Source organism: Panthera uncia (assembly GCF_023721935.1).
Source record: "Panthera uncia isolate 11264 chromosome C1 unlocalized genomic scaffold, Puncia_PCG_1.0 HiC_scaffold_4, whole genome shotgun sequence".
In the NCBI taxonomy this organism is placed as follows: Eukaryota; Metazoa; Chordata; class Mammalia; order Carnivora; family Felidae; genus Panthera; species Panthera uncia.
In genome coordinates this window covers 68071500-68143588 of record NW_026057585.1, presented here as the reverse complement: position 1 = coordinate 68143588, position 72089 = coordinate 68071500, and the positions used below count along the sequence as shown (strand labels likewise).

At 40.1% G+C, this 72089-nt stretch overlaps 1 protein-coding gene across 1 annotated transcript; it reads left to right on the top strand.

Moving 5' to 3' along the window:
* The first annotated feature begins 18312 nt into the window (after positions 1-18312).
* LOC125912636 (cytochrome P450 4X1) lies at positions 18313-49916 on the top strand. Its single transcript, XM_049617227.1, has 12 exons — positions 18313-18614; positions 26614-26755; positions 28208-28252; positions 29638-29765; positions 31645-31772; positions 31856-32010; positions 39653-39759; positions 40341-40531; positions 43763-43896; positions 45198-45262; positions 47533-47615; positions 48456-49916. Exons 1-12 carry the CDS (start codon positions 18438-18440, stop codon positions 48622-48624), a joined length of 1524 nt encoding a protein of 507 aa, XP_049473184.1. The 5' UTR covers positions 18313-18437; the 3' UTR covers positions 48625-49916.
* The last annotated feature ends 22173 nt before the right edge of the window (positions 49917-72089 follow it).

The following is a 72089-nucleotide window of genomic DNA, read 5'->3' as shown; positions in this document are numbered from 1 at the left end:
TTTTGCATCCATATTCATCAGGGATATTGGCCTGTAGTTCTCTTTTTTTACTGGGTCTCTGTCTGGTTTAGGAATCAAAGTAATACTGGCTTCATAGAATGAGTCTGGAAGTTTTCCTTCCCTTTCTATTTCTTGGAATAGCTTGAGAAGGATAGGTATTATCTCTGCTTTAAACGTCTGGCAGAACTCCTCTGGGAAGCCATCTGGTCCTGGACTCTTATTTGTTGGGAGATTTTTGATAACCGATTCACTTTCTTCACTGGTTATGGGTCTGTTCAAACTTTCTATTTCCTCCTGATTGAGTTTTGGAAGAGTGTGGGTGTTTAAGAATTTGTCCATTTCTTCCAGGTTGTCCAATTTGTTGGCATATAATTTTTCATAGTATTCCCTGATAATTGTTTGTATCTCTGAGGGATTGGTTGTAATAATTCCATTTTCATTCATGATTTTATCTATTTGGGTCATCTCCCTTTTCTTTTTGAGAAGCCTGGCTAGAGGTTTGTCGATTTTGTTTATTTTTTAAAAAAAACCAACTCGTGGTTTCGTTGATCTGCTCTACAGTTTTTTTTAGATTCTATATTATTTCTGCTCTGATCTTTATTATTTCTCTTCTTCTGCTGGGTTTAGGCTGCCTTTGCTGTTCTGCTTCTATTTCCTTTAGGTGTGCTGTTAGATTTTTTATTTGGGATTTTTCTTGTTTCTTGAGATAGGCCTGGATTGCAATGTATTTTCCTCTCAGGACTGCCTTTGCTGCGTCCCAAAGCGTTTGGATTGTTGTATTTTCATTTTCGTTTGTTTCCATATATTTTTTAATTTCTTCTCTAATTGCCTCGTTGACCCACTCATTCGTTAGTAGGGTGTTCTTTAACCTCCATGCTTTTGGAGGTTTTCCAGACTTTTTCCTGTGGTTGATTTCAAGCTTCATAGCATTGTGGTCTGAAAGTATGCATGGTATAATTTCAATTCTTGTAAACTTATGAAGGGCTGTTTTGTGACCCAGTATATGATCTATCTTGGAGAATGTTCCATGTGCACTCGAGAAGAAAGTATATTCTGTTGCTTTGGGATGCAGAGTTCTAAATATATCTGTCAAGTCCATCTGATCCAATGTATCATTCAGGGCCCTTGTTTCTTTATTGACTGTGTGTCTAGATGATCTATCCATTTCTGTAAGTGGGGTGTTAGAGTCCCCTGCAATGACCACATTCTTATCAATAAGGTTGCTTATGTTTATGAGTAATTGTTTTATATATCTGGGGGCTCCGGTATTCGGCGCATAGACATTTATAATAGTTAGCTCTTCCTGATGGATAGACCCTGTAATTATTATATAATGCCCTTCTTCATCTCTTGTTACAGCCTTTAATTTAAAGTCTAGTTTGTCTGATATAAGTATGGCTACTCCAGCTTTCTTTTGGCTTCCAGTAGCATGATAAATAGTTCTCCATCCCCTCACTCTCAATTTAAAGGTGTCCTCAGATCTAAAATGAGTCTCTTGTAGACAGCAAATAGATGGGTCTTGTTTTTTTATCCATTCTGATACCCTATGTCTTTTGGTTGGCGCATTTAATCCATTTACATTCAGTGTTATTATAGAAAGATACGGGTTTAGAGTCATTGTGATGTCTGTATGTTTTATGCTTGTAGTGATGTCTCTGGTACTTTGTCTCACAGGATCCCCCTTAGGATCTCTTGTAGGGCTGGTTTAGTGGTGACAAATTCCTTCAGTTTTTGTTTGTTTGGGAAGACCTTTATCTCTCCTTCTATTCTAAATGACAGACTTGCTGGATAAAGGATTCTCGGCTGCATATTTTTTCTGTTTAGCACACTGAAGATAGCGTGCCAATCTTTCTGGCCTGCCAAGTTTCAAAAGAGAGATCAGTCACGAGTCTTATAGGTCTCCCTTTATATGTGAGGGCACGTTTATCCCTTGCTGCTTTCAGAATTTTCTCTTTATCCTTGTATTTTGCCAGTTTCACTATGATATGTCGTGCAGAAGATCGATTCAAGTTACGTCTGAAGGGAGTTCTCTGTGCCTCTTGGATTTCAATGCCTTTTTCCTTCCCCAGTTCAGGGAAGTTCTCAGCTATAATTTCTTCAAGTACCCCTTCAGCACCTTTCCCTCTCTCTTCCTCCTCTGGGATACCAATTATGCGTATATTATTTCTTTTTAGTGTATCACTTAGTTCTCTAATTTTCCCCTCGTACTCCTGGATTTTTTTATCTCTCTTTCTCTCAGCTTCCTCTTTTTCCATAACTTTATCTTCTAGTCCACCTATTCTCTCCTCTGCCTCTTCAATCCAAGCTGTCGTCGTTTCCATTTTGTTTTGCATTTCGTTTAAAGAGCTTTTCAGCTCCTCGTGACTGTTCCTTAGTCCCTTGATCTCTGTAGCAAGAGATTCTCTGCTGTCCTCTATACTGTTTTCAAGCCCAGCGATTAATTTTATGACTGTTATTCTAAATTCACTTTCTGTTATATTATTTAAATCCTTTTTGATCAGTTCATTAGCTGTTGTTATTTCCTGGAGATTCTTCTGAGGGGAATTCTTCCGTTTGGTCATTTTGGATAGTCCCTGGAGTGGTGAGGACCTGCAGGGCACTTCCCCTGTGCTGTGGTGTATAACTGGAGTTGGTGGGCGGGGCCGCAGTCCGACCTGATGTCTGCCCCCAGCCCACCGCTGGGGCCACAGTCAGACTGGTGTGTGCCTTCTCTTCCCCTCTCCTAGGGACGGGATTCACTGTGGGGTGGCGTGGCCCATCTTGGCTACTTGCACACTGCCAGGCTTGTGGTGCTGGGGATCTGGCGTGTTAGCTGGGGTGGGTAGGCAAGGTGCACGGGGGCAGGAGGGGCAGGCTTAGCTGGCTTCTCCTTAGGTGATCCACTTCAGGAGGGGCCCCTCTTCCGTGGGCCTCTCATCTGTGCTTGGCTCTGGAGACTCCGTTCTGCTAATCCTCTGGCGGTTTTCTGGGTTATTTAGGCAGGTGTAGGTGGAATCTGAGTGATCAGCAGGACGTGCGGTGAGCCCAGCGTCCTCCTACGTCGCCATCTTCCCTCTCTCCCCTAAATGATCTTATCGTATCACATCTTCTTTATCCATTCATCCATCGATGGACATGATGGACATTTGGCTCTTTCCATACTTTGGCTATTGTTGATAGTACAACATCTTTTCTTGGTAAAAACAATAAAGTAGGACTAAAGGAACATACCTCAACATCATAAAAGCCATATATGAAAGACCCACAGCTAATATCATCCTCAATGGGCAAAATTGAGAGCTTTCCCCATAAGGTCAGGAACATGACAGGGATGTCCACTTTCACCACTGTTGTTCAACATAGTGCTGGAGATCCTAGCCTCAGCAATCAGACAACAAAAAGAAATAAAAAGCATACAAAGCATCAAAGATGAAGTCAAACTTTCTTCTCAGATGACATGATACTCTACATGAAAACCTGAAAGACTCCACCTAAAAACTGCTAGAACTGATACGTGAATTCAGCAAAGTCACAGGATAAAAAAATCAACGTACAGAAATCAGTTGCATTTCTACACACAGATAAGGAAGCAGCAGCAGGAGAAATCAAGGAATCTATCCCATTTGCAATTGCACCCAAACCCATAAAATACCTAGGAATAAACCTAACCAAAGAGGTAAAAGATTTGTACACTGAAAACTATAGAAAGCTTATGTAAGAAATGGAAGAAGACACAAAGAAGTGGAAAAACATTCCATGCTCATGGATTGAAAGAACAAATATTGTTAAAATGTTGATACTACCCAAAGCAACCTACACATTCAATGCAATCCCTATCAAAATAACACCAGCATTCTTCACAGAGCTAGAACAAACAATCCTAAAATGTGTATGAAAACAGAAAAAATCCTGAATAGCCAAAGTAATGTTGAAAAAGAAAACCAAAGCTGGAGGCATCATAATTCCAGACTTCAAGATGTATTACAAAGCTGTAATCATCAAGACTATGGTACTGGCACAAAAACAGACATTCAGACCAATGGAACAGAATAGAGAACCCAGAAATGGATCCACAAACATATGGCCAACTAATCTTTGACAAAGCAGGAAAGAACATCCAATGGAAAAAATACAGTCTCTTCAGCAAGTGGTGCTGGGAAAATTGGACAGCAACATGCATAAGAATGAATCTGGACCACTTTCTTACACCATACACAAAAATAAACTCAAAACGGATGAAAGACCTAAATGTAAGACAGGAAGCCGTCAAAATCCTAGAGGAGAAAACAGACAACAACGTCTTTGACCTCAGCTGTAGCAACTTCTTGCTTGACATGTCTCCAGAGGCAAGGGAAACAAAAACAAAAAGGAACTATTGGGACCTCATCAAGATAAAAAGCTTCTGCACAGCAAAGGAAACACTCAGCAAAACTAAAAAGCAACCAACAGAATGGGAGAAGTTATGTGCAAATGGCATATCAAATAAAGGGTTAGTATCCAAAATCTATAAAGAACTTATCCAACTTAACACTGAAAAAAACTAACAATCCAGTGAAGAAATGGGAAAAAAAACATGAACGTACACTTATCCAAAGAAGTCATCCACAAAACATGAAACTTTACATCTACCCCCAACCTTTCCTTATTTCTTCTAGGTCAAGGTCAGCGACTTCTCTGCAGATCCCAACTTCTCCCTCTTCTAGGAACCGGGTGAAGGGAGGCAGGGAGCATCAGAGAGTCCTCCCCATCCCTATGCTCTTGAATTCCTGTCCCTTTATTGGGGGTAGCGTCCTAATTCTCTGCTTTTTCATAGCCAAGCTTTTTAGAGTTGATAATATTTTCTCCACAGTACTAATTGAATTACTGTCGTATTCCTTTTCCAACCCATTTTATTTTGGTTTCTATATCCGTCATTTCAACAACTCCTCCTATGGTTACAACTGACTTCTACATCACTAATTCCAAGAAACACATTTTAAACTTGATCTTTGCTGTCTCAGGAGCACTGAACATCCATCTTTTACTTGAAGTGTTTCAACGTTGTCTCCTTGTATCTCATAACACCTCGTGTTCCCCATGCCCCTCAGGTCTCTCTGCTTGCTCCTTTTCCTCCTCTGGAAGCTCACACTTCTCCACCCAGTTTCTAAGATATTGGGATTGCTCAAGGTAACAGACCAACACTGCTAGACACATTCGATGGTTTCCCTGTATCAATGCGGAGATCGGAACAACTGGCATGGCACACAGGCATTAAGGACGAAAGGAGAGAAAACTTTGGAATTCTCAGTATGGAGAGAAGGGGCTCAGGGCAAGCTACTTTTCTGTTTGGGATTTCATTTCTTGATTCATAAGACTGGATGAGGTCTAGATAAGCCATAGAGTTCTTTCTAATCATAGCAAGTATCCATTGTTCTGTATCTGTCTTCCACCAGACTGTGAGTTGTCCCAGGGAGAGGACTACCCTGGACCCATCTTTGTATGCTGGCATTTCCCAGGACTGATCGGTGCACAAGAGGCAGCAGTAAGGGAGGAGACTGGTTTTATGCCTCCTTTCTGAACATTTCCATTCTCCTACTCCTGGAGTCATGTGGGAGAAAATACAAAATGGAACCAAGTGGCCTGGGCCCTCTGCATGGAACCTGTTATGTAAATTCCACTGGTTCCTCTGTCTTTTAACAACTGCTTGCCAATGCCCTCAGCATCACTGTAGCTGCCCCAGATCCCCGCCCTGCTCATTCAATCCTCTCTGTCCTTGCCAGGACAGAAGATGCCTCAGAATCCTCTGAGAAAATTGAGGTTACCTGGCATGAGAGATGTAATATGTCCACTCCCTCCCTCTATCCTTCCTCCTATGTCTCTATGTTTGTCTTCCCAGGTGGACCCCTTCAAAACCACAACTACTATGTTGTCAGTTAAGAGCAGACCAAAGTGATGAGGGCCCAGCCTGAATACTTTCATAAAACTATTTGGGACTGGACATCAATGAAGTTTCTGTGTCCCATCCCATCCAGCTCATTCCTTCTATTCAACACCCCACTCAACCCCTGGCCCTATTTTTTCTCTAATAGCCCATCTCTCAGCACCTTCCATTCTTCCTTTCTATCAGCACCGTCTCCCTTCAGAACAAGCACCAAGTTCCCCTTTGTGAAAACAGCTGTCACTCTATTCTTTCTCTCCTCACCTCCCTTCCCACCCCTTACCTTAAGTTTATTCTCTTAGTAGACAAGCCCATTGACCTGGGATGCCTCCATTCCTTTGTTATTCTCTTGCTTTCTAGATCGTACATCTACATCTTATATTCCTCATCCTGCTCTTTCCTAAAAGCCCCCAGTATGTTTCCCTAGTTCAAGTGAATTAAATAAATATTTTTTGAGAGAGAGAGAGAGAGAGAGAGAGAGAGCAAGAGCAGTGCACATGAGCGGGGAAGGGGCAGAGGGAGAGGGAGAGAGAGAATCCCATGCAGGGTCCGCATTGTCAGTGCAGAGCCTGAGGGCTCAAACTCAGGAACAGTGAGATCATGACATGAGTTGAAATCAAGAGTCAGACACTTAACTGACTGAGCCACCCAGGTGCCCCAGGAGAGAGACAATATTAAGCAGGCTCCACACCCAGCACAGAGCCAGAGACGGGGCTTGATCTCATGACCATGAGATTATGACCTGAGCTGAAGTCAAGAGTCAGAGACTTAACTAACTGAGCCACCCAGGCGCCCCTAAACAACTATTTCTAAAGCAACTGATATGCACCCAGCCTGGCTGGGCTCCAAGAAAATCCAAGATTAAAAAAAATAAATCCTTCACCACCATGGAGTTTCCAGACCTAATGAGGAAGATAAGTTGAACATAAAAAGAGATACATAATGAGGCTGCATAGGACTGCTGACTATGGAATGAGTCATAAATGAAAACATAAACAAATGAAGTATCAAATGAGAGGTATGAAAATGCGTACTTTAATTGTTCACAGGCTGGGTGGTTAGAGAAGCATTCATAGGGGAGGTAATTCTTGATGGTGGGCTTAAGAAGAACAGAAGACACTTGGGATGGGGCATGTTGGGGACAAGGGGGAAATGTGATTCTTCTTGCTCTGTTTTTCTCAATGAAGAGAAACATAGGGATCATCCTATATGTCTTCCTTACTGCGTTCACAGCCAGTCAGTTATCAACTCCATCAAAAACACTCTACAGGGCACAACACCTGAGTGGCTTTGCAGGGTAAGCATCCAACTCTTGATTTTGGCTCAGGTCATGATCTTACAGTTCGTGAGTTCAAACCCCATGTGGGGCTTCCCACTGACAGTACAGAGCCTGCTTGGGATTCTCTCTTTCTCTCTCTGCCCTTCTCTGCATGCATAAATGCACTCTCTCTCTCTCTCTTTCTTTAAAAAAAAAATAAAATTAAAAAAAACATTCTCCAATATTTCTCTCACTCATTCTGCCTCTGTGTACCATGGCACTCCCCCTTGCCAAGCCACCATCACATCTTATCTGAATATTGCAATGGCAAGAGAAATGGTCTTCTAGAGCCAGTCTTTCAACCACCCCCGCCCCCCATACACACACATATACATCATCTAAGAATCTAAGACCTGGATTCTTGAGGCGGACTGGATTCAAATCCCGATCCCCATTCTCACCCTTTGATGTCCTGGGAAAACTGCCTTAGTTCCTCTATATATACCATGGGGATAATGGTAATGTCTACCTCAAATTTTTATTATGAAGATTAAAGGCGTTACTATATGTAAATCACTTTAATATAGTACTTGACACTTAGTAAGCACACAACAAACATTTACCTATTATTATCTCCCAAATAGCTGTCAGACTAATCTACTATCTAACCATGTCACTTTCCATTTTAAATCCTTTGGGTGGGGGAGGAGCCAAGATGGCAGAACAGCATGGAAATTTTTTGTGTGTTTCGTTTCCATGAAATACAGCCAGATCAACACTAAACCATCCTGCACACCTAGAAAACTGATTGGAGGATTAACACAACAATCTGCACAACCTGAACCATAGAATTCAGCAGGTACGCAGCACAGAGAGGTGAACTTGGGGAGGAAGAAGCCATGGGAAGGGAGGTGCTTTCACGTGCAGAGAGAGAATGGAGATGGGGGGGAGAATATGGGAAAAGCACCCCTCCCCAAAAGTAGCTGGAGAGAAAGTGGAAAATTTGGAAACAGCCACAGGGACTAAAAAGGGAGAAAGGGGAAAGGAGAGGGTTTAAATTCCATTAAGACTGTAAACAAGGAGAGCACAAAGTCTGCACCTCTGCACCTCGATACCTGGCAGTGCTCTGGTGGGAAGGGCAAATCCCCAGGAACAGAATGGGGTCCAGGCGGTTCTTGGGCCACACGGGGAAAAGCAGTTCCACTGCTGGAAGGACATTTGGTACAGATTGTTGAGGCCACCTGGTCCCAGCAGACCCCAGAAAATGGCCACATTCGCTGGTGCTGGAACAAGGTCATTAAGGGTGAAGCCTGGTGCCAGTTGTGTGTTGTGATTTTCCATAATCCCTGAAAAGCTGCAGCTACACTATCTCTCGAACTTTTTCTGGGGCGGGCTGGCACCTGGCCTCAGTCTCAGGGCACCAGCAGCAGCAGGGTCTCATGAACGTTCCTAGGTGTGGCCAGCACCTGGCCATTGCTCAGTGAGACCCTCCACAGAGGGGCAGAATGGGTCAAAACTGCAGTCCTTCAGAAGTAAGGGGCTGGGGAAAACAGCCACATCTAAGATGAAACTCGGGAGAGAGGTACCGCCTGGGGCCTGGTCATGGGCAGTGAAAAAGTGGGGAGTGGATGAAAGCTGAAGACAGAGGATGGATGCACGATTGCTGTTCCAGGAGAACAGAGTTCCAATACTGGAGATTGGGTAGCTGGGTGATGCCATTTTCACCACTCCTGCGCATGTGCATATGCACCTAGGAGCGCTGTAACAATCCACCCCAGTGGGGCTAGCAGTGCCATCTAGTGGAGAATGGAGCCATTACACTGAGCCCCACCCAACTGGGCCAACCTCGCTCTTCAAGAACACAAGTCTCACTGCCTACCTAGTTTATGGACTATAAAGCACTACATAGTCTGACTTCTAGGGGAAAACAGAGTAATTTCAGTCCTATTTCAATCTGTTAGCAGGTCCATCTATTCAATTTTCTTTCTTTCTTTCTTTTTTTTACACTTATTTTCTTTTTCTTGAATACAGAAAGAGAAAAAATTCATTTTTATTTTCAATTTTTATTAAAAATATTTTTCTTCAATTTTTTTACTATATTTTTTACTTTTGTGTAAATTTTTAAAATTCAATTTTACTTCCATCATTTTATTTTAGTCTACTTCAGTGGATTAACTTTTTGAAATTTTCAAACAATTTCCTTTTCTTTTTCTTTTTCTTTTTTCTTTGTTGTTTCTTTTTTTTTCTTGAATGCAAAAAAAGAAAAACTTCATTTTTACTTGCAATTTTTATTAAAAATATTTTTCTTTAATTTTTTTACTATACATTTTTTTGCTTTTATGTAATTTTTTTCAAATTCTATTTTACTTCCATCACTTTATTTTAGTCTACTACAGTGTATTCACTTTTTCAAATTTTCAAATCATTTCCTTCTTTTTTCCCCTCTGTTTTCTCTTTTTGTTTTTCTTTTTCTTGAATACAGAGAGAGAAAAAAATCCATTTTTATTTTTAATTTTTATTGAAAATATTTTTCTTTAATTTTTTTCTACTATATTCTTCACTTCTGTGTAATTGTTTTCAAATTCTATTTTACTCCCATCATCTCATTTTAATCTACTTCAGTGTATTCATTTTTTCAAGTTCTCAAAAGATTTCCTCCCCCCCCCCTTTTTTCTTTAATCTGTCAAACCACTTTCAACACCCAGATCAAAACACACTTAGGATCGGGGCGCCTGGGTGGCGCAGTCGGTTAAGCGTCCGACTTCAGCCAGGTCACGATCTCACGGTCCGTGAGTTTGAGCCCCGCGTCAGGCTCTGGGCTGATGGCTCGGAGCCTGGAGCCTGTTTCCGATTCTGTGTCTCCCTCTCTCTCTGCCCCTCCCCCGTTCATGCTCTGTCTCTCTCTGTCTCAAAAATAAATAAAAAACGTTGAAAAAAAAACACACTTAGGATCTAGCATCATTTATTCGATTATTTTGTGTGTGTATTTTTAATTTTGAATATTTTCTTAATTTTCATTTTTTTAATTTTAATTTTTCTACTTCATTAATTCCTTTTCTCCCTTCAAAATGACAAAATGAAGGAATTCACCTCAAAAGAAAGAGCATGAAAAAACGACAGCCAGGGATTTAACCAACACAGATACAAGCAAGATGTCTGAACCAGAATTTAGAATCATGATAATAAGAATACTAGCTGGAGTTGAAAATAGATCTGAATGCCTTTCTGCAAAGATAAAAGAAGTAAAAAGTAGTCAGAATGAAATTAAAAATTCTATAACTGAGCTGCAATCACAGATGGATGCCATGGTGGCAAGGATGGATGAGGCAGAACAGACCATTAGAAATATAGAGGACAAACTTATACAGAATAATGAAGCAGAAAAAAAGAGGGAGATTAAGGCAAAAGAGCACGATTTAAGAATTAGAGAAATCAGAGGCGCCTGGGTGGTTTTGTCAGTTGAGCTTCCAACTTCGGCTCAGGTCATGATCTCACGGTCTGTGAGTTCGAGCCCCACATTGGGCTCTGTGGTGACAGCTCAGAGCCTGGAGCCTGCTTCAGATTCTGTGTCTCCCTCTCTCTCTGATCCTCCCCTGTTCATGCTTTGTCTCTCTCTGTCTCAAAAATAAATAAACATTAAAAAATAATAAAAAAAATTAGAGAAATCAGTGACTCATTAAAAAGGAACAACATCAGAATCATAAAGGTACCAGAAGAGGAAGAGAGAGAAATAGGAGTAGAAGTGTTATGGGAGCAAATCATAGCAGAAAATGTTCCTAACCTGGGGACATCAAAATCCAGGAAGCACAGAGGACCCCCATTAGATTCAACAAAAACCGACCATCAACAAGGCATATCATAGTCAAATTCACAAAATACTCAGGCAAAGAGAGAATCATGAAAGCAGCAAGGGAAAAAAGTCCCTAACCTACAAGGGAAGACAGATCAGGTATGCAGCAGACCTATCCACAGAGTCTTGGCAGGCCAGAAAGGAGTCGCAGGATATATTCAATGTGTTCAATCAGAAAAATATGCAACAAGAATTCTTTTTTTTTTTCAACGTTTTTTTTTTTTTTAATTTATTTTTGGGACAGAGAGAGACAGAGCATGAACGGGGGAGGGGCAGAGAGAGAGGGAGACACAGAATCGGAAACAGGCTCCAGGCTCTGAGCCATCGGCCCAGAGCCTGACGCGGGGCTCGAACTCACGGACCGCGAGATCGTGACCTGGCTGAAGTCGGAGGCTTAACCGACTGCGCCACCCAGGCGCCCCTGCAACAAGAATTCTTTATCCAGCAAGGCTGTCATTCAAAATAGAAGAAGAGATAAAAAGTTTCCCAGGTAAACAACAACTAAAGGAGCTTGTGGCCACTAAACCAGCCCTGCAAGAAATTTTAGGGAGGACTCTCTGAGGGCAGAAAAGATGAAAAAATATATATACAGAGAGAGAGAGAGAGAGAGAGAGAGAGAGAAATAAATAAATCAATAAATACCAAAAGCAACAAAGATTAGAAAGGACAAGAGAACACCACCAGAAACTCCAACTCTACAGGCATCATAATGGCAATAAATTCGTATCTTTCAGTTCTCACTCTAAACATCAATGGACTCAGTGCTCCAATCAAAAGACATAGGGTAACATAATGGATAAGAAAACAAGATCCATCTATATGCTGTTTACAAGAGACCCTCTTTAGACCTAAAGACACCTTCAGATTGAAAGTAAGGAGATGGAGAACCATGTATCATGCTAATGGTCAACAAAAAAAGCTAGAGTAGCCATACTTACATCAGACAATCTAAACTTTATTTTTTTAATGTTTATTTATTTTTGAGACAGAGAGAGACAGAGCATGAATGGGGGAGGGTCAGAGAGAGAGGGAGACACAGAATCTAAAGCAGGCTCCAGGCTCTGAGCTGTCAGCACAGAGCTGGACGTGGGGCTCAAACTCACGGACCATGAGATCATGACCTGAGCCGAAGTCGGACGCTCAACCAACTGAATCACCCAGGCGCCCCAATCTAGACTTTAAAATAAAGACTGTATCAAGAGATGCAGAAAGGCATTATATCATAATCAAGGGGTCTATCCGCCAAGAAGACCTAACTAGTGTAAACATTTATGCACCAAATGTGGAACACCCAAGTATATAAATCAATTAATCACAAACAAGGAAACTCATCGATAGTAATACCATAATAGTAGGAGACTTCAACACCCCACTCATAGCAATGGATGGATCATCTAATCAAAAAATCAACAAGGAAACAATGGCTTTGAATGACACATTGGACCAGATGGACTTAACAGATATAATCAGAGCATTTCATCCTAAAACAGCAGAATATACATTCTTCTCCAGTGCACATGGAATGTTCTCCAGAATAGACCACATACTGGGACACAAATCAGCCCTAAGTAAGTACAAAAAGATCGAGATCATACCGTGCATATTTTCAGACCACAACGCTATGAAACTCGATATCAACCACAAGAAAAAATTTGGAAAGGTAACAAATACTTAGAAACTGAATAACATCCTACTAAAGAATGAATGGGCTAACCAAGAAGTTAAAGAGGAAATTAAAAAGTATATGGAAGTCAATGAAAATGACAATACCACAACCCCAAACCTCTGCGACACAGCAAAGGCAGTCATAAGAGGAAAGTATATAGCAATCCAGGCCTTCCTAAAGAAGGAAGAAAGATCTCAGATACACAACTTAACCTTATGCCTTAAGGAGCTGGAAAAAGAACAGCAAATAAAACCCCAAACCAGCAGAAGACAGGAAATAATAAAGATTAGAGCAGAAATTAATGCTATCAAAACCATAAAAAACCAATAGAACAGATCAATGAAACCAGAAGCTGGTTCTTTGAAAGAATTAACAAAATTGATAAACCACTAGCCAATTTGATCAAAAAGAAAAAGGAAAGGACCCAAATAAATAAAATAAAAAATGAAAGAGGAGAGATCATAACCAACACAACAGAAATAAAAACAATAATAATAGAATATTATGAACAATTATATGCCAATAAAGTGGGAAATCTGGAAGAAATGGACAAATTCCTAGAAACATATACACTACCAAAACTGAAACCAGAAGAAATAGAAAATTTGAATAGATCCATAACCAGTAAGGAAGTCAAATTAGTAATCAAAAATCTGCCAAAAAACAAGAGTCTAGGGCCAGATGGCTTTCCAGGGGAATTCTACCAAACATTTAAGGAAGAGTTAACACCTATTCTCTTTAAGCTGTTCCAAAAAATAGAAATGGAAAGAAAACTTCCAAAGTCTTTCTATGAGGCCAGCATTACCTTGATTCCAAAACCAGACAGAGACCCCACTAAAAAGGAGAACTATAGACCAACTTCTTTGATGAACATGGATGCAAAAATCCTCAACAAGATATTAGCCAACCGGATACAACAATACATTTAAAAAATTTTTCACCACGACCAAGTGGGATTTATACCTGGGATGCAGGGCTGGTTCAATATCCACAAAACAATTAAGGTGATTCATCACATCAATAAAAGAAAGGACAAGAACCATATGATCCTCTCAATAGATTCAGAGAAAGCATTTGACAAAATACAGCATCCTTTCTTGATAAAAACCCTCAAGAAAGTAGAGATAGAAGGAGCATACCTCGAGATCATAAAAGCCATATATGAATGACCCAATGCTAAGATCATTCACAATGGGGAAAAGCTGAGAGCTTTCCCCCTAAGGTCAGGAACAAGGCAGGGATGTCCACCCTCACCACTGTTATTCAACATAGTATTGGAAGTCTTCACCTCTGCAATCAGACAACACAAAGAAATAAAAGGCATCCAAAAAGGCCAGGAGGAGGTCAAACTTTCACTCTTTGCAGATGACATGATACTCTATATGGAAAACCCAAAAGATTCCACCAAAAAACTGCTAGGATTGATTCATGAATTCAGCAAAGTTGCAGGATATAAAATCAACACACAGAAATCAGTTGCATTCCTATACACCAACAATGAAGCAAGAGAAAGAGAAATCAAGGAATCGATCCCATTTACAGTTGCACAGAAAAAAAAACCATAAAATACCTAGGAATAAATCTAACCAAAGAGGTGAAAAATTTATACACTGAAAACTAGAGAAAGCTTATGAAAGAAATTGAAGAAGACACAAAGAAATGGAAAAAGATTCCATGCTCCTGGATAGGAAGAACAAATATTGTTAAAATGTCGATACTACCCAAAGCATATTCAATGCAATCCCTATCAAAGTAACACCAGCATTCTTCACAGAGCTAGAACACATAATTCTAGAATTTGTATGGAACAAGAAAAGACCCCGAACAGCCAAAGCGATCTTGAAAAAGAAAACCAAAGCAGGAGGCATCACAATCCCAGACTTCAAGCTATACTACAAAGCTGTAATAATCAAGACAGTATGGTATTGGCAAAAGAACAGACACTCAGATCAATGGAACAGAATAGAGAACCCAGAAATGGACCCACAAATGTATGGCCAACTAATCTTTGACAAAGCAGGAAAGAACATCCAATGGAAAAAATACAGTCTCTTCAGCAAGTGGTGCTGGGAAAATTGGACAGCAACATGCATAAGAATGAACCTGGACCACTTTCTTACACCATACACAAAAATAAACTCAAAATGGATGAAAGACCTAAATGTAAGACAGGAGGCCATCAAAATCCTTGAGGAGAAAGCAGGCAAGACCTCTTTGATCTTGGCCGCAGCAACTTCTTACTCAACATGTCTCTGGAGGCAAGGGAAACAAAAGCAAAAATGAACTACTGGGACCTCATCAAAATAAAAAGCCTCTGCACAGTGAAAGAAACAATCAGCAAAACTAAGAGGCAACCAACAGAATGGGAGAAGATATTTGCAAGTGACATATCAGATAAAGGATTAGCATCCAAAATCTATAAAGAACTTACCAAACTCAACACCCAAAAACCAAATAATCCAGTGAAGAAATGGGCAAAAGACATGAATAGACGCTTCTCCAAAGAAGACATCCAGATGGCCAACTGACACATGAAAAAATGCTCAACATCACTCATCATCATGGAAATACAAATCAAAACCACAATGAGATATCACCTCACACCTGTCAGACTAACACTGACAACTCAGGCAACAATAGATGTTAACGAGGATGCAGAGAAAGACGATCTCTTTTGCATCGTTGGTGGGAATGCAAGCCAGTGCAGCCACTCTGGAAAACAGTATGGAGGTTCCTCAAAAAACTAAAAATAGAACTATCCTATGACCCAGCAATTGCACTACTAGGCATTTATCCCCGGGATACAGGTGTGCTGTTTCGAAGGGACACATGGACCCCCATGTTTATAGCAGCACTATCAACAATAGCCAAAGTGTGGAAAGAGCCCAAATGTCCATCAATGGATGAATGGATAAAGATGTGGTATATATATGTATGTATGTATATATATGGAGTATATATATTCCATACTCCGAGTATGACTCGGCAATCAAAAAGAATGAAATCTTGCCATTTGCAACTACATGAATGGAACTGGAGGGTATTATGCTAAGTGAAATTAGTCAGTCAGAGAAAGACAAAAATCATATGACTTCACTCATATGAGGATTTTAAGAGACAAAACAGATGAACATAAGGGAAGGGAAACAAAAATAATATAAATTAGAGAGGGGGACAAAACAGAAGAGACTCATAAATATGGAGAACAAACAGAGGGTTACTGGAGGGGTTGTGGGAGGGAGGATGGGCTAAATGGGTAAGGGGCACTAAGGAATCTACTCCTGAAATCATTGTTGCACTATATGCTAACTAATTTGCGCGTAAATTTTTAAATTTAATTTAATTTAAAAAATATCCCTTGGGTGGATTCCCATGGCCTTTTGTAAAGTCTGAAATCCTTACCTGGGCTGACCAGGTATCATTATGCTGCTGGAGCTTTTTCAGTGTCCTATCCCCCGTACTACAGCCAAGGAAATTCAATTCAGTGGACATTTGCAAAGGAATGTCAAGAGAAGGAAAAAGAAAGAGAAAGACCAAATGGTGTACTTTTGGTCTCCAAAATGGGATTTTTGAGTTGTATCTGGCCAGAATAAATAATTTTCTAACTTCCTGTAACTCCCATTAGCATGTCCTGTTGGAGTAGGCTGTAGATTTCGTCTCAATCAGGAGTAGAGAGGACACAGGCTGCATCATAAGGAAAGTTTCTACTACATTAAATGAAGGTTGTGAAAAAAACCACTTCTTCCAGCCTGGCAGACTAGGGTAAGAATTAGCATGCTTTCTAATGATTTTAGTGACACAGAACAGAAGAGAATAAAAATAAATAAACAATATATGTAAAAAAAATAATAAGCATTTAAAAAAAGAATAGCAGAGGTGGCGAGGCCAGGGGTCAGGAGAGCATTTGATTTTTCCCCTCTAGGCTAAAATTCCAAAAGTCAGGATTTGGATAGATTTTGCCTTGCTCCCTTTTGGAGAGGAGACAAAGTGAAAATGGCAGTGAAGCAGATAAATGGTTTGAGTTAGCAGCCTCAAGACTCTCTTAGGCTCCTGGGTGTAGTGCAAAAAGTCCCAAAGTTCTTTGCTTTCCAAGGAAAGATATGGAATGCAGCTGAAGGACTGACCAGGTCTCAGAAGGGGTTAATATCTCCAGCAAGAACCTGAGTAAGAGTGAGTCAGTTAAGGAGTCCCCAGGCCCTGACCCTGCTGAAAGAACTAACTAGAAGTTCACCAACCACACTCGGCAATTTATCAGTCAGCCCAGAGGACCCCAGGACCAGACTCATGAAGCTGAGACTAGCCTGGATCCTGAAGGCAGAGCATGGAAATGAGGTCCTCAGCCCGATCACCACAATGTGTTCATATGAAGGCTACCATACACTTATCAAGGTACAGAGGAAGAATCTGGAAAACTAAAACACCATGAGTTACCCAGAGGAGAGTTTATAAACTGGAAGATTCTGAGACATGGCCAAATAACAACTTCTAGATGAGGAATGGAGATAGTCAGGAGGTGGGAAGATCTTGAGAAGAAGGAGCTGAAACATTTAATGTGTGATACATAATAGAACATTCCAGGGGCTGGTACTTGGTCCAGATGAAGGTATCACCACTAGAGTCTGTCTTAACTATTAACCTACCAAATAAAACCTAGCAACGGAGACTGGGGTAAGGGCTTGAGGAGTCAGGGCAGTGACAGGGAGAAGAATAGGAAGCTGTAGCAGAGATTGAGTTTATTGTTCAAGGCTGTAAATCCAACACCTAAAATGTGCCTTTCTTAGCATAAATAAATGAATGAATAAATGAATTTTGGGCAATGCCTATAAAGAAGGTTGGGAGTGGGGGACAACAGCTTGGGCGGCCAGGTCTGTTGGATCCTAGTTTACCAACTAATAGGTAATAAATACCAAAACACATTACTTTCTAATTATTTCACTACATTTTCCTCTTACCTACGCTCTCCAGATTATTTATGCCTCTGGTATCCAGGGCTGGCTCCATGGGCATGGAACAGGGCCCCGTACTCAGAAGGTGGCAAGCTTGATTTACTGCTTTCCTGTCATCATCTTGAAATTGTTAACAACTTTTTAATGAGGGGCCCCACATTTTCATATTGCGCTGGGATCCACAAATTACTTAAGTAATTTGGGACCTGATTGTACCTGTAGTGTCTTCTGCAGCTTGATAGCACGGGGTGGACATTGGCAAACGCTGGAAATCCGAGTGAGAACCAATTGTAAAATGTGTACCACCAGACAAGCCACACTATATAAGTATAATGATTACACATGCCCATTCCCAACCCCCGTGGGTTTTGATAGAATTTCAGAGTAGGAAAGAAGGTTTTTGGGTTTTTTGTTTTTGTTTTTGTTTTTTGTTTTAAACATAGCACTTTACCATTTATTTGTGGCAAAGAAGAAAAACAGTGGCCTCAGCCTTGGTATTATTTCAAAACCTAAATTCAGATATCCCATGATTGCAAACTGTCACAGATGAAGTGTGACACTCCAGAAGGGCGGTAAGAAGTCTCCCTGAATGAAGAAGGTTCGCATCAATTGGTGAAAGGTTAGAAATCCGAGAACTCGCGCCTGCCTCCTCTGGCCAAGTCTTAGCTGTCGCTCCCAGGCTCTTCCTCCTCCCCGGGGAAGCCGGGAGCTCGCCAGAGTGTACGGAGACGCGGTAGGCTGGGCGACCCTCACCAGGCGCGGGGCGGAGAAAGCCCACCCGCCTCCGGAGCCCCACAGACTTGTCTGCGACCCGCACAGCGATGGAGCCCTCCTGGCTGGAGATGCGCTGGGCGCGGCCCTTGTACCTGGCCTTCGTGTTCTGCCTGGCCCTGGGGCTGCTGCAGGCCATCAAGCTCTACCTGCGGAGGCAGCGGCTGCTGCGAGACCTGTGCCCTTTCCCCGCGCCCCCCACCCACTGGTTCTACGGGCACCAGAAGGTAATGGAAGGGAGGGGCGGAGAAGGATACTGCCAAGGGAACCCGGCGAGCGGAGAGGAGGCTGCTTGCGCCCCTTCCTCCCATCGCTGCGTCCTGCACAGCTGGCCCACCCTGTGGCTCACAGCACTGCAGGGAAAGGAAAAGAGCCTGGAGCCTCTAGGGTGGAAGCTCCGGGAGGGCTGGGAGGGCCATGTAGAGACTGAGTACAGAAAAAGAACGTGCTGTAGTTCAGGGCGGGCTCTAATTGCTTCACCAATCTCTTGCATTTATGTACTGCATTTTAAAAATCCTACATGGATCGCTAAAAAATAGTTATGTTATTCTAAATAATGCAAATTAATTGCAGAAAATATGCACAATTGAGCACAATTAATTGCCACCCTCAGTCCGTTACAACCAGAGAAAATGAACTTTCTTTTCCCAAGATTCTTTTGAAGTAGAGAGCAGCCCCAGCCAATCGCTCAAAAACAGTTGGCGAATTTACCTTTTGGTCTTTCTTGTTCTCCAAATCCTCTCTCACTCCTGATTACCTTGTTTTATTCATTCAGCCAGCTTTGAGTGGAATTGTGTGATGGGTGCTAGCATTACAAAGAGCAGACCCCCGTACCTGCCCTCAGAGGGCCAAACCAGATGCATATTTAGACCACAAAGAGATAATGCAAATACAGTAGTGAGTGCTTTGATAGAGGCCCAGGAACAAGGCATCTTGGAAATAGGTGTCTGTACCTAGGGGAGGAAGGAAAGTCTCTGAAAGCCTGGGCAGAATTCTAAAGGGTGGGTGGGTTGGGAAGGGTGTCTCCAGCAGAGCTACTGCGGAGTTCTTTGGCTCCCCCACTCCTGGTCCTTCCCGAAAGCAACCACTCTCAACTGTTTTACCTGTTTATTTTCATCCTTACTGCTAAATTAATATTACTATGTTGCATTTCTTAATTCAATCATTTTAGATATCCATTTACTAGCTACCTTATGATGAGTAATCACTTATACCTCATCTTTTGCTGTCCCAATATAGTTATATTGTATTTTTTTGGTTAAATAGAAAAATTAGTATTTATATTCTTTTTATTATGTAAATGTTTACTTACCGCTGATCTAATGGTTGATTTTGTTTCTTTTCTTATGGAACATTTTTTTCTTCCACAGTGTTTCTCATATGCTTAGTTTTTCAAAATCTGTCACTGTTTTTTCCCCCCAAATGTTTTAATAGATCTGTCAAACACATCTCAAGAATCTTTCCAAGTATTAAAACATATCAAACAACCTGTCAGTTTTTATGCTTTTCTGGAGGCATTTCTCCCAAAGACCTCTCCTCCTCTTCTAAGCTGGACTGGTTGGTTCTTCTCTAGGTCTGATACATAGATATTGTGCCATCCTGTGTCATATCTTCCATTTCCTGGATACTATGTCTTCTATTTTTCTTGATTTATTTAATCATTTTTATGGGTAGCTTCTTGAGATTGAGTGAAAGGAATGTCAGGTGAATTTTTTGAGCTCTTGAATAGCTGAAAGTGTCTATTAAAATTCATTAATGAATTTTCATTCATTAAAATTCATGACTGATAATTTGGCTGGGTATAGAATTATACTTTGGAAATAATTTTCTCTTGGAATTTTGAAGACATCATGCCGTTGTCTTCTAGCTTTCGGGATAACTGTTGAAAATTCTGATACCTTTCTGACTTTTTCCCCAAAATCTTTACTGTGGTAAAATGCCCCAAACATAAAATTTGCCATCTTCACCATTTTTAAAAGTGTACAGTTCAGTGACATTAAATACATTCATAATGCTGTGCAACCACCAGCACTATCCACCTCCATAACACTTTGCATCTTGTAAAACTGAAACTGTATACCCGTTCAACAACAGTTCCCCATTTTTGTCTCTCCTCAGCCCCTGGCAACCACCATTCTATTTTCTGTTTCTACAGTTTTAGCTACTCTACATATCTCCTATAAGTGGAATCATGTAGTATCTTTTTGTGACTAGATTATTTCACTTAGCATAATGTCCTTAGGGTTCTTCCATATTGTAGCATGTGTCAGAATTCCCTTCCTTTTTAAAACTGAATAATATTTCACTGCGCATCTATACCACATTTTGTTTATCTGTTCATCCTGTCAGTGGACACTTGGGTTGTATTCTACATTTTAGCTATTGTGAACATGAGTGTAAAAATCTGTTTGACACCCAGCTTTCGACTGGATATATACCCAGAAGTGGAATTACTATATCATATGGTAATTCTATTTTTAATTTTTTGAGGAGCAACCATACTGTTTTCTGCAATGGCTGCACCATTTTACACTTCCAACAGAAGTGCACAGGGGTTCCAATTTCTCCACATTCTTACCAACACTTGTTGTTTTCTGGCTTTTGCTTTTTTCTGATAGTAGTCATCCTAATAAGTGTGAGGTAGTATCTTATACTTTTGATTTGAATTTCCCTAATGATTAGTGATGTTGAGCATCTTTTCATGTGCTCAATGCCATTTGTATATCTTCTTTGGAGGAATGCCCAGTTAAGTCCTTTACCCATATTTGGATCAGGTTGTTTGTTTTTTGATGTTGAGTTTTAATATTTCTCTATGTATTCTGGATATTAATCCCTTATCGGATATATTATTTGTAAATATTTCTCCAATTCTGTGGGGTTTTTTTACTTTTCCTGTTACACTGTGTTTTCATACACATTTTTTTTAATTTTTGTAAAGTCCAATTTATATTTTTTTTTCTTTTTTCCTGTGCCTTTGGTGTCATAATCAAGAAATCATTTCCAGATCCAATGTTGTGAAGAATTTACCCTGTGTTTTCTGCTAAGAGTTTTATAGTTTTAGTTGTTACTTTTAGGTCTTTGAGCCATTTTTGGTTAATTTTTGTGTATGGTGTTAGATAAGGAAGGACCCAACTTTATTCTGTTGCATGTGGATATTCGGTTTTCCCAACAACATTTGTTGAAAAAACTGCCCTTTTCCCTTTTTTTTTCAGGGTACAAAGCTAGTTTATTTGGACAAAGTTTTTCACATACACAGAAAAGCTCAGTATGCATTTCCAGCCACCCAATCCCAAGCACTTGGTAATCACAGCCAAAGGTTCAGAAACTTACTGAAGATACAGACCCTGTTTACATGTCCTTTTCCCATTGAATGATTCTATCCCCTTTGTCAAAAATCATTTGACCATATATTTAAGGGTTTATTTCTAGGCTTTCTATTTTATTCCATTTGCCTATATGTCTGTCTCTGTGCCAGAACCATGCTGTTTTGATTACTGTAGCTTTGTAGTAAGTTTTGAAATCAGGAAAATGAGTCCTTCAGCTTTGCTCTTCTTATTAAAGATTTTTTTTTTTTTTGCTATTCAAGGTCCCCTGAGATTTCATATAAATTTTAGGATAGACTTTTCTATTTCTACAGAAAACATCATCAGGATTTTGTTAGGCATTATGTTGAATTTGTAAAATTCTTTGGGTAGTATTGGAATCTTAATAATAATGTCTTCCAATTCGTGAACATGGGATGTGTTTCCATTTATTTATGTTTTTTTAAATACGTAAATATTGTTTCTTCAGCAATGTTGTTTAGTTTTCACTGTACAAATCTTTCACCTTGTTGGTTGGAAATACTTGGTTTTCCAATACTTGATTTCACCTCCTAAATATTTTATTCTTTTTGATGTTATTGTAAATGGGCTTGTTTTTGTCATTTTCTTTTCAGATTGTTTATTGTTAGTGTACAGAAATGCAACTGGTTTTTGTGTAGAAAATGTAGATTTTCTACATTTTAATGTAGAAATACAACTAGCTTTGCCAAATCTAAGGTTAATTCCTTATCTTTTCTTCTAAGAGTTTTATAGTTTTAGCTCTTTCATTTAGAACATTGATCCATTAAGTTAATTTTTGTATATTGCATAAGGTAGGGGTCCAACTTTATCCTATTTTTTTGTGAATATCCAGTTATCCCAGCACCATTTGTTGAAAAGACGATACTTTGCCCCCATTAAATTGTTTTGACACCTGAGTAGGAAAAACCCAGTCCTCTCCCTGTGGAGACCCCACAGATTAAGGGTTCAGCCCCACAAGATTACCCCAACCCCATTTCAGATGCCAATTGCAAGTCCAGGTTGTTACTGTGCTTCTGACCAATCAGCTATAAGTTGGAGGCTCCCATGACCTTCTCCTCAGGTTTGATTAATATGCTAGAACAGCTCACAGAACTCAGGAAACAGTTGATTTACTGTTTACCAGTTTGTTATAAAAGGATATGATAAAGGATACAGATGAACATGCAGTTGGAAGTGATGCAAAGGACAAGTATGTGGGAAGGGGCACAGAGCTTCCACAGAGCCCTCTCCAGATACATCACTCTACCAGCACCTCCACGTGTTCACCAAACCAGGTCTCCAAACCCTGTACTTTTGGGATTATTATGGAGGCTTCATCATGTAGATACAATTGAACATTAACTCCATTTCCAGTTCATCTCCTTCTCTGGAGAATGAGAAGTGAGACTGAAGATTCCAAACTTCTAATTATAGCTTGGTCTTTCTGGTGACCAGCCCCCATCCGAGAGCCCACCAAGAGTCACCTCACTGGAACAAAAGACATTGCTATCAGTTGACTGTAAACAAGAAGTTTATTTATGGATTCTCAATTCTATTCTTATAGAATAGAATTATTCTTATTGTCTATACTTATGCTGATACCACACTGTCTTAATTATTTTTGCTTTGTAGTAAGTTTTGAAATTAGGAAGCATGAGTCCTCCTACTTTGTTCTTTTTCAAGATTACTTGGGCTATTTTGGATACCTCTGGTTTCCATATAAGTTTTAGAATCAGCTTGTCAATGCCTACAAAGAAGCCAGCTGTGATTCTGATGGGGATTGCACTGAATCTGTAGATCAGTTTGGGAAATACTGCCATTTTAACAATATGAAGTTTTCTGCTCCATGAACATGAAATGTCTTTACATTTATATAAGTCTTTTTAAATTTCTTTCAACAATGTTTTGTAGTTTTCAGTAACCTTTACATTTATCCTATTAAATTTGTTTCTGAATGTTTTATTCTTTCTGATACTGTTGTCAAAGGATGGTTTTATTTTCAGTCAGATTGTTTATTGCCATCATGTTTTAAAGTCTATATCTCTCTTGACTGCCACTAAATTATTTTTTTGTGTGTTTTAGAGAGGCCTCTATCAGAGTTTTTCAGATGAGAAATGGCTGATATATCAAGCTGGCTAATATTACCAACTCTACCTATTTACCTTTTTTTTTTGCCCTTTATGTTTCTTTTGACAATTCATCACTCAGATAGTCACAAGGAAGAGCTAGAACTATTATACTTAACCTTCCTAAGGCTCAGTTTCCTCATCTGTAAAATGTAGGTTCTAATCATATCTGCTTCATAGGGTTCTTGGTATAGAGATTAAACAATATACATCATGGAGGGGAGCTTGGGTGGCTCAATTGCTTAAGCATCCGTCTTCAGCTCAGGTCATGACCTCATGGCTCATGGTTCGAGCCCCATGTTGGGCTCTGTGCTGACAGCTCAGAACCTGGAGTCTGCTTCAGATTCTGTGTCTCCTTCTCCATCTGCCCCTCCCCCACTCACGTTTTGTCTCTGTCTCTCAAAAATGAATAAACGTTTAAAAAAAGTTTAAAAATACATATAAAACATGGAAAGTAACTTGGCAACATCTAGCTCATAGTAGTGCTTTGTAAATGTTAGCTATTACTATTTCTTTGAGAACTAAGCATTTTCTGATTATTTCTGAACAGTGTTTCCTAAATATGTGTAAGACGTATTTTCAAATGTATTAAGGTACTGCTATGGATGAAGAAATGTAAATTCAATATTACAGGAGTCACAATGGCTTTCTATCCTTTTTGTCCAGAAAGGAGTTACTAAAAGTATGACCAAATGCTTTTGGCTGAAGGTGTCCATGACAATTTTTAACTTAAAAAAATAATCCTCATACTAGGCTATAATTTCTGTGAGGACAAAGACTTTGTCTGTCTTATATTTCTCTGCATCTCTATTGCCTGGAATATATAGTAGGCACTTAATACATTCTCATTTGTTTATTGTTTGCAAATGAATGAAGGAAGGAACATTTTTTTTGTTAGGGAACATCATTGGCATTGTCAGTGGGTACTTGTCACTGACTTGATTGTGGAAGTGTTAGGAAAAATGAGTCTGCACCATTTCAGGAGGTAGAGTTCAAGAATCTCAATCTGTTAGGGGCCCTACACTTTCCAGGGAACACTTCATGGGATAAAAGGTGCTAGCTTGTAACAGAGGATATTGGGAGCCAAAGTTTGCCAACTTTTCTGAGGGTAGCAAATTCTGTATGACTGGTCACATAAGGGAGAACTTGCCAACCTTGGTTTCCTTACAAGTCAGGACCCCTACAATCATGTATCACTGGGCACCCCCAGACACACATATACAGGTGCCCGCCACACTCCCACTTTATACAAGAAGTTCATGAATCTTCTTGTCAGCGATTTAGAGGAACTATTTAAATGAGCCATTAGTGGCAGAAGACATGAATAGACAATTTTCCAAAGTAGACATCCAGATGACTAACAGACACATGAAAGGATGTTCAACACCACTCATCATTAGGGAAATACAAATAAAAACCACAATAAGATATCACCTCATACCTGTCACAATGGCTAAAATTAACAGCACAGGGAAAAAACAGATGTTGGTGAGGATGTGGAGAAAGAACCCTTTTGTGCTGTTAGTGCAGGTACAAATAGGTGCAGCCACTCTGGAAAGCAGTATGGAGATTCCTCAAAAAATTTAAAATAGAACTACCCTATGACCCAGTAATTGCTATACTAGGAATCTATCCAAAGGATACAAAGATGCTGATTTAAAGGGAAAATGTACCCCAATGTTTATAGCAGCACTATCAACAATAGCTAAATTATGGAAAAAGCCCAAATATCCATTGATTGATGAATGGATAAAGGAGATGTGGTGTATATACACAATGGAATATTACTCGGCCACCAAAAAGAATGAAATCTTGCCATATGCAACAACATGGATGGAACTAGAGTGTATTATGCTAAGCCAGTCAGAGAAAGACAAATATCATATGACTTTACTCATATGTGGAATTTAAGAAATACAACAGATGAACATAGGGGAAGGGAAGAAAAAATAAGATAAAAACAAGGAGAGAGGCAAACCATAAGAGATTCTTAAATATAGAGAACAAACTGAGGGTTACTGGAGGGGAGGCAGGTGGGGAGTGTAGGCTAAATGGGTGATGGGCATTAAGAAGGACACTTGTTGGGATGCGTTCTGGGTGTTACATGTAAGTGATGAACCACTGAATTCTACTCCTGAAACCAATACTACACTATATGTTAACTAACTTGGATTTAAATAAATACAAAATAATAATAATAAATGAGCCATTAGTAACCTGCTTATCAAGGCAAAAGTTCATCTCTGATGGTAGTAAGGGAAAAGAACAGGGTTTTCTTTGTAGATGGAGTGGGCAGGTTTTTGGGGAGAAGCTTTAACTATGAATTACCAAAAAGGATCATTCCTCAATTAGTAATAATCAGAGAGGGGAAAAGGAAGAGGGAATGGTGAGCTAGATTGTGGGTCATGTCCAATCTACTACCAGTTAGCTTCCCACATAGGAAAAAAACTCTTTTTCAGCTTCCAGAGTCCACTCCTAAAAAGTGTGTGACTTTAGCAGGTGAGGCAGACTCAGCTCGCTTCACCCTCTCAGTTGGGAAAATGGCTCATGGTAGATGTCAATTGACAGAGATTTATTCTGGGGATTCAACATGCATTTAGATGGGGAAGTTAAATACACTGATATTGGTTAGAAAATTATACTCCAAGCTTAGAAATGCTGAGGAGAGCATGTCTGTGCTATGTTATCCGGGCCCTAGATTCGGCTCACATCTGTAGGAGGGGATGAGTCCAGATTGGCTGGCTTCTTTAACTTCCTTCACTCATTTTTCACTGCAGCTACTTCAGGATGGTGAAATGGAGAAACTTGAGGAGCTTGTTGGAAAATACCCTTGTGCCTTTCCTTGCTGGGTTGGGCCCTTTCAGGTATTCTTCTATATCTATGACCCAGACTACGCGAAGGCATTTCTGAGCAGAACAGGTAAGAAAAGGGATGAATCTCGGGAAACTATCCTCCTAGGAGGGATATGCACAACTCACAGGCAGGATTCTAAAGGAATCCTGAAGTAAAGATTAATATCAGGCCTTTATTAAGAGACCTAGAGACAAACTGACGGTTACCAGAGTCAGGCGACGGGGGGGGAGGGTGAAATATGTGATGGGGATTAAGGAGCGCACTTGTGATAAGTACTGAGTGATGTATGGAAGTGTTGAATCACTACATTTACACCTGAAACTAATATAACACTGTATGTTAACTATACTGGGGTTAAAACAAAGCAAGAGAGGCCTGGCCTGGAGAAAGCCAAGAGAGTTTCTGAGCAATGCTGAAAGGGATTCCCATGTCCCCCAAGTCCCTTGTCAGGCTAAGACTCCCATGAACCCTTTAGGGTGTAATATAAAGCCCCGCTGGCACCACCAGATCACCAAGGGCTTCCTTTATGTCTCAGTTTTGTGATGTCAGTAATACTCCCCATCCCCCAGCCCCTTACTTGTGCATGAGTCTTCAGGGAATTCAGAAGTAGCTCTGCCTCTGCTGGTTTCATACCTGAACCTGGGTGCTAGATCATTAATTTACCAGTATAACCTCTTGGCTGCAGTCCAGATATTTTTGTTTTCTTCATAGTTCCCAACTGTGTTCCCTTTTGGAACGCGAGTCATCTAACTCCCCCATCCAAGCCTTTTCAAAGACGTCTGTGGCAGATTATCTCATCGCACAAAATTAAAACGTCCAGTTTGGGAGCACCTGGGTGGCTCAGTCGGTTAAGTGTCCGACGAAGCCCCACGCTGGTCTCCACATTGGGCGTGAAGCCTACTTAAAAAAAAAAAAATGTCCAGGTTTTTCTCCATCATCTTTGTAAAACTAAGATCTTACATTCTAATCTTTCTTCTCTGTCCATTGTCTCCATTACTTTTAGTAAAACCTAATAAAAGAAAACAGCCTTTCCCTGAAAGTCTCCATGTTTCCCAATCCCCCAGCCCTGATTTGTTTCCTGCTCACTTCTTAAAGGACAAGAGCTGTAAAACACTTCCACATTAGAGTTCATGAGAACCCCCAGAGGCATTTGATCCCCACTCTCTGTGGTCTGCCAGCTCCTGCTGTAAACACTAATCTACTTTCCAAGAAGGATATAATATATTGTCCCAAATCCTGTTCTGGAAACTTGGTCACCCTTGGGCAATCTGTTTCTATAGGAGAAAGTATAAGCAAGGGAAGAATCTGGGTTTGTGTACCTGTCTGCCTCCTGGGGTTTATTGTTCTCTGGCTCCTTAACCAAACTTATGGTTTGCCTGGGCATGCCATGGGTTGCCATGCCATGCCTGGGCTCCTTCTTGCTATTTGTGATTAGCACAGGCAAATGAAGAGAACCTTCACCGACTTTGGTAATTTTCCTCTAATGCTGTTGTTTGTTTCCTCTGCTTGACTCTACAGATCCCAAGTCCAAGTACCTGTACAAGTTCTTGATTCCGTGTCTTGGTATGTATGTGCCAGAGAGACAGGTGATTCACTCTCTTGCTTGAGGTCCCCTTGGTATAGTAAAGCATTCCAAAGAAACAAGTCAGAATGCTCAAAACAATTAAGAGGATGGACGATCTATGCTGCAAGTTATCTAGGGGCAAAATCAAGAGGGAGTGCTAAGATCAACCCAGCACAACTTCCTAAGAACCCTCTTTATCCATTTCTCTCTCCAAAGTCTCATTCTCAAGGCAGCATGTGTGTGAATCTGTCCCATCTCTGTCTTTAAAACTGCAGCCACACATCTGTATTCTTTATTTTGTCCTTTCTTTTCTCTTGTTTTCTTGGATCTTCCACTTTCTTTTTGGAGTCCATATATTTCCATATGCAAACCAGTACAGTTTTGCTTTGAAGTATAGTTTGGTAGTATTCCATGAGCAGATAAATTAGGCCTTCTGGTCATGTAATTGGTATTCATGTTAGACAAAGAAGGAATTACATGAAAAAACTGTTGATTTGGGGTTCAGAGCTACTTGGATTTGAATACTGCCTCCCACTAGCTAGTTGCATGTGATTCTGGGGAAATCTTCTGATGAGAGTTACATCTCTAGGCCATTGTGGGGATTAAATGAAACACGTATTTTCAGCACTTACTGTAGTGGCTGGCATGGTACCAGCACCAGACCATACATCTCAAGCCTGACATGTTGTAAGCACCCAATGAATGATGGAAGTTACTTATTAATAAATGTTAAAGTCGTTTTAAAGCCAAATCTTTAATGACCTTTCTTGCAACCAAAGACTGTAAAGCACTGATCTTGATGAGTGTTTGCACTCCCTATCATTTATAAGTGTGAATCACCAACTAAGGCCCAAGGAGGAGACATCTGGGGACAGAGTGGACACTCACGTCTAGTTCCTTATAAATTTTGTGTTCGCAGTGTAGTTTATGGATTGGTTTGGAGTCAAAAGGAGATGAATATTTGTTATGTTTCCACTGTGAGCTAGAGACCAGGCTAGGTGCTTCATGTATGTGCTTTCATTTAATCTTCACAGCAACACAGTGAGGTAGATGTTTATTATCACACTCTATCATTGAGTAAACCAAGCCTCAGGAAGATTAGGTGACTTACTCAGTTTTGACATAGGTAGTGACTGGTGACTTCAGGATCAGCACTCTCATCAGGTTTCAAACCCTGGGGTCTTCCTCACAATGTTAAATATATCCATCCCAGATTAAGCAACAAATCTCACTTCCATCATAATATATAAACACTACTCTGATTTCCACTCTATTATGACTACATGTGTGTCATGCTCACTCCCTGATGTCTCTGTTCCTCACCTCTCCTTCCTCATCTCATCTAATAAAATGGCATGAGGTTTTGTCCCCTTTCTTTCTCAAGGAAAAGGACTAGTGAGTCTAGAAGGACCCAAATGGTTCCAGCACCGTCACCTACTAACTCCTGGGTTCAATTTTAACATCTTGAAATCATATGTTGAGGTGATGGCCCATTCAGTGAACACAATGCTGGTAAGTGAAGGGACAAAAAGTTCTCTGGTGTGTTGCAGAATGCTTCCAACAGGGAATGAATTAGACATGTGTGATGGGTAGCAAAATTCAAAGGGGGATGGCTCTTAGAAATTAACCAGTGTACATTTACCAACTGAGCAATAGGTGTCCATGTAAGCCTTTGCTATGGTTCTTTGTTTGGGTGACAAAAAATGATGAAGTTCTGGTCATCTAACTCAGATATATTTTGAGACCCTATGGCAGTAAACCAAGTACCAAGTAGTGAGATTCAGATGGTCAGTGCTGTAACTGACAGGTGAGGAAATGAGGAATAGCTATAGTAGCTTCAGATTCAGAGGAGACTCATTTTTACCAGCAAATATGGCCGGACTTGCTTATGTGGATAATACAGATGAGTGAATTCTAAGCAGAGTGAGTTAGCATAAGCAAAGGTATGGAAGTTAGAGCGAATTTGCCTGATGGTCACAAAGAACCTAGCAAAAGCTAAGTGTCTACATTAAAGCCACAGGGTGTGAGTTTCCTCTTGTAGATAGTAGTGATCATTTGGATCATAAATGAGTTCCATTCTAAAACTCCACTGGTATGTGGTATATTTTTAATTTTTAAACTGTGATTGTTTAAAAATGAGACAAGTAATTCATTAATACAAGTTTCATGATAAACACTTCAAACTCCACCAATGAAGCCAAAGTTTCCCTCCACTTTCATTTGCAAACCCATCCCTTTGCCCAGAAGAGAACCACTGTTACCAACCAATTGGCTGAGTTCTCACAGAAGTGGATTTAACCTGAGTTAAGGTGAAAATACCCATGGCCCACTCTTGGCAGAAAGCCTCAGGTACAGGCTGGAGAGAGAAGGAGCAGTCTCCTTCCATTCTGGTGCCATGCTGCTTTGTACACAATGGCAAATTAGCCAGTGGTGGTACTGAGTTTATCTCTGTTTCAGTAAACCACTTGTGTCTTCCTCGTTTCTCAGCCCCACCTGAGCCTGAGACTCCACTCATAGCTTTCCCCTCGGCTGAACTGTGCCCTAGTGCTTCCAGCTTGAGCTTCCCCTTCGCTGCCATTTCTCCTAAATTTACTTTTTTTACACAGTATAACTTACATTATTCAAGATGAAAGCAATTGAATAAACAATGGACATTGGGATAAAAGCTTTAAAAAAAATCTCTGCCTCCAAATGTGTACCAGCCCCTACCTATGGCATTAGGTGCTCAATAGGTTGATCTGACTTTAAACATTTAGATTTCTTTGTGTTTAACACAAAGAATGCTTATCATGACATATTCATTTTCAACAGGGAACATTTCAGGTAGTGTGAGCAGGTCACCTGGAGGGGAGAAGTAAACTGGGCACAAACAGCGCTTGGCAGGGGGTCAGCTGGAAGCTGCTCCTACCCATGGCTTCTCTCTGTCCCCCACTTCTGAATTGAAAAGGCTTCTTACAATGTTCCAAGTTTATTTTAAGTGTGGCTATGGTGGTTGGCAGTAGTGATGGGGTAGGGTGTCTAGCAATTTGGGGGCTGAAGATGGAGGAAGCCCTGGGGAGACCCCTTGTAATTAGAGGTCTTGTATCAGAGATTGTCTGTTTTACTGGAACTCTGATCTGTTGTAAAGCAGAGTTATGGTAATGACTGAAAGGCCAAAAATACTTAACTCAGCCATTTACAAGATACCCGGCTTGCTCCGTGCTCTTTCTCACTCAGCTAGGTGCGGCTTTCCCTTCCTCATGCCAAGTAAGCACTTGGCTTATTTACATATACAACCTATGGCTCCTCCTAGGTCTGGATTGTCTACCTTACAGCCTAAGGGCAGGGTCAGGGAGGAGCTTTCAGGTAAAGGCAGTTTGATGATGCTATTGGTCTTGACCCCCTGTGCCAGGATAAGTGGGAGAAGATCTGTGGCCCCCAGGACACAATTGTGGAGGTCTTTGAGCACATCACCTTGATGACCCTGGACATACTTATGAAGTGTGTTTTGAGCCAGGAGACCAACTGCCAGACAAGCAGGTCAGTGACAGAAAAGCAAAAAGACACTTGTTCGTCATTATCTAAGTCATGCATTGACATATTGTCCCCACTTTCTCTTCTAGCACCCATGATCTTTATGTTAAAGCGACATTTGAAGCCAGCAAAATCATCTTTCACCGCTTATACAATTTCTTACATCACCTTGACATAATTTTCAAATTCAGCCCTCAGGGCCACCGCTTACAGGAGATGGTCAAAATTCTACATCAGTACACAGGTATTGCTTGTGTTTGGATTGCCTAAGTCCATACACCGTCATTGTTGTACTGTGCCTGTCTAGAAGAATAGGCCTCGGTGTGAAAAAAAAAAAAAAAGTTCTTGTTCTTTTATATGGACAGTGCTCCTTTAGAAGAGTGTGCTAGATCCATAGTAGTAGTTCTCTACTACTTCAGAAGTTTTCTATGTATTATATCATGTTTATTATTATTTCCAATTGTTGGGGCGCCTGGGTGGCTCAGTTGGTTAAGCATCCGACTTCAGCTCAGGTCCTGATCTCATGGTTTGTGAGTTCGAGCCCCACATCAGGCTCTGTGCTGATGGCTCAGAACCTGGAGCCTGCTTCAGATTCTGTGTCTCCTTCTCTCTCTGCCCCTCCCCCAACTTGTGCTCTGTCTCTCTCTATCTCTAAAAATAAATTTAAAAAATATTTCCAATTGTTATTAATACAAATATAACAAGGGTCATTTAATATCTCAAAGCACACAAGGGCATATGGCTTTTTACACAGTGTTTCCAGTAGTCGCGAAGGAATAACAACAAACTAAAAACATTCATACAACATGGGAATGAATATGAGAACAGAGAGCACACGGACACGCATTCAAAAGGAGGGGGGACGGGGAGTTGTTCAGTAGGTAGAAAGTTTCAGTTACACAAAATGAACAAGTTCTAGAGATCTGCCTACAGTTAACAGTGCTGTACTGGGCATGTAAAAACTTAAGTGGGTAGATCTCCGGTTAAGTGTTCTTACCACAATAAAAAAATAAAAGAAGCTCAGTTCAAAAATAGTTTTGGCAAAACATAAACATAAAAGTTGAAATAGATTAAGCTCTTTAAGCAAGTCAACATTACTTTTCATCAACACCCGAATAGAGAATATTTATAAAGCAGTTAATGAATCCTTCCTCAGCTATGACTTCGGGCAAGTTAATCACTGCTTTGTCTCAATGTCAGCTGTAAAATGGGGACAAAAAGGAACCTATCTCCCAGGTTTGTGGTGATGATTCACTGTGTTAATATACATAAAGCGCTTGGGAAAGTGCCTGGTACTGAATAAATGTTAATCATAAAATACAGGGGCGCCTGGGTGGCGCAGTCGGTTAAGCGTCCGACTTCAGCCAGGTCACGATCTCGCGGTCCGTGAGTTCGAGCCCCGCGTCAGGCTCTGGGCTGATGGCTCGGAGCCTGGAGCCTGTTTCCGATTCTGTGTCTCCCTCTCTCTCTGCCCCTCCCCCGTTCACGCTCTGTCTCTCTCTGTCCCAAAAATAAATAAAAAACGTTGAAAAAAAAAATTTAAAACCTAGAACACATATTAAAAAAAAAATCATAAAATAGTTACTTTAGCAAATATATTTGCCTCAAGGAAATTTGCAAGACACACCCACACAGGCACAGGCGCAGTCAGGCACCCATAAACACACATGAATGTAGTGTATAAGGAGGACAGTCAGAAGCAGGTTAGGTTAACGATTTAAGATACAGATGGGCATTATGCAAATTATGGAAAGAGCCTAAATGTCCATCAACTGATGAATGGATAAATTGTGGTTTATATAGACAATGGAGTACTACGTGGCAATGAAAAAGAACAAAATATGGCCCTTTGTAGCAACGTGGATGGAACTGGAGAGTGTGATGCTAAGTGAAATAAGCCATACAGAGAAAGACAGATACCATATGTTTTCACTCTTATGTGGATCCTGAGAAACTTAACAGAAACCCATGGGGGAGGGGGAGGAAAAAAAAAAAGAGGTTAGAGTGGGAGAGAGCCAAAGCATAAGAGACTCTAAGAACAAACTGAGGGTTGATGGGGAGTGGGAGGGAGGGGAGGGTGGGTGATGGGCATTGAGGAGGGTACTTTTTGGGATGAGCACTGGGTGTTGTATGGAAACCAATTTGACAATAAATTTCATATATTGGAAAAAAAAAAAAAAAAAGATGGGCATTATATAGCAGTAGTTCCAAACCGGTTCACATCATGGCCCACACAGAAAATGCTAATATTTGTATGGCTCACTAGAGTGAACCTGGGGCATCTACAAAGGGTTATTGAAAGAACTCTTTACTATTTATTTATATTACATAATTATGATGAGAAAACAAAATGCAAATATTAGGGAAAAATAAATGCTAAATTTATTCAAAATAAAACCTTTTCAAAATTTTTATATTTATTTAGTCAAATTTACCAATATTATTTGTTCCTTTTTATTTTTTTATTATTTTTTAAAATGTATTTTCAAGTTAGTTAACATACAGTGTAGTCTTAGCTTCAGGATTAGAACCCAGTGATTCATCTCTTACATATGACACCCACCGCTCATCCCAAAAAGTGCCCTTCTTAATGCCTATCACCCATTTAACCCAGCCCCCCCCACCCCCCTCTAGCAATCCTCAGTTTGTTCTCTGTATTTAAGAGTCTCTTATGGTTTGCCTTCCTCCTCATTTTTATCTTATTTTTTCCTTCCCTTCCTCTATGTTCATCTGTTGAATTTCTCAAATTCCACATATGAGTAAATCTTATGGCGTCTGTCTTATTTTGCTTAGCACAACACCCTTCATTTCCATCCATGTTGTTGCAAATGGCATGATTTCATTTCTTTTTCATCACCAAGTAATATTCCATTGTATATATACCACATCTTCTTTATCCCTTTATCAGTTAATGGACATTTGAGCTCTTTCCATAATTTGGCTGTTGTTGATAGCGCTGCTATAAGCATTGGGGTGCATGTGCCCCTTTAAATAAGCATTTTTGTAACCTTTGCAGAAATTCCTAGTAGTGCGATTGCTGGGTTATAGAGTAGTTCTATTTTTAATTTTTTGAGGAAACTCCATACTGTTTTCCAGAGTGGCTGTACCAGTTTGCATTCCCACCAACAATGCAAAAGGGTTCCTCTTTCTCCACATCCCCACCAACATCTGTTGTTTCCTGTGTTGTTAATTTTAGCCATCTGACCAGTGTGAGGTGGTATTTCATTATGGTTTAGATTTGTGTTTGAGTGATGTTGAGCATCTTTTGATGTGTCTGTTTCCCACATGGATGTCTTCTTTGGAAAAGTGTCTGTTTATGTCTTCTGTCCATTTCTCCACTGGATTATTTGTTGTTTGGGTGTTGAGTTTGGTAAGTTCTTTATAGATTTTGGATATTAATGCTTTACCCATTGGAAAAAACCCAAAGCTGGAGGCATCACAATCCCAGACTTTAACCTGTATTACAAAGCTGTAATCATCAAGATAGTATGGTATTGGTGCAAAAACACATAGATCAATGGAATAGAATAGAGAACCTAGAAATGGACCCACAACTATATAGCCAGCTAATCTTTGACAAAGCAGGAAAGAGTATCTAATGGAATAAAGACAGTCTCTTTAGCAATTGGTGCTAGGAGAACTGGTCAGCAACATGCAGGAGAGTGAACCTGGACCACTTTCTTACATCATACACAAAAATATATTCAAAATGAATGAAAGACCTAAATGTGAGACAGGAAACAAGCAAAATTCTATGAGAGAAAACAGGTAATGACCTCTTTGACCTAGGCCGCAGCAACTTCTTACTTAACATGTCTCCAGAGGCAAGGGAAATAAAAGCAAAAATAAACCATTGGTGCCTTGTCAAGATAAAAAGTTCTGCACAGCAAAGGGAACAATCAACAAAACTAAAAGGCAACTGACAGAATGGGAGAAGATATTTGCAGATGACATATCAATTATTTTTATTACATCTGGATTTTAAGTAGTAGACAGTAGCCATCCCCTATTCTAGGGTATTTCAACCCTTGCTCTAATGACATTTTGGTTTGGATAAGTCTTTGTTATGTGGCGAGGTGTCCTGTGCATTGTAGGATGTTTAGTTCCATCCCTGACATCTATCAACTCAATGTCAGTAAGACTCTGACAGTTGTGGCAACTGAAAATGTCTACACACATTGATGAATGTCCCCTGGGGTCAAAATTATCTCCATCTGAGAACCACTACCCTATACCCAAATTGTAGAGAATTCATCCATGTTTTTCTTCTAGTGCTTGTGTGGTTTTGTTCTTGCAGTTAGATCTCTGATTCATTTAGGGTTTATTCTTATGCATGGTGTGAAGTGTTGACCTAACTTTTCCAAATGGTTATCCAGTTGTCTCATCACCATTTATTAAAAAGGTGGTATATCTATGCAATGATATGTTACTCAGCCATAAAAAAGAAAGCGATCTTGCCATTTGCAACAACATGGATGGACCTAGAGGGTATTATATTATGCTAAGTGAAATAAGTCAGATAGAGAAAGACAAATACCATTCAATCTCACTCATATTTTTTCATTTAAGAAACAAAATGAAGAGGGGCGCCTGGGTGGCGCAGTCGGTTAAGTGTCCGACTTCAGCCAGGTCACGATCTCGCGGTCCGTGAGTTCGAGCCCCGCGTCAGGCTCTGGGCTGATGGCTCGGAGCCTGGAGCCTGTTTCCGATTCTGTGTCTCCCTCTCTCTCTGCCCCTCCCCCGTTCATGCTCTGTCTCTCTCTGTCCCAAAAATAAATAAAAAAAAATAATAATAAAAAAAAAAACGTTGAAAAAAAAAAAGAAACAAAATGAAGAAAGAAAAAAGAAACAAACAAAAACAAATTGGTGGTGCAGAGGGCAGGTGGGTAGGGGGATGAGTGAAATAGATAAAGAGGATTAAGAGTATACTTAACGTGATGAACATAGAGTAATATATAGAATTGTTGAATCATTACACTGTACACCTGAAACGAATATAATGCTGTATGTTAATTATACTTCAATTAAAAATTTAATTTAATTTAATTTAAAAGTTCCATCTGTTCCAGTAATTGAGATAACCATTTTATATACTAAATTGACATATGTACTTGAACCTATTTCTGGACTTTCTTTTCTGTTCCATTCATCTGTCTATTTATTCATGTACTGGAATCACACTGATTCATTTAAAGAGATTTTGTAGTATGTTTTTTTTAATTAACAAACTATTTTTAGACAGTTTTAAGTATACAGAAAAATTAAGTAGAAAGTGTAGACAGTTCCCATATACTTTCTCACCTCACCTTCTTACGCAGTTTCTCCTCATCACATCTTGCTTTAGTGAGGTACATTTGTTACAAGTGAGCCAATATTGACACATTATTAACTAAAGTCCATAGTTTACTTTAGGATTCATCATTTATATTGTACACTCTATGGGTTTTGACACATGTGTTATGATATGTATCCCCCTCTATTCCTAGTTTCCTGAGGGATTTTTTTTTTCTTAATTGTGAATGGGTGTTAGATTGTGTTAGATCTTTTTTCTGTGTCTTTTAATATGGCCATATGATTTTTCTTCTTTAACTTATTGATGTGATAGATTACATTAATTGATTTTTTGATGTTGAACCAGATTTGCATATCTGGAATAAATCCCACTTGGTAATGGTGTATAATTCCTTTTGTGCATTGTTGGATTCTTTTTGCTAATATTTTATTGAGGATTTTAGCATTTATTTCATGAGAGAGATTTGGTTTGTAGTTGTCCTTTCTTGTAATGTCTTTGTCTGGTTTGGGTATTAGGATAATGTCTGGCCTCATAAAATAGATTAGGGAATATTCCCTCTGCTATTTTCTGGAATATATTGTAAAGAATTGATGTGATTTCTTTCTCAAATGTTTGAAAGAATAAACCACTGAAATCATCTAGACCTGTTTTTGGAAGGTCATTATTATTGATTTAATTTATTTAATATATATAGGTCTATTCAGATTATCTGTTTCTCTGGATGAATGTTGATAGACCGCGTCTTTCAAGAATTTGGTCCATTTCACCTAGGTTATCAGATTTATGTGCATATATTTGTTCATAATATTCCTTTATTATCTTTTTAATGCTCATAGAATCAATAATGATGTTCCCTTTTTATTCCTGATATTAGTGATTTTTATCTTCTCTCTTTTTTTCTTAATTAACCTGGCTAGAGATTTATCAATTTTACAGATCTTTTCAAAGAATCAACTTTTGGGTTCATTGATTTTTTTCCCCTTGATTTCTTATTTTCAATTTCACTGCTTTCTGCTCTAATTTTTATTATTTCACTTCTTCCACTATGGATTTAATACGTTCTGTTTACAGTTTCCTGAGGTCAAAGATTAGATTAGGATTTTAGATTTTTCTTCTTTTCTAATATATCCACTCAATGCTACAAATTTCCCTCTAAGTATTGCTTTCACTGTGTTCCACAAATTTTATTAGCTGTATTTTAATTTTCATTTAGTTCAAAATATTTTTAAAATTTCCCTTGAGATTTCTTTGGCCCATGTGTTATTTAGAAAAGTGTGGTTTACTCTCCAACTACTTTGGAGTTTTCAAACTATCTTTCTGTTATTGATTTCTATTCCATTGTGGTCTGAGAGCATACTTTGTATGATTTATGTTCTTTTAAAATTTGTGTTTTATGGCCCAAATGTGGTCTATTTTAGTGAATGTTCTCTGTGAGCTTGAAAAGGAGGTGTGTTCTGCTGTTGTTGGATGATGTATTCTATAGGGGTCAAATAGATCCAGTTGATTGATGATATTGTTCAGTTCAACTACACCCTTGCTGGTTTTCTGCCTGCTGGATCTGTCCATTACTGACAGGGAAGTGTTGAAGTCTCCAACTATAAGAGTAGATTCATCTATTTCTCCTTGGAGTCCTGTTGTTTTTTGCCTTATATGTTTTGACACTCTGTTGTTAGGTGCATTCACACAAAAGATTGTTTTATTCTTGGAGAATTGACCCCCTTATCATTATATAATACCATTTTAATCCCTATTAATTTTTTCCCTACTAATTTTACTTGCTTGGAAATCTGTTCTGCTGAAATTAATATAGTTACTCCAACTTTCTCTTTGTTAGTTAGCATGGCATATCTTTCTCTACTCCTTTACTTTTAATCTATACATATCTTTATGTATTTAAAGTGGGTTTCTTGGGGCGCCTGGGTGGCGCAGTCGGTTAAGCCTCCGACTTCAGCCAGGTCACGATCTCGCGGTCCGTGAGTTCGAGCCCCGCGTCGGGCTCTGGGCTGATGGCTCAGAGCCTGGAGCCTGTTTCCGATTCTGTGTCTCCCTCTCTCTCTGCCCCTCCCCCGTTCATGCTCTGTCTCTCTCTGTCCCAAAAATAAATAAAAAAAATAAAATAAAATAAAAAAAATAAAATGGGTTTCTTGTAGATGACATATAGCTTGGGTTTTTTTTCATCCATTCAGAAGTCTCTGTCTTTTAATTGTTGTATTTATACCATTGAAGCTTAATGTGATTATTGATATATTTGGATTAATAGCGACCATATTTGTTACTTCTTACTGTTCATTGCCTTTTTTTGTCTTTCACTCTTTTTCTACTTTCTCTGGTTTTAATTGAGCATTTTATATGATTCCATTTTTCTCCTCTCTTAGCATATAAATTATACCTGTTTTTACCTTTTTTTAGATGTTGCCCTTGAGTTTGTTTTATATATATATATATATATATATATATATATATATATGTATATATGTTGTTATATATATATGTTGTTATATATATATATATATGTTGTCATATATATATATATATATATATATATATATATTTGCTATCACTTTGGTAATCAGAAATTGTTATTCTATCCCAGAAAAGATAATCCAGGATAGAAAAAAATTGCTCAAGAATGAGAAGAAGTATGGTAACACTCAGAAGCGGAAGTACCAGGATTTTCTGGATATTATCCTTTCTGCCCAGGTAAGTCTCAAATGTCTGAGGCTGCTCATATAGTTAATTGTGTGGGCAGCTGGATGATTGAGGAGGAAGATAGACAAAAGTAACGTTGGTCAACGAAATTTAACAACACTTTTGATGCTTGGCTCCATACAGTTTGAGATCAAGATAGAAATCTATAATTCGGTCACTAGAAGGAATTAGGTAAGGCCGAATTTTTTACTAATTTGACAGGATTTGGTGATTATTGCAAAGATACATGATAGTTAAGGGAAACATGGGGAAAGAGTCACAGCGTAAGCTGGTAAAATGATGATGATGAGGTGCTGGGAAGTCTGAATGAATCTGGTAGGATGATTGGAAGAACTCTTTGCAAGGTCTGCTTTCCTTGTCTAACATTGGTTCTCCTTTATGCTCTGGTCAAAGTATGGCCTCTATTATGTATTTGATGAACTAAATTAAAATTGAGACTCTCATTTGAAACTCTAATTTATTTCCCTAAAACCATTATCTTGATAGGGGCTCCAAAGATCTGTAAATTGACATTGCATAAAAATTTCTCTATTTTACCAGTTGCATAAAAACAGCTCTATTTTACCTTTCAGGCTGAAAATGACAACAACTTCTCAGATACTGACCTACAGTCCGAGGTGAACACATTCATGTTGGCAGGGCAAGACACCATGGCAGGGGGCATTTCCTGGCTCCTCTACCACCTGGCTCTGAACCCTGAGCACCAGGAGAGATGTCGGGAGGAGATCAGGGGCATCCTGGGGGACGGGTCTTCTATCACCTGGTAAGATCTGCATTCCTAAACATTTCATCCTGGTTCCCCTCCTTGGGTTTTGCTTTATTTTTACCTGTGGTATCTTGGTGACTGTTATTGCTTTAAGATATGTGCCTGTAGAAACAGAATAAACAAGCTACTATTCTGCTCTTTTTCTAAAGGAACCAAAATTATCCCTTTATCTTCTGCTAAAGAAGTTCACTCATCCACAACTTATCTGTTTTGTTGTTTTTCCAATCAGTGGTGTGTAATGTCTCATTTCTTTCTTTCACCTAAGCTCCAGTGCACTGAAAATGGGGCTTGATCCCTAGACTTGCATTTAGAGCTTAAATGGTAGGGCTTAAGTGGGGCTCCTCTTCCGATACCTGAGTGCATATCCATATCATTTCAGCCACATTGTAGTCATTGTCTCCCATTTCTTTGTTCACTCCTCAGGACTGGCTTTGGACTTTGAACATAGTACCAAATGATACACACTTTAGTTGAGTCTGCGTATTATGGACTTACGACATTTTAAATACTGAGGTACTTAAAAAATGTCCAAGGTTTGACTGGGCTCACACCTGGTACAGGAGACAGACCTCCATACAAATAATTGCCATATAACCTGGTAAGGGTAGCGAGAGAGAGAGATGTGTGGGTTACTACAGAGACTTAGAAGACAGGCACCTAACCTGGTATAGGGGACTCCAGAGGACTTCCTGGGAGATCTGACATGCTAGCTGCCTCTTTTAGGATGGGTAGGAATCAGCCAGGTAGAAAACTTCAACACCGTTGTGCAAGACTTTGAGCTTATCTTGCTGTTAATGATGCCCATGTTATGGATTTGCCCTTCAGACATAATCTCTGATAGAAAAACAAACACATGTCTCCAATATAAACCACATTCTTTACCCTAGTTAGATATTTCACTTATCCTTGTTTTGCTGGTCAAAGGGACAGAAAGATAGAAATACTAAGGGCCACCTGACCTCATGACTACGGGGAAAACACCGTATTTCAAATGCAAAGGTCAGCTCAGAACATTTGTAAGGGACAATTTGAATTTATATAGATGTAGTAGAGGTCTTACTTTGTATAAGGAAATAATATTTCCTACCATAAATTAAAGATTTAATTTGTATAGCACAAAATACAGTATTGATTAATCATTTTTTACTCATGCATTAATATTAATCAGATAACCTGTTTAGGGTGGATATATATGTATATATATATCCAACCCAAATATTCACCTTCCTTATTCTTGTTTGGCCTATGTGAAATGTGAAAACAATAAAGAAATTTTTGCCAGGTGAGAAGAAAAAGTCCAAAGGATCTGTTAACTTTCATTTTAATGAGAGAAATGAAAATAATTTTATAAACAATAAGATATGTTTTTATTCCATAATATGACCTTATACTTATATTTAATGAAATTTTTCCGTAGCATTCTGGAAATTTATAGTTCTTTTAGACAGATAGTAAAACCACACTGCAAAGAGCAATTTCCAAAAAAGCTGTCTCCTTTTGGCTCCTCATCAGCCAGCTCCTCATCAGACATTGAGGCTCCTCAATGTCTCCATTTGGCTCCTCATCAGCCATTTCTCCATTGGGTTAAAATTCCTCTCTTCTTCTTGCACCAGGGCTAAGATGGACAACACTGTGTTTCTTAAATATGCAAAGTGCCAGACTAAGCAGAATTATTCTTTTTATTCTGGGGTTGAGGAGGAAAGAGTTCAAAATTAAAATTTCACGGGGCGCCTGGGTGGCTCAGTCGGTTGGGCATCCAACCTGGTTGGGCCCAGGTCATGATCTCATGGTTTTGTGGGTTCGAGCCCCCCTTCGGGCTCTGTGCTGACAGCTCAGAACCTAGAGCCTGCTTTGAATTCTGTGTCCCCCTCTCTCTCTGCCCCTTCCTTACTCACACTCTGTCTCTGTCTCTCAAAAATAAGTAAACATTGAAAAAAACTTTTAACAAAAAAATTAAAATTTCACACCACCGAATGGCCAAAACCTGCATTCAAAATAAGTAATCAGAAAAGCAAACAGAAATACAATAAAACAAATAGACTGAATATATGCAGTCATTTTATGACTAGCTGACTATCTAGGATGCAAGTAAAAAACTTTATTCTTCTCCCTCTGATACTTGTATAGGGCAAGTTCTTTTCATCTCCAGAGTGAAATCTTACCCAGATCTCAGAGAGTTCCCACCCATTTAATTCACAAGAGCAGTCTCATTCAGTAATTAAACTGTCTGGTCCAGTGGAATAATACAAAGTGTAAATTCGCATCCACTGGGACCATCTCCCTCCATCCCAGATCAGCATTTCTTTGGGTCTGGAAGCCAGTGGTGACTGAGGGGGTTGTGGTTGACTTCTTACTGACCAGTTCCTCCCCTACCCAGTAGCTGCTGCTTCTGGCCCTTACATAACTGGTCCCAGGAGGAAGTGAGGATAAGGAGAAAGAGGTGGTAATATGGTGATCTTGCCCTCTAAGCTTAGTAGCTATTCAGTGCCTCCTTTTATTCTCAGTGGGTGCATCTCTGGGTTTTTTGGAGATTCCCTCACTGTAGCTTTGCCATGGTGATTCATGGGGCAAAGAAATTCTTGTCCTCAGAGCTCCTTTCAAGCTGGTTCCAGAGCTCTCCCTCTTGCCAGTTCATTGGCCCATAGAACACAATGGACCACTCCTAACTTGTCCCTGTTGCCTTCCCCTCACTCCCTGCCTGTTCTGAGTCACAGCCTTTCCTATCAGCCCTGTTTCCCAAACTCCAGGGAGCACATTTCAGGTCATCTCAGTGACCCAAGAGGGCTTCTTTGCCTAACATGGTTTGGGGGCACTCCTCCATTCTCCACAGTACTCTGGCATTCCAACAATTCTCCTTAAAGGTTTTTTTTTTCCTATCAAAACTCTTCAGCCTCTTCTTTTTAGTCCTTAGTCATTCCTTACACATTCTTGAGCTAAGTGTTGCAAAACTGGTTTCAGAAACTCCCCTAGCAAATCCTTTACTGGTAGATTAGCATCTTGCTTTATCATGAAGATATCTGGCACTTTTTTGGTCCCTCTTTCTCTGGAACCTCAGCTGACCCTGAGGCAGAAAGAGTCTCAACATTCTGTTACATAAACCAACTGCAAAATAACTTTAACCTAGAGATGGTATTTACCAAGAATAAACACCAAAGAGGAAAAGAACATCAATATTTATAAACTGGATATGGAGTCTGAGTTCCCTACCCTCCTCCCTTGTCCTCACAGGGACCAGCTGGGTGAGATGTCATACACTACAATGTGCATCAAGGAGTCACTCCGACTGGCCCCTCCAGTCCCATCCATTTCCAGAGAGCTCAGCAAGCCCATTACCTTCCCAGATGGACGCTTCTTGCCTGCAGGTCTTTGTATTCTTTTCCTAAGCAGTTCTTAGAGACCATGGGATCCTGGGTGACAAAGTGACAATGACAAAGACTGGCTTGTTTCTCAACTGTTAGAGTCAAAATACAATCCTAAGGACGTCTAGCTTAGGGTTGGGTGCCTATTAAGAATTCAGTGGGAAATTCCTTGATCAAATGTGGCTTCCAGACTTTCTCAAAGGTATATAACCATTTGAAGCAAAGCTCTGTGCCCAGAACCTGGATTACCAGAATCCCAACCCAGGGTTTCTTTCATTGGAGGACACGTTGTTTGTTCCTAAAATTATCCTTATTTGGCTTAGTTTGAGACCCAGGTGAGACTTCGTGGGAAATGACCATCATCATCTTTATCTAGATGACCCCGTGGGTCTTTGGCTTCATCATCATAATAATGTCACTCTTGTAAGTGTACAGCACTTAATAGTTTACATAGAGCCTTCAAACACATTATCTCATTTTTCCCCTTAGAAATGATCTTAGCAGACATTTATATGGTGCTTCTCAGTTTACAAAGCACTTTCAAATACTTTTGGTGTAACCAAAAACCCACCAGAGACCCCAAAGTGCAGATGAGCAGAACTAAAACTCACACAGAGTCCCAACGCCTGGAGCCCTGTGCTCTTCAGAGCACAGGTTTCCAAGCATGGCAGGTGAGAGGCAGAGGGGTGTCATGTGAGACACCCTTCACTTATCTGCTTCAGTGTTCTGTGAATTCTTGCCCTTAGATACAAGCTGATAAGACTGCTTGTAGCAAACACCAACAGCCTGTCACTTACTGTGACTTTGTGGACAGATCCAAAATTAATTTACCAGAATTTTTATGGTAATCAAATAATCCTCAAAATCTCTCTCCCCTGTGTTTTTTTTTAAGCCCCAAACCACATGGATATTTGCTAAAATTTCCTCCCTTCCACTTATGAACAGAACCAGCAGAAACTTGTCACTGGAACTGCGTGATGGAATTGTGATTCTGTTCTTTTGTACCCAAACTGTCTCTGGTGGGTGCTGTATAGTCCACTAACAGATATCATTTTGACATGATACCAATAGCTCCTTAAGATAGAAGCATGTATTGAACATGTCATTGCTTTGAAATCTAAGGTGTCACCCAGGCCTCATCTACCCATGGGTCCTTGACTGCTGGCATCAGCTACAGTGCACAGAACTCTATCAAGAGCTAGCTGTTTCCCTTCAAGAAGAAAAGTCTTATTGAAGAATGGTGTAACAGTAGCCCACAACTTGCTGTATCTTCTGCAATCTTTTTTATTTCTTTCTTTTCACAGGAATAACCGTGGTTCTCAGTATTTGGGGCCTTCATCATAACCCTGCCATCTGGGAAAACCCAAAGGTACGACTGTCTTATACATAAATCCTTGAAAGAACTAATGCTGTGTAGCTCACTTTTTGTTAGCTATGCATGGAAGTGGCAAATGACTCAAGGCAAACAAAATAAACTTAAAGACCGAAAATGTTCAACATTTCCCCCAAAGGAAAGCTGTCTGTCCCCTTCCCCTATTCCTACTTTATGTTCACTTTGCATGAACATATGGATATAATGCCACACAATCTGTTTGAAATTGCCCAAAGTCTATACCACAGCTGTTTACTTAGCAAGCTCTATCAAGAACTCACCTAGACACCTGCAGGAGTATAGACCACTCATGCAGTCATGCAGGCAACTCAGACTCTTTTTGGCTGGATGTAACAATCAGGATACTGGCAGAAACCCAATGGCACACTCAACTTGGGCACTTGGAGGAGAGTTTTATAAAGCAACTATTTACAAAGGTATGGGTAGGCTTTAGAAAAACAGAATGGAGCAAATAACTGCTGAAGTGCTTACCACGTCTGGGCCAGGCAGGAAAGAGGGTTACAAAGCCTGGAGAGAGATTACTGTGCTGGGAAGGGTCCTGGGCAGGAGTTGGACCTTCAGTGGAGCATGCAGCCAGCCAGAGGCAGCCTGGTAGGGTGGGGCCCAGGAAATAAATAACCCAAAAGTTCTCTCTGCCCACCCTCCAGATCGCCAATCAATGTCTTTTATCAGCCAACCTCAAAAGAAACCATGTGGGTCAGCTTCTTGGAGCCCAGAGCAGGGCAGGAAAGGGAGGAGAGACTGCACACAGAGGCAAAAAGAAGACATATAGCTTACCTGAGCGCTTGATTCAACATTCTTAAACTCTCAACACTCACAACACCTACAGATACTTTCACATAAGTGGCTAGGATTTAAGATCTCTTATGTGTAATGGGAGGTGGACTACATGTCTCAATAATCATTGATCACATAAGCACTTTGGCTTGACTTCTAAGTGGGCACATTCTTTTTTTTTAATGTTCAAATCAATTTTATTTGAGTATAGTTGACATACAATGTGACATTAGTTTCAGGTGCACAACTTAGTGATTTGACAAGTTTATACATCATGCTGCGTTCCCCACAAGTGTAGCTACCGTCTGTCCCATTACATCGCTATTACGGTATTATTGACCATGTTCCTTATGCTATGTCTTTTATTCCTGTGACTTACTCATTTTGTAACTGGAAGCCTGTATCTCCCCTCTCCTCTTCACCCATTTTGTCCAAACTTCCCCCACAACCATCAGTTTGTTCTCTGTATTTTTGGTCTAATTCTGCTTTTTGTTTGTTTATACACTTGTTTTTCGTTGTTTTTTTTTTTTTTGATTCCACCCATGAATGGAATAATATAGTATTTATCTTTCTCAGTCTGACTTATTTTACTCAGCATACTGCCCTCTAGGTATATCCATATTGTCTCAAAAGGCATGATCTCATCCTTTTTATGGCCATGTAACATTCCATCCCATCCACCACATCCTCTTTATCCATTCATTTGTGGATGGACACTTAGGCTTCTTCCATATCTTAACTATTGTAAATAATGCTGTCGTATTGCACATAGCAGGTGCATATATCTTTTCAAATTAGTGTTTTCATTTTCTTTGGGTAAATTAGGTTGGGACATTCTTACTTCCAGAATGAAAATAATATTACACCCTAGTGTTTCTGCTTTCTCCTTATGTGTCTGGGTAGCAGACTTGTCAATGAAGAGGCCAGACAAGGGCTGCACCTCTTGAGTTGCACTGTCCAGTGTGGTAGCTACTAGTCACATGTGGTTACTGGGCATTTGAAATGTAACTAGTGGGAAATGAGATGTGCTGGAAATGTGTACCCAGTGTATATCACTGGATTTTGAAGACATAGTACAAAAATGTGAAATATTTCCTTAATAATTATTTATATTGAGTACATGTTGGAATGATAATATTTTCTGCAAAATAAATTCTATTGTTAAAATTACTTTCACCTTTTAAAAAAGTGACTACCAGAATGTTTGAAATTACATATGTGGGGGTGCCTAGGTGGCTCAGTCAGTTAAGCGTCTGACTCTTGACCTCGGCTCAGGTCTTGATCTCAGGGTCATGAGTTCGAGCCCTGCATTGGGCTCCATGCTGGGTGTGAAGCCTGCTTAAAAAAAGAAGAAAAGAAATTACATATGTAGCTCATTATAGATTTCTGTTGATCAGTGCTAAGCAGTAGCTTAAAAAATGTGCTAATGGTGTTTTGGGGATGGTGGTGGGGTTGCCTTGTCATTTCAGGTCTTTGACCCCTCGCGATTCTCTCAGGAAAATTCTGATCAGAGACACCCCCACTCCTTCTTACCATTCTCAGCCGGACCAAGGTGAGGACAATTTGAAGTTGTTGAAAATAGACAGAAGTGTTTTATTTGGAAACAGCATTCTTCCTTTGGTATCTCAGGTGTATATATTCTTCCATGGAACCCCATCTTCTCACCAGATTATGAGGTAGATATTGGTACCTATTTGAGCCCCTGAAAAGACCAGTTAGTGTCACAAAAGACAAAGCCCTTCTCTATCACATCTTATACAGCCATGCCTCAGAAAGCTCTCCCACAATGCAAACTTGCTCATCAGCCATGCAGCCCACCCCTGACGCAGGAGAAACAATTCTTCTTTTTTCTTAATTTCAAATTTATTGAGGTATAGCTGACATGTGAAATTGTAAGATATTTAAAATGTGTATCATGGTGATTTGATATCTGTATAGATCATGAAAGGACTCTTCCCCATCTAGTTATTACCACATCCTCCATCTCACAAATTTATCTCTTTGTGTGTGTGTGTGTGTGTGTGTGTGTGTGCGCGCGCGCATGCGCGCACACGCGCACGTGAGAACATTTAAATTCTGCTTTATTAGCAAATGTCAATGACACAATACTCTGTTCCCACTATAGTCACCCAGTTTGACATTTATATTCTCACAGGGGAAACAATTCTATAAGCAATTCCAAGTGCCACCTTGTTTAGGGCAGGCATCACATTGCAGCCTCCCAGTTCACATTCTTGCAGGGAACAATAGACGTTCAAAAGTTTCTGTGGCATATGGTGTGTAAATGCAGCTTTACTGTGACTATCAGATTCATTATGCTAGCATCTTATGCAAGAGTCAGAAAAAACTACCATTTCTTCAAGTATCTCTTTCTTTCTCTCGGTGTCTGCAGGAACTGTATCGGGCAGCAGTTTGCCATGATTGAGTTAAAGGTGGCCATCGCCTTGATCCTGCTCCGCTTCAAGGTGTCTCCAGATCCAACCAGACCTCTTGTCTTCTTGCCCCAGATTTTCCTCAAACCCAAGAATGGGGTCTACTTGCACCTGAAGAAACTCCCCTAATGTTACAGCCCAGGGTACAACGATTTTATATATATATATATATATATATATATATATATATGTATGTGTGTGTGTGTGTATAATTTTAAAGTTAAATTACAGGGCTACCTGGGTGCTCAGTCAGTTTAGCGTCCAACTCTTGATTTTGTCTCAGGGCTTGATCTCACCATTCACGAGTTTGAGTCCCGGGTCAGGCTCCACTTCCGTGCTAACAGTGTGGAGCTTCTCCCTCTCTCTCTCTTTCTCTCTGCCTCTCTCTCTCTCTATCTCTCTCAAAATAACTAAACATTTAAAAAAATAAAGTTAAATTACAGCTAATGGGCCAAAAAAATGGTAAAGAATCAAGGTACAGTGGGAGGGTTAGGGGTAGGTGTGATGGGGGTCTCTGTGTAACTGCACATTATCCAAAGGTGCACAGGTGATACCCTGTGTCACTTAGATCTGTTTCGGTATGATTTGGGGAGATTTGCCAATCATTACTGTTTGATTCTGTCTTCTATTAAAGCTGTATACCAAGAATTTTGCTAGGTGACTTCCATATGTTTTCTGCTTTTTAGAAATAGTTTTTGGAATTTCACAAGTAATAAGTGAATAAATGCTCACAGTAAAAGATTTCCAACACTAGAAAAGCATGTAAAGTAAAAAGTAAAAATCCCACTTCACATACACTACACGTCTCTGCCCTGACCCACGCCCTGACACATCTCCTATGCATTTTCCTAAAATCAGAATAGTTTGGTGTGCATTCTTTCAGAGTTTTTCCTATACATTTCATACATATGTAAGTATGCATTCTTATAGATGGAATCATATCCATATTATTCTTGTTTTTTTCACTTAATAAAAAATACATCATATTCCTAATCAATGGATTCATAATATTTTATAACATGGATATACTATAACTTATTGAACTATTTTCTTATTATTGGATATTTACACTATTTATAGTTTTAAAAACATGCTTATTGGCCATTTGTGATTATCTTTGTTTTTTTGTCTGTGATTCATACATTACATCTATGTTTATTTTCCAATGGAGTTGTTTGTCTTTTTCTTACTGATTTGTATGAGTTCTTTAATATTGTGGATAATAGCCCTTGATTGTAACTTTTCTTTATAATTTTCCCCATTCTTGCATTTTTATAACAATACATTTATGGTGTCTTTTATCATACAGAAATTCAAAATTTTCATGAATTAAGATAAATAAACTTTTCTTTTTGGTTTCTGGGATTTGAATCTTAGATAAGAAAACCTTCATTTGGAATATTATCAAGATAGTCTACAGAGAAAGACAGATACCATATGTGGTTTTCATTCTTATGTGGATCCTGAGAAACTTAACAAAAGACCATGGGGGAGGGGGAGGGAAAGGAAAAAAAGTTAGGGAGGGAGGCAAACCATAAAAGATTCTTAAAAACTGAGAACAAACTGAGGGTTGATGGGGGGTGGGAGGGAGGGGAGGGTGGGTGATGGGTATTGAGGAGGGCACCTGTTGGGATGAGCACTGGGTGTTGTATGGAAACCAATTTGACAATAAGTTTCATATTTAAAAAAACTTTTTAAACAAATGAATAACAATAATTTTTTAAAAGATAGTCTACAGATTTCCCTGGTGCTTGTGAAACCTGAGCAGGAATTTTTAATAATTTCCAAATAATAACCATAATAATAATAATTTCCAGATTCATCGCTCATTTGATGTTTATGTGTCCACTGCATGTCAGATATTATGATAAGCATTCAGTGAACGCACAGTTATGATCCCTGCCCTCATGGAACTTGTATCCTTTTTAAAACTTTTTAAAATTTGTTTATTTTGAGAGAGAAAGAGAGAATGAGCAGGGAGAGACAGAGAGCGTAGGGGACAGAGGATCTGAAGCAGGCTTTGTGCCCACAGCAGAGAGCCTAATGTGGGACTCAAACTCATGAACCATGAGGTCATGACCTGAGCTGAAATCAGACACTCGACCTACTGAGCCAGGTAAGAGATTGTTTCCTAAAGTGCAAGTTGGGTAACAAATCATTATGAATTTAACTAAGTGCCATGAAGGAAATAAGTGGGCCGAGCAAGACAGTAATGAAGGGGCACTTACTTTAGATTGGGTTGTTTAGAAAGCCCTCCTTAAGAAAGGGACATATAAATTGAGGCCTCAGAGGGGTGGAAGCTGCTTCTGCCCTTTCTCAGATGTCCCCCAGCAGCAAAATTATGGGCAATGAACTGGGCAATTTAGCCCTGAAACACTTCCAGTCACAAAATGAATAACTCATGGGAAGAAAAGGCACAGTATAGGGAATATAGTAAATGATACTGTAATACTGTTGTATGGTGGCAGGTGGTAGCTACACTTGTGGGGAGCATAGCATAGCAAAACATAGAGAAGTTGGATCACTATGTTGTACACCTGAAACTAATGTAACATTGTGTGTCAACTATACTAAAAAAAAAATGTTTTCAATAACCCTGAAACAAACAGTAGAAGTATATTGTCCTCGCCAAGTGAAAGCAAACTGACCTTGACTATCCGGACGGATAAGAAATGAAAATAAAGTACTGGTCACATCCAATAACAGCTCACTACAACAAAAGTATGCCCAAATAGAGGAGCTTAAACAAGATAAAAATTCCTTTTTCTCTCACATGAAATTGAGGAAATAGGTGGTCCAGAAATAGTAGGGTAGTTCGCTGTACAAGGTCACCAGGTATCCAGGCTCTGTGTATCTTGTTCTCCATCTTCAACACATGGTTTTCAATAAATGACCTAAGATGGCTGCTAGCTCCTGCCACCACACCTGCCTTCAAGTGGGAGGAGGTAAAAGGGAATGGGAAGGCAGTCACCTTTCCTCTTTAAGATATTAGCTGGAGGGGCACCTGGGTGGCTCAGTCAGTTAAGCGTCCAGCTCTTGGTTTCGGCTCAGGTCATGATCTCACAGTTTGTGGGTTCGAGCCCTGCGTTGGTCTCCATGCTGACAGTGTGGAGCCTGCCTGGGATTCTCTCTCTCTCCCTCCCTCTCTCTCTGTTCCTCCCCTGATCATGGTCTCTCTCTCTCTCTCTCTCTCAATCTCAAAATAAATAAATAAACCTAAAAAAAAAAGATATTAGCTGGAAGTTATACTTATCACTCTGTTCACGGCTCTGCCAAAAACCCAGTCCCTCCCAAAGCTGAAAGGGAAACTGGAAAATGTGGTCTTTAGCTGGCAACCACATACTCAGCTAAATCTTCTATTTCTGTGAGATTGGAGAAAGGATGCAGAAGGAACACCAAGCCACAAACAGCCTATCATTTAAGCACGGACTGGAGCAAATCCTTGAAAATAGGAACATTATCAAGGATAGTGCTGACCATGAAGGTGTCATAGCATTTAGGTTTAGTTATCAAGAGCCAGCACTCAGCAGGCCATACAGGTAAATGTATAAACACTCAGTCCCAAGCCAGGAATGGATGGGGTGGGCAAGCATCCTGAAGAAGTCACATAGGCTTGGAAAAAATACTGTGATTCTCTCTTCTTGTCCCCTCAACTGAAAGACAGCACACACACAAAAACATATGCTCAGTTTCTTCAACACTAATATTAAAGTCTACAAAGGATAATACACTCAACAGAGTTGTAAGTAATATCAAGTACCATGTTTTTATTCTTTACCTTTTGTGACTCATTGGCCTTTTTACAAATCTAAAGAAAATTGTGGATCTTCTCCAGAAATATGTATGTACTTCAAGCACCAACAGAGTTTGAGATTTCAAGACATTGGTGGACTCCTTGAGCCCAGGCCTGGACCCAGAAGATAGCCCTTCCTCTATCTTCACATCCTTAAGAACCTTATCAGATGGCTGTATCTAGTAATGGAGGCACCCATTAGTTCAGGAAGCAAGTCACTTCATCCCTAGGCAGCTATTACTAACTGTTTCAGGATTTTGAACGAAAACCTTCCTTCTTGTAACTTTCACCCATTGATACAGCTCAAAATTTCTTTATCAATATGTAGTTTTCAGAGGCCTTTTACCACCATTACATAATTAGATCTTTATCCCCCTCCCCCGTTGTGATGTACACATGTGTTATTATCATATTCATTTTCCCAATGAAGAAAAGGAAGCCCAGCAAGATCAGGTAACATGCCCAATGTCTCTTGGTCACTGAATAGCAGACCTAGAACTCTGGAGCCTTGGCAATTCTTTAGGTATTTAGAGATAGTTCTCATGACTTTCCAAGCCCTCATGTGTTTCAGCTCTATAGTTTTAGCAAATCAGATGTGGGCTTGCACTAGCATCCACCGCTATGAAGTCAAGATGCATAGAACTGATGGTATTCATGGCAATCATCCTGGAACTTTCTTCTGTACCTACTCTAATCTGGCACCCATTTAGGCTCTGGCATCCTCTGTTTTCTCTCTCATTTACAATTCCACTTCTGGTATTTTGATTTGACATTTGCATTTTGGATTATCTCTCCAGCTCCTGACTCTCCTTTTCTTCTCAAAGAGGAGGCTTGAACTACACTTTCCCTCAGGTCTCATTAGCCATTCAACGACCCAGCTAGGTGCTGGCTAGTGCTTCAAGCAGGCCCATCTTATCCCCCCATGAGTGGGGATTCAGACCTCTAACTCTGTCTACTTTTCTTCACGCAACATCATCCTCATATCCAACACTTTCCTGGTTTGTCTCTTCTTAACTCAAACTAGTTTGACAACATCCTTCTTAAAGCATGATGATTGTACATGAACAAAATAATCCAAGATGTTATAAATTTCTTTCTCCTGGCATCCAAGACTGCCTCACGTGGGGACACCAGTGATATTTGGTGAAACCAGAATGCATGTTTAGTCAACACTCCAGAAACCAGAGTCTTCTTGAGAACAACTGTAAAAGCTGAAGAAAAGGGTCCACAGCTCTCTGGAGAGCCTGCAAAAATTGAGGCCTCACCACTGTAAACCCATTTAGAATAAAATGTGAGTATCTCCCCTGAATGGATCAGTACAGCTTCCCTGGCAATCTCTAAAATATATAACAAGAACACTGATCTCTTCCTTACTTCTCCCCACAACAACCCTTTGCTGTATGAACTACTTTGCTAGCCACCCATAAAGGCCTCCATCCCTAAAGAATGCTCTCAGATGCACCTTCTAGGCTAGAAACAGGCTGTGCTGAACCACCCACACTCCCTTTCTTTTTCTCACCTGAGACTAGTGACATTTGTTTATGGAATTTGGAGCTATAGCTGCCTAACTAAATCTAACTATGGATTGGCCCCAGCTGTAGCCTTCATAACTCTGGATACCCTACTACATGGTAGACACCCAAGACGTATTTGTTTAACGAATGAATGAATTCATGGACAGATGAATGAACAAATGAACTATGACCACAAGGTGATTTCTCTCCCCAGCCATCATACTGACTGGCTAGCCAACGAAAGTTATTTATGTTCTGGGAAAATAAATGTTGCAGCTCTGATTCAATTATGCCATCAGCCTCAGCCGCAGTTTGGAGAGGTACTATGTGGCTTTGTGTGCTTCCTTCCCACTGCAGGGCACATGCTTCAGTCTGCCCTTACTCTTCGCTCATGAATACTTATTGAACACCTGTGTGCCAGGCGCTGTTCTAGCCACTAGAGACATTGTAATGAATAAACAGACAAAGACTGAACTCTTGACACTTATATTCTAGAGAGGGCACAGAGAATTAGAAAATAGATGAATAAATCAATACATTTGTTAGGTTTAGTCTCGTTTGTAAAAATCATCAAACCCCCAAATTGAAGTGGCTTACCACAACACAATAAAGGAAGTTTATTTTTCACTTACATAATGGATCAATATAGGTGTTCCTCATGGGCTGGCAGGCTTTCACACTGAGATTTGAGGGGCTGGTCTCTTTTCATCCATGGATCTGCTATCCCCTTGAGTTTTAGAGTTCTCTGTATCCATCCAGCAGACAGAGGAACAGAGTGTGGAGAAAGTACACCTGCTTCTTCCTTGCCTTGTCTCAGATGTGATACACATCACTTCTGAGTATGTTGTATTACTGAGGACACGTCACAAGGATGAGAGAATTAGAAATGTGGCCTATGATTGGACAACTCTACATTACGGAAGAAGAAACACAAACATTGCCCCTCTCTGTGCCAGTCTATCCCTTTGGCCACCAAATATCTGGTTTATTTTATTCTCAAATACCGAGTACATTTACTCCCTCTGTGAGGATGACACCAAAAGTCCTATCTTGCTGGATATTCAAAATCTCTGAGTGACGCTCATTTCTCTTCATTAGGCCTGGATGGGACTTGTTATGTTCCTGGGGTCTATGAACTAAAAGATAAGTTCTCTTTACTTAATGGTGGAGCAGAGATAGGAAAACGGTCAACTCTCAACCCTATCCCAATAAGACTATATTTCCTGGATGTTCTTGCTATTAGGTATGGTTGTGTGATTTACTTTAGGCCAGTGGGATATGAGCAAAATTGATGTGTGCAACTCTTACATCATGCCATATTATAAAACCAAGCTGCTTGCCCTAGATCTCTTCTCCCCTTCCAAGGGTTGGAAGGATTTGGGTTGATTTTGATAACTGACCGTTTGGGCCACTTGTTTTTTTCTGCTCCCATACTTTAAATTCTACCCTTTAAATTTGACTCCTATGTAAAGTGGAATTCACACAAAAAAGAGAGTGAGCCTGAGAAACCCTAGGCACATACCCTCAACCCCAATAAAAGCAGAATACTAGGCCCACTAGTGCTCTTTCTCTTTACCTGCAACCTTGCTATGTGGCCTGAGCTATGCTGTGTAATTTACAGGTCTTGTAAGTAATAAACCTTTATTTTTTAAAAGTCCCATGATAGTTGTTGCAGAAGAGTATTTTGCAATCATAAGAACCACAAGGCCTGGTCCAGCCACAACATCGGTTATTGATAGGCTGAGACCAGCACAAAACACTCCCATACTTCTGGGGCACCTGGCTGGCTCAATCAGTAGACTCTTGATCTCAGGATTATGAATTCAAGTCCCATGTTGGTGTAAAGCTTACTTTACAAAAGTTAACAAACTACTAAAACAATAAAACACTATGATACTTCTTTTTTTTAATATAATTTATTGTCAAATTGGCTAACATTAAGTGTGTACAGTGTGCTCTTGGTTTGGGGGGTAGATTCCCGTGATTCATCACTTACATACAACACCCAGAGTTCATCCCAACAAGTGCCCTCCTCAATGCCAATCACCCATTTTCCCCTCTCCTCCACCCCCTCATCAACCCTTGGTTTGTTCTCTGTATTTAAGAGTCTCTTATGGTTTGCCTCCCTCACTCTCTGTAACTATTTTTTCCCCTTCCCTTCCCCCATGGTCTTCTGTTAAGTTTCTCAGGTTCCACATATGAGTGAAAATGTATGATATCTGTCTTTCTCTGACTTATTTCACTCAGCGTAATACCCTCCAGTTCCATCCATGTTGCTGCAAATGGCATGATTTCATTCTTTCTCATTGCCAAGTAGTATTCCATTATATATATAAACCACATCTTCTTTCTCCATTCATCAGTTGATGGACATTTAGGCTCTTTCCATAATTTGGCTATTGTTGAAAGCACTGCTATAAACAATGGGGTATATGTGCCCCTATGCATCAGCACTCCTGTATCCTTTGGATAAATTCCTAGTAGTGCTATTGCTGGGTCATAGGGTAGTTCTATTTTTAATTTTTTGAGGAACCTCCACACTGTTTTCCAGAGTGGCTGCACCAGTTTGCATTCCCACCAACAGTGCAAGAGGGTTCCCATTACTCCACATCCTCACCAGCATCTGTTGTTTCTTGAGTTGTTAATTTTAGCCACTCTGACTGCTGTGAGGTGGTATCTCAGTGTGGTTTCAATTTGTATTTCCATGATGATAAATGACGTTGAGCATCTTTTCATGTGTCTGTTGGCCATCTGGACGTCTTCTTTGGAAAAGTGTCTATTCATGTCTTCTGCCCATTTCTTCACTGGATTATTGTTTTTCAGGTGTTGAGTTTGGTAAGTTCTTTATAAATTTTGGATACTAACCCTTTATCCAATATGTCATTTGCAAATATCTTTTCCCATTCCATCTGTTGCCTTTTAGTTTTGTTGATTATTTCCTTTGCAGTGCAGAAGTTTTTTATCTTGATGAGGTCCCAATAGTTCATTTTTGCTTTTAATTCCCTTGCCTTTGGAGACGTGTCAAGCAAGAAATTGCTGTGGCTGAGGCCAAAACGGTTGTTGCCTGTTTTCTTCTCTAGGATTTTGGTGGTTTCCTGTCTCACATTTAGGTCTTTCATCCATTTTGAGTTTATTTTTAACACTACCATAATTCTATGTTCTTCTTTATCCTCCCCCAAAACAAAACAAACTTAACTGTATTAATGATTCTAACAACCACCCAATTACTAAAGCCAGAGAGCCATCTACTTTCCTCCTGTCCTCATTCATCACACTCAGTCACAAAGTCTACTTCCTAATTTTCTCTCAAATTCAACCACTTTTCTCCATTTTTATTATCAACACATTCATTCACTGATTCATTTGTTGACTCTACTGTGGGCTAGGAATCTAGAAAACTGAAGATATCAAAGATAATTAGGCATGGTTTTTGACAGAGAAGAGTTTTCAGTATAGTGAGGAAAAAGGTAAATAAAACAATGCTTATAATACACTGTGAAAATCCCTGTTCCTCAGATTTGCCCAGGGTGCAATGGAAGCATTGGGAAGTGGTTGTTAATCAGCCACGTGGTGATGGTGAGGGTAAGTCAAGTAGTACATGCTTCTCAAAGGATGTGATGCCTATTTTTGTAGACCCTTACTATCAGGCTGGGCTCTTTCATGAACATGTCAAGCAGCAATATTACTTAGAATTAAGGAAATAATTTTCTGTGAGACCTCATGTTGCTAAGTGATCATCTCAATTAATCCAACATTACTTTACCGAAAAAACTCGTACATAAAGGATGTAAGAAGGAGAATTGCCATTAAACACTGACTCCAAAATGGCCAGAGAACAATCCTCCATCAAATGCCCTTAAGGGACACTCTAAGTAGTTAAGTGCTAGTAACATTTCTAAAGGTAAGTTTTAGCATCACCATGGAAATGACTCCCCTCAAATATACTAATGAGATGACAATGAAGACAGCTGTTGTATAATGAACACAATATGGACAGAAGCAAAATTACCAAAAGAATGATCTAAGAAGAGACCAAGAAAATTTTTCATCCATAGGCTTCTTGGGATAGAATGGAAAAGGACATACAAAATTCTAATATGGAGTTTGAGTACTGTCTGTAAAGTTCTCGTAGTATCCAGCCACCACTATGTACCATAAATTGGGTTCTGATTATGCCGTCTAGTTTCTCAGCTGACACTTCTAGTGCTTGTGCATACCTCAGGGAGCTCACAAACATCAACCAAAGATCATTAAAAATCTTTAGAATTGTTTTCCCTCCTAATATATTGGAGAGTGCAGAGGAACACTGTAAATGACTGGAAACTTTCCATGAGGGCAACAATTTTAGAAGTCCCAACATTTACAATTAATATTTTATTACTTGATCCCCCCAAAAGCTCATTAAATGAAACCTGTATCTTTTGGTCCGTTAGCCTTTCTCTCTATTGTTCTACAGCTTTTGCTTTCTTTTCTCTATTTCCTGCCATCTCCTTCCTTGCATCTGGCTTCCTTCTCCTTTCCTTCTTCCACCTGTGCCCTCTCTCTTCAATTGCTCTTTCCTTCAAGAGTTGGTTTTATCTGTTTGAAGACTGAATTAAGATTCTTTTCTACTAAGTCACACTACCAGGAAGATAATTTCCTCCAACGGACGTTTGACTATAGTCACATATTCTTGGCACATTCTTTCCCCAAGTTTATTGCATATTGGTTGCTGAATGTGATGGTTAATTTTATATGTCAACTTAACTAAGCCCAGCGTCCCAGACATTTGCCCAGGCATTATTCGGAGTGTGTTTGTGACAATGCTTCTGAATGAGCTTAATGCCTGAATCAGTAGAATGATTAAAACAGATTGCCCTCCCCAATGTGGGTGGGCTTCATTCAATCAGCTGGAAACCTGAATAGAACAAAGAAGCTGAATGAGAGCAAGCACTTCCTGCCTGACTGCTGGCCTGGGAAATTAGTCATTTCCAGCCTTCACACTTGGACTGAAACATTGGTTCTTCTTGAGTCCTAAGCCTGCTGGCTTTTGGACCAGAAGTATACCATCAGCTCCTTTGTTCTCAGGCCTTCAGATTCAAGCTGGAACTACACCTTGCCTCTCCTGGGTCTCCAAGTTGCTGACAGCATATCTTAAGACTTTTCAGCCTCAGAGATCCTGGGAAGATGGCAGCGTAGGAGGACGCAGGGCTCACTGTGCGTCCTGCTGCACTTAGATTCCACCCACACCTGCCTAAATAACCCAGAAAACCACCAGAAGACTAGCAGAATGGAGTCTCCAGAGCCAAACGCAGACGAGAGGCCCACGGAAGAGGGTAGGAAGGGCGGCGAGGCGGTGCGCGCTACACGGACTGGCGGGAGGGAGCCGGAGGGAGGGACGGCCTGCCAGCCAAGCAGAGCCCCTGAGTCTGGCTTGCAAAAGCGGAGGGGCTGGACAGAGTGTGTTCTGACAGCAAGTGGGACTTGACATCTGGAAGTTTATAAGCTAACAGCTCTGCTCGGAGAACGGGAGGGCTGGAGGACAACTGGAGGGAGAGTTGTTGAGCCCTGGATGATAGAGCTCAGCTTGGTGGGGAACAAAGGCGCTCACCAGCGCCATCTCCCTCGCCCATCCCCCAGCCAAAATCCCAAAAGGAACCAGTTCCTGCCAGGGAACTTGCTTGCACCGCTCAAACACCCAATGCTGTGCTTCTGTGGATCCATCCCTCCGGCGGGTCTGACTCCCTCCTGGTGCCGCAGGGCCCCTCCTGAAGCGGATCTCCGAAGGAAAAGGAGCTGAGCCTGCCCCTCCCGCCCCTGTGCAACTTGCTGATCCACGCCAGCTAATACGCCAGATCCCCAGCACCACAAGCCTGGCAGTGTGCAAGTAGCCCAGACGGGCCACGCCACCCCACAGTGAATCCCGCCCCTAGGAGAGGGGAAGAGAAGGCACACACCAGTCTGACTGGCCCCAGTGGTGCGCTGGGGGCAGACATCAGGTCTGACTGTGGCCCCGCCCACCAACACAAGTTATTCAAGACAGCACAGGGGAAGTGCCCTGCAGGTCCTCACCACTCCAGGGACTATCCAAAATGACGAAACGGAAGAATTCCCCTCAAAAAAAGTCCAGGAAATAACAACAGCTAACGAACTGATCAAAAACGATTTAAACAATATAACAGAAAGTGAATTTAGAATAATAGTCATAAAATTAATCACTGGGCTTGAAAACAGTATAAAGGACAGCAGAGAATCTATTGCTACAGAGATCAAGGGACTAAGGAACAGTCAGGAGGAGCTAAAAAATGCTATCAATGAGCTTCAAAATAAAATGGAGACAACCACGGCTCAGATTGAAGAGGCAGAGGAGAGAATATATGAACTAGAAGATAAAATTATGGAAAAAGAGGAAGCTGAGAAAAAGAGAGATAAAAAAATCCAGGAGTATGAGGGGAAAATTAGAGAACTAAGTGATGCACTAAAGAGAAATAATCTACGCATAACTGGTATTCCAGAGGAGGAAGAGAGAGGGAAAGGTGCTGAAGGTGTACTTGAAGAAATCATAGCTGAGAACTTCCCTGATCTGGGGAAGGAAAAAGACATTGAAATCCAAGAGGCACAGGTAACTCCCTTCAGATGTAACTTGAATCGATCTTCTGCACGACATATCATAGTGAAACTGGCAAAATACAAGGATAAAGAGAAAATTCTGAAAGCAGCTAGAGATAAACGTGCTCTAACATATAAAGGGAGACCTATAAGACTCGTGACTGATCTCTCTACTGAAACTTGGCAGGCCAGAAAGGAATGGCAGGAGATCTTCAATGTGATGAACAGAAAAAATATGCAGCTGAGAATCCTTTATCCAGCAAGTCTGTCATTTAGAATAGAAGGAGAGATAAAGGTCTTCCCAAACAGACAAAAACTGAAGGAATTCATCACCACTAAACCAGTCCTACAAGAGATCCTAAGGGGGATCCTGTGAGACAAAGTACCAGAGACATTGCTACAAGCATGAAACCTACGGACATCACAATGACTCTAAACCCATAACTTTCTATAACACTGAATGTAAATGGACTAAATGTGCCAACCAAAAGACATAGGGTATCAGAATGGATAAAAAAACAAGACCCATCTATTTGCTGTCTACAAGAGACTCATTTTAGACCTGAGGACACCTTCAGATTGAGAGTGTGGGGATGGAGAAGTATTTATCATGCCACTGGAAGTCAAAAGAAAGCTGGAGTAGCCATACTTATATCAGACAAACTAGACTTTAAATTAAAGGCTGTAACAAGAGATGAAGAAGGGTATTATATAATAATCACAGGGTCTATCCATCAGGAAGAGCTAACAGTTATAAAAGTCTATGCGCCAAATACCGGAGCCCCCAAATATATAAAACAATTACTCATAAACATAAGCAACCTTATTGATAAGAATGTGGTCATTGCAGGGGACTTTAACACTCCACTTACAGAAATGGAGAGATCATCTAGACACACGGTCAATAAAGAAACAAGGGTCCTGAATGATACATTGGATCAGATGGACTTGACAGATATATTTAGAACTCTGCATCCCAAAGCAACAGAATATACTTTGTTCTCGAGTGCACATGGAACATTCTCCAAGATAGATCACATACTGGGTCACAAAACAGCCCTTCATAAGTGTACAAGAATTGAAAACATATCATGCATACTTTCAGACCACAATGCTATGAAGCTTGAAATCAACCACAGGAAAAAGTCTGGAAAACCTCCAAAAGCATGGAGGTTAAAGAACACCCTACTAAAGGATGAATGGGCCAGGGCGCCTGGGTGGCTCAGTCGGTTAAGTGGCCGACTTCGGTCGAGATCAGGTCATGATCTCATGGTCCGTGAGTTCGAGCTCCGCGTCGGGCTCTGTGCAGACAGCTCAGAACCTGGATCCTGTTTCAGATTCTGTGTCTCCCTCTCTCTGACCCTCCCCCATTCATGCTCTGTCTCTCTCTGTCTCAAAAATAAATGTTAAAAAATTTAAAAAAGAAGAATGAATGGGTCAACCAGGCAATTAGAGAAGAAATTTAAAAATATATGGAAACAAGGGGCGCCTGGGTGGCGCAGTCGGTTAAGCGTCCGACTTCAGCCAGGTCACGATCTCGCGGTCCGTGAGTTCGAGCCCCGCGTCAGGCTCTGGGCTGATGGCTCGGAGCCTGGAGCCTGTTTCCAATTCTGTGTCTCCCTCTCTCTCTGCCCCTCCCCCGTTCATGCTCTGTCTCTCTCTGTCCCAAAAATAAAAATAAAAAAAAAAAAGTTGAAAAAAAAAATATATGGAAACAAACGAAAATGAAAATACAACAATCCAAATGCTTTGGGATGCAGCGAAGGCAGTCCTGAGAGGAAAATACACTGCAATCAAGGCCTATCTCAAGAAACAAGAAAAATCCGAAATACAAAATCTAACAGCACACCTAAAGGAAATAGAAGCAGAACAGCAAAGACACCCCAAACCCAGCAGAAGAAAAGAAATAATAAAGATCAGAGCAGAAATAAACAATATAGAATCTAAAAAACCTGTAGAGCAGATCAAGGAAATCAAGAGGTGGTTTTTTGAAAAAATAAACAAAATTGATAAACCTCTAGCCAGGCTTCTCAAAAAGAAAAGGGAGATGACCCAAACAGATAAAATCATGAATGAAAATGGAATTATTACAACCAATCCCTCAGAGATACAAGCAATTATCAGGGAATACTATGAAAAATTATATGCCAACAAACTGGGCAACCTGGAAGAAATGGACAAATTCCTAAACACCCACACGCTTCCAAAACTCAATCAGGAGGAAATAGAAAGCTTGAACAGACCCATAACCAGTGAAGAAATTGAATCAGTCATCAAAAATCTCACAGCAAATAAGAGTCCAGGACCAGATGGCTTCCCAGGGGAGTTCTACCAGATGTTTAAGGCAGAGATAATACCTATCCTTCTCAAGCTATTCCAAAAAATAAAAAGGGAAGGAAAACTTCCAGACTCATTCTATGAAGCCAGCATTACTTTGATTCCTAAACCAGACAGAGACCCAGTAAAAAAAGAGAACTACGGGCCAATATGCCTGATGAATATGGATGCAAAAATTCTCAATAAGATACTAGCAAATCGAATTCAACGGCATATAAAAAGAATTATTCACCATGATCAAGTGGGATTCACTCCTGGGATGCAGGGCTGGTTCAACATTTTCAAATCAATCAACATGATACATCACATTAATAAAAGAAAAGAACCATATGATCCTGTCAATCGATGCAGAAAAGGCATTTGACAAAATTCAGCATCCTTCCTTAACAAAAACCCTCGAGAAAGTCGGGATAGAAGGAACATACTTAAAGATCATAAAAGCCATTTATGAAAAGCCCACAGCTAACATCATCCTCAATGGGGAAAAACTGAGAGCTTTTCCCCTGAGATCAGGAACACGACAGGGATGTCCACTCTCACCGCTGTTGTTTCACATAGTGTTGGAAGTGCTAGCATCAGCAATCAGACAACAAAAGGAAATCAAAGGCATCAAAATTGGCAAAGATGAAGTTAAGCTTTCATTTTTTGCAGATGACATGATATTATACATGGAAAATCCAATAGACTCCACCAAAAGTCTGCTAGAACTGATACATGAATTTAGCAAAGTTGCAGGATACAAAATCAATGTACAGAAATCAGTTGCATTCTTATATACTAAAATGAAGCAACAGAAAGACAAATAAAGAAACGGATCCCATTCACAATTGCACCAAGAAGCATAAAATACCTAGGAATAAATCTAACCAAAGATGTACAAGATCTGTATGCTGAAAACTATAGAAAGCTTATGAAGGAAATTGAAGAAGATATAAAGAAATGGAAAGACATTCCGTGCTCATGGGTTGGAAGAATAAATATTGTCAAAATGTCAATACTATCCAAAGCTATCTACACATTCAATGTAATCCCAATCAAAATTGCACCAGCATTTTTCTCGAAACTAGAACAAGCAATCCTAAAATTCATATGGAACCACAAAAGGCCCCAAATAGCCAAAGTAATTTTGAAGAAGAAGAAGACCAAAGCAGGAGGCATCACAATCCCAGACTTTAGCCTCTACTACAAAGCTGTAATCATCAAGATAGCATGGTACTGGCACAAAAACAGACACATAGACCAATGGAATAGAATAGAAACCCCAGAACTAGACCCACAAACTTATGGCCAACTAATCTTTGACAAAGCAGAAAAGAACATCCAATGGAAAAAAAGGCAGTCTCTTTAACAAATGGTGCTGGGAGAACTGGGCAGCAACATGCAGAAGATTGAAATTAGACCACTTTCTCATGCCATTCACAAAAAGAAACTCAAAATGGATAAAGGACCTGAATGTGAGACAGGAAACCATCAAAACCCTAGAGGAGAAAGCAGGAAAAGACCTCTCTGACCTCAGCCGTAGCAATTTCTTACTTGACACATCCCCAAAGCAAGGGAATTAAAAGCAAAAATGAACTACTGGGACCTTATGAAGATAAAAAGCTTCTGCACAGCAAAGAAAACAACCAACAAAACTAAAAGGCAACCAACAGAATGGGAAAAGATATTTGCAAATGACATATCGGACAAAGGGCTAGTATCCAAAATCTATAAAGAGCTCACCAAATTCCACCCCCGAAAAACAAATAACCCAGTGAAGAAATTGGCAGAAAACATGAATAGACACTTCTCTAAAGAAGATATCCAGATGGCCAACAGGCACATGAACAGATGCTCAACGTCGCTCCTCATCAGGGAAATACAAATCAAAACCACACTCAGATATCACCTCATGCCAGAGTGGCCAAAATGAACAAATCAGGAGACTATAGATGTTGGAGAGGATGTGGAGAAATGGGAACCCTCTTGCACTGTTGGTGGGAATGCAAACTGGTGCAGACACTCTGGAAAACAGTGAGGAGGTTCCTCAAAAAATTAAAAATAGACCTACCCTATGACCCAGCAATAGCACTGCTAGGAATTTACTCAAGGGATACAGGAGTACTGATGCATAGGGGCACTTGTAGCCCAATGTTTATAGCAGCACTCTCAACAATAGCCAAATTATGGAAAGAGCCTAAATGTCCATCAACTGATGAATGGATAAAGAAATTGTGGTTTATATACACAATGGAGTACTACGTGGCAATGAGAAAGAATGAAATATGGCCCTTTGTAGCAACATGGATGGAACTGGAGAGTGTTATGCTGAGTGAAATAAGACATCCAGAGAAAGACAGATACCATATGTTTTCACTCTTACGTGGATCCTGAGAAACTTAACAGAAACCCATGGGGGAGGGGAAGGAAAAAAAAAAGGAGGTTAGAGTGGGAAAGAGCCAAAGCATAAGAGACTCTTAAAAACTGAGGGTTGATGGGAGGTGGGAGGGAGGGGAGGGTGGGTGATGGGTATTGAGGAGGGCACCTTTTGGGATGAGCACTGAGTGTTGTATGGAAACCAATTTGACAATAAACTTCATATATTGAAAAAGAAAAAGACTTCTCAGCCTCCATAATCGCAAGAACTAATTCCTTATTTTTTATGTATAGACATAGATATGGATATATAAGCACACAAAAAATGTTATAGAATATTATATATATAGTGAGATATCTATATCCATATCTATATCTATATCTATATCATCTATATCGTGTTGGTTCCGTTTCTCTGGAGAACCCTGAAAAATACACTGGATTAGAACTTCAAATCTGAGTTTTCATTTGTCTAATTGTTCAGTTTAACCAAAGACTAACCAAATTGTCTGTCTACCATTTTCTCTCAGCTTTAACAGCCAAGGTAACCAAGACCCTACAGAGTCAGACTAAAGTTGTAGTCAGGGTCAGGAGTTCCTGAAAAGACAAAGCTGAGGCTTTTCAGGCATCTGTCTTTCAACAGGAAGTAAGTCCTTCTGCTATGACTCCTCCTTCACTTATGTGATCATAATCAGGAAATTCTGAGCATACTTACATAACCTGTTTAATGCTTTCTACCCTTCAATACAAGTCTCAAGAAATGGTCAAACAAAAGATTCTGGATCAAGGAGATGCTGGCCAATGTCTCCCTTGCCTGCTCTAGCATCTTCCTCTGGGAATCTCTCTGAAGCTGGCAACCTTTCAGATCTCCCCATCCCAGGGTCATTCTCTCATCTGCTAGTGTTGGCCTTTTCTGTTCCTACACACATCTCTCCTACTGCTCACTCTTGTGTGAATGCTGATATATGAAGAATGACTTCTTAACATGAGGAAGACGGTTTCTTCTTCATGATCATCAAGTACTAACACAAGCACTGATAAAGATTCTCCATTGATCTGATTGGTTTTGACCAGGTGCCTTTGGGAATATATAGCATAACTCTGCCTACATCCTCTGTTAATGTTGGTTATGCCTAATTTGATCTACTTCCAAATCTATAATCTGATTCCACTGTTGGCCACTAAGGCTTTAGTCTAAAGTGCAGTTAAATTACTCAGAGACAGTTTGATACTTTAAAGTCTTGCTTTCATGCTCTGTCATTCCAAAGCAGCATTAAGTCTAGGTCTCATTTTGCCCTACTACTGTGACAAAAATCCCTTCATTACTTGATGGCTTATGAATTCTGAGGTTTTTCACTCTTGCTGATGGAAACACAAAATATACCCAGATTATGAGCCTTCAGCTTTGTTCCTTCTAAGATTTTCCGGTGTGCTTTACAAGCCTTGGGTAATTTCCTATGTGCTGAGTAAGCTTCTTTTAAAGGAATGAAATCCCTTCCTCCCACTAAAAACATCTTGTCTCATCTTGCCTGTTCTTAATTATTTCACCAAAAGATAATGACAAAGCCAAAACCTTACTTGGTTCTGAAGCAAATGAACTTACTGGGTGAGACCCACCAGAAGCCTTCCATCTCCTGAATCAGGGTATCACAATTTTTCTCTATGAAATAAATTGGCTCAAAGCACTTCATTTTCTTTAAATATTTGACTTGTGCTTCAAAGTTGTGTTCACAGTTGAATAACATTATTTTAATTCATAGGGAATTATTTTTATTTTTTAGTTTGTTGGCTCAAAGTATCATGTTTCACTTTTAAAATGGTGTTATTGTATGGGCGCCTGGGTGGCTCAGTTGGTTAAGCATCTGACTTCAGCTCAGGTCATGATCTCATGGTTTGTGATTTTAGCCCTGTCCCAGAACCTGGAGCCTGGAGCCCACTTTGGATTCTGTGTCTCCCTTTTCCTCTGCTCCTCCCTTTCTTGTGCTCTGTCTCTCTCTCTCCTTCAAAAATAAATAAACATTCAAAAGAAAAAATTCTTTTTAATGGTGTTATTGTAGAGGCCCCTGGGTGGCTCAGTTGGTTAAGCATCCGACTCTTGATTTCAGCTCAGGTCATGATCTCACAGTTCGAGCCCTGTATCGGGTTCTGCACTGACATCACGGAGACTGCTTGGGATTCTGTCTCCTTCTCTCTGCCCCCCACCACTCACTTTCTATTTCTCTCTCTCAAAATAAATAAAAATTTTATAAGTAAATTAATTAATCAATAATAAAATAAAATAAAATAAAATAAAATAAAATAGTGTTATTGTTCCAATCTACAAAGGAAAAACTTGTCCAGTGGGGACTTGGGTTCGGTGGTTTGCTAGGCATGACTCCATGACCAGAATTTCCTGGATCCCCTATGTTCTGGTTAAGCTAAGAAGTGCTCTTAAGTCATCCTTGATCACCATATTAGCTTGTGAGTATTTTTTTAAGTTTATTCATTTATTCTGAGAGAGAGAGGGAGAGAGAAAGCACATGCACATGTGACTGGGGGAAAAGCAGAGACAGACAGAGAGAATCCCAAGCAGACTCCATGCTGTCAGCATGGAGCCCGATGTGGGGCTTGAACCCATGAACTGTGAGATCATAACCCAAGACAAAATCAAGAGTCAGATGCTCAACTGACTGAGCCACCCAGTCACCCTGTCTTGTGAGTATTTTAAAATTCACTCTAGAATAGTACTTTATAAGTTGGAGTGGCTTAATAGTACCTCTGATGTGGTGAAAATGTCTTTAGTCTTTTTCTCAATAACCTGTGATCTAGTCTTATCACAAGAGAAATATCAAATTCCAATAATGAGGCATCTTAAAAAATACCTGACCCATACTCACCCAAACTATCAAATGCATCAGAAATAAGGAAAGTCCATGAAACTCCCACAGCCAAGAGAAGCCAAAGGAGATGTGACAACTAAATTCAACACGGTATCCTGAATAGGATCTTGGAACAGAAAAAGGACATTAGACAAAAACCAAGAAAATATGAATATAAACTATTTACAATAGTTAATAATAATCTATCAATATTGGTTCATTAATTGTAACAAATGTATCACATTTATGTAACATGTCAATAATAGGAGAAACTGGGTGTGGGGTAGTATATGGGAATTCTGTATTATCTTGTCAATTTCTCTATAATTATAAAACTGTTCTAAAAATAAAGTCAATTAAAAAATCCTAGGGTAACTATAAAAAAAAAAAAAACTACCAAACTAGTAACTAAGTTGGGAAGTTTGCAAAATAGAAGGTTGCACGCTAAAGAATTAACTCATCAGGCTTGAGATGTTCAAACACTACACATTGCAGAAAACAGACTGGCTTTTGACAGACTCTGGGGAAATAAGCTCTAAGTTCTTAGAATCTCTTGCCTGATGAGTGTCTTTGTTGAAGACTATCAGTCTGGAGTACTCTCTTGTCCAGAAAGAGAGCAGTACAGAATTGAATACAAGAGAGGCTAATGTCCAGGAGGGGACAAGAGCCCCAAACGGGGGTTTTGTCTCTGCATTTATTGAGCTCACAAAATATTACCCACGTGGTGAACATGAAGAAAACAAGATCTTACACACGTGGTCCTGGAGGAAATAATCAAACAGTAATCATTAACTTGTGTGTGTCAGAAGCAAAAGATCTGGGGGGCAAGTGGAGTTTGTGATAGAAGTACAAGAGTATATTGGTGTCAGATGGAAAGTAATTTCTTGCAGGTGATAAAACAAGTTTCTCATGATCCCATTACAATATCTCACTACCTAACCTCAGGTGCTTTTGCCCCATGGTGGCAGCTTTCCACCCTAAACTTTTTTCTAACCCATTTATAAGTAGAACCTACATCACCACATGTCCTTGTACACCTGGGGCCTTGGGCCACACAAGAGAGTTTCTGCTAATAAAGTAATTTATGGTAGATGGGGCACCTGGGTGGCTCAGTTGGTTAAGCATCCAACTTCCGCTCAGGTCATGATCTCACAGGTTGTGAGTTTGTGCCCCACATTGGGCTCTGTGCTGACAGCCCAGAGCCTGGAGCCTGCTTTGGATTCTGTGTCTCCCTCTATCTCTGCCCCTTCCCCATCACATTCTCTCTCTCTCTCTCTCTCTCTCAAAAATAAATAAACATTTAAAAGAAAGATTTATGGTAGAGACCTTAGGCCACGCTGTATCATTTCCACCTCTGGAGAGACTGGAAAGATTAACTATGGTCATTCACATTCTCCATTCTTACATTACTGACTCCCAAGAAATAAATCCTGGACACCAAGGCTTAGGTGAGCTCCTTTGGTGGGCCATTCTTTGTACGTGTTGTCATATGTCATTGCTGGGAGAATCAAGTTCTGTTCATTGATTCCACTGGAAGAAGAGAGCATGAATCTCACTTCTAGTCTCTACCTGCCTTTTCCTTTGCTGATTTTAATGTATGTCCTTTCACCGCAATAAACTGTAATGGTGAGTAGAATTGCTTTTCTAACATAGACCCAAACTACAAAAGTGCGCTAAATAATTCTAGAATTTCCATTTCACTCTCTTTTTTTCATTTCACTCTTTTTTATAGATTAAATGATTTGATTCCATTTTTTCTTCTATGTTCTAAAACTCATTAGTCATAGTTATTTCAATATCTCTCTCTGGCCACTCAATATCTGGATCATTCATGGGACTATTTCTGTTGTCTGAGGTTATTCTCCTTTGCTTTTTGATCAATTAGACTGTTTCTTGGCATTTCTACTGAGTGTTTATTAAATGAACATTGTGTGCAATGAATTGTAGAGGCTCTGGTTAGTTCACTAAAGAGTTAATTGTCTTTTGGAAGTCAAATAGTATATTGGCAACCTCATGATGCAGTTAGTGGGAAGTAGACAATTTGGACACAACATTTCCTTTCAGTGTTTGTGGGTTGCTTTGCTTTATAATACTTGTAATTATACTGTACTTTTATTTTCTCTCTCTTCGTTTCTCTCTACTTTAGAGTCTAAAGAAGCTGTAAAGTCACCATAAAATTTGAGAATTAGGGACATGTAGAAAAAGGGACCAATAGACACCGATAGGCATTTTGTATGATGTGATCATCTCTCTTTCCAGGACATATGTGAGAGGCTCATTACCCAGGACCCATATCTGAACTTCTTTGAACACATTTCCTAATGACCCTGGACACCATTATGAAGCGTGCCTTCAGTCACCAGGGTGGTGCCTAGGTGAACAGGCCAGTGACTAAAAGGGGCTAAACTCATTCGCCATCACCTATTTCATCCATTAGCATGCTGCCCCATCTTTTCTCTTCTAATATCTCCAAATTCTGCCTGGAAGCAGTGTTTAACAAAAGCAAAATCATCCCCCTTGGAAAGCACACTTTCCTGCATCACCATGCCTGGTTTATAAATTCAGCCATCAAAACCTCCATTTTAGGGATGCCTGGATAGTTCGGTCAGTTAAGCATGTGACTCTGATTTGGGCTTAGGTCACGATCTCATGGTTCCTGAGATCAAGTTCCAAAGGGAGTTCTGTACTGACAGCGTGGAGCCTGCTTGGACTCTTCTCTCTCTCTCTCTCTCTCTCTCTCTCTGCCCTGCTTGCTCTTTCTCTATAAAAATAAATAAACATTTTTTAAAAACCTCCATTTTAATAAATATTCTCTAGTGGCCAATGAGCACACAGGTTTGTCTTGGGCTTTGCATTGCCTGAAACTTGCATAAAACAACCAGTTGCCATAATGATGATACATAAATGCCAATGATGGATGCTTCTTCAGTGATGGTTGGACAAAAAGTAGCAGACAGGTGGTTCTCAAGAAATAAATGGTATCTGGGGCACCTGGGTGGCTCAGTTGGTTAAGTATCTGACTTCAGCTGAGGTCATGATCTCACCATTCATGAGTCCAAGCCCCACATCAGGCTTGGGCAAAGCTGGCTTCCTATCTTCTGTCTCCCTCTCTCTCTACCCCTTCCCCTCACACACTCTCTTTCCCCAAAATAAAATAAAACATTAGAGTTAAAAAAAAAAAAAAAGAAGAAGTTCATCTGGGTGGCTCAGCCAGTTAAGCATCTGACTTCCACTAAGGTAATGATCTTATGGCTCATGGGTTAGAGCCCTGAGTGGGGCTCTGTGCTGACAGCTCAGAGTCTGGAACCTACTTCGGATTCTGTGTCCCCCCTCTTTTTGTGCCTCCCCTGCTCACATTCTGTCTCTGTCTCTCTCAAAAATAAATAAACACTTAAAAAAATTAAAGAAATGGTAGCTAAACTTGAGGCAGAGTAGGACCAGTTGTAGAATCCCAAACTCCTGAACTCCAGCCAGGTTTCTATCCATTAGGGCCACCCCCATGTCTCCTCAGGAATCCCCTGGAATCCATCAATGGTCACTCCACTCAGACCCCCAGGCTGAGCAGACTCCTCTTTCTCAGGAAAAGGAGAGTTGCTGGTCCAGCACCCATCTTCCCAGGGACTGTGTAAGCTTTGCCATCTGGTGGCAATTCAAGATATTACAAGCAATAGGGAGCCGATAACAGGAACAGACATTTGCAAAAAGAAAGCACTGTATTTTGTGAATGAACTTCTGGAAAATGGGCTCAAAGCAAACTGGAATCTTCTCTATCCTCTTATGGTTTACACTGTGGTAGAACTGAGAAATGTAAATGGATTCAACCCTTAGGGAAACTAATAGAAAACATGTGCCTTTCAAGAGCCTTAGAAATGTTCATGTTCTTTGATGGAGTCATTCCACTCCTGGGAGTTTATCCTAAGGAAGGGTTATTGCTTCAGGGCTTTGATGAAAAAGGCACAATGACTAGGGTCATCCAGATAGAGAGAAGTCAGAGTGCAGAGATCCATGGGAATAGCTGGAAACCAGACCTTTGGCCCCACTCCAGACTGAGCTGGGACATCAGGAATGGGTGGACGGAGAAAGAGACCTGGGAACGTGGTCTTCTGGGATGCACAGTTGGGTTTCAGAGACTGGGAGACTAGGCTGTTC

Bases quoted from the DNA above. Each gene is read 5' to 3' on its own strand.
- LOC125912636 (XM_049617227.1), top strand. From the start codon at position 18,438: ATGGAGCCCTCCTGGCTGGAGATGCGCTGGGCGCGGCCCTTGTACCTG. The intron at 32,011-39,652 runs GTATTGCTTGTG...ATTCTATCCCAG, and splicing joins AATTCTACATCAGTACACAG to AAAAGATAATCCAGGATAGA. The intron at 45,263-47,532 runs GTACGACTGTCT...TTGTCATTTCAG, and splicing joins CCATCTGGGAAAACCCAAAG to GTCTTTGACCCCTCGCGATT.